Below are 60,948 nucleotides of genomic sequence, written 5' to 3'. Positions count from 1 at the left end.
ACAAAAATAAATTCCATATAAAGAATGTGGCTTGCTTAGGATGTTATATGCATGTGTTTTCAGATCTATAATGCTGTGAACCAGTTAATATAATTTTCCTACAGCACAGTCATATGTTACTTGCATATGATATTAGTAAGTACTAGTTTAGAGAACAAACAATTTTATTGGAAAACAAGTTATTTTATGTCAGATCTATTTTAATTTACAAAGCACACTTTCTGTTGGAAGATTTCTTTGCTTCATTGTAGTGTAAAATCAGTAGTTTATGTTGTTTACTACATTTTCGTATTGCATAGTGTTATTCAACTCAGTTACTTGCTCTTAGTTGGCATTATTTAATATTTAGCATTAATGTAAAGACCATTAATGTAAGTTAATGTTACTTAATACTTTTGGAGAAATCTCCAGTATTAACCATGTGAAAGTGAGTGCTGTCAGTCTTAAAATATCTCTCTTCAAATACACGATAAACTTACAAGAGTACAAAAGCTTATGTAGCTGTATATATAACCATATGCATAGTTATGAATGTGTCTGTATATAAATATACAAGTATATATGTATATATGTGTGTGTATACATGGAAATATACACATGCCTGTCTGAAAGAAATATTTGAACAGCTATCACTTTTTTTTTAATCAAGAGCTACCAAAAATAAATTGTAGGACTCTTAAATGCCAACATGCCTTATATATATCTTGAAAATCATTCAGATAAAATAATTTCTTTTAATTTCAGAAAAGGAGATCTCAGTTTGAGCTAGGTGGATAGAGAGGAAAAATGATTTGTGATTGTTTTCACTAGTTATGAATTTTGTTTCTGTCTAATTGTGTTTGGGTCGTGGGCTGGTTGGTTGTTTGGCTGGTTGTTTTTCACTTTGCTGTGGCTAGTCATAGGGAATGGTGATTTTTGTCTGCCCGGATGCTGACGTGAATGAACGAACGCACAAATCTGTGCGAGAACAAATGCGGTAGCACTGGAAATGCTGTTCTTAGTGATTCTTTCTGTGCCAATTTTGTGCCTTTGATAGCTTGAAGATGAAAAGAGAGAGGAGAATATGTTGTTTTCCAAGCAGGCAGCGGAGCAGTGCTGAGGCGGAGGGCGGCTGGTGGAAGCTCTCGCGGCCGAGAGGCGCTTTGCCTGGCCGCAGCCAGCTCCTGTCCCACCTCGGTGACCGGCTAGGGAGATGATGGGGACCGAGCTGCAGTGGGAAATTCTGCGAATGGATGGGGACAGCGCAGTCAGCTGCGTGACAGCGCATTTATGGTCTTAGTGTGGTGCCTCTGGTAGCACGAGAGCAAATGGGACCGGTGGGCTCAGCAGCTATGCCTGACAGGCACATCAGCACTGCTGCGCTGCTGTGTACTCACACTGGAAAAAAAAAATCGTAACTACCATGGCCAGGGGCTTGTGTCTCCTCTGATTACATGAGTCAAACAAGGATTTTGCTGTAAACGGATATACACATACACCTGACAGGAAACTTCCTTGCAGTCTGTTGACAGACAACAAGTTTGCGTAGTTCTTCTGCCTCCAGAAAACTTTGCTGCTTTAAAATGCGTATGTTTGGTGTATGCACTTAATGTGTGTGAGAAAAGTAAAGGAATTTTTACATCCGTTTTCTCTCCTTTTCTGGTTGTTCCCTGTAAAATTCAAAATCCCAGTGACATTTTGGAGCATTATGTTTATTTCTGAAGTATGATCAATGTCAAAAGAGCGGGAGCAGAAACTAGACCAAATCACTGAGATACCCACTAGCACAAGTCAGGTCTGGAATATGAAATACCGTACAATGCATGTACTGTGCAGCTGAAATTGTGTTAATTTGTAACATTCATCGTCTGTTAATATAACAAAATCCTCAGACCTGGATGGAGAGTTACAATATACTCCCTGTATCCCGCAAGAACCCTATTTTTTTTAGGTCTTAGGCCTTGAAACCATAAGAGCAGAAGTGTTGGATAAAGGTAATGCTTCCATTAGACAGAAGTGGGCCAGTGAAGAGTCAGCCCTTAAGTAGTGCCCTGCACACACAGATTAGGTCTTAAAAAACAGCACAGTATAGAGCTATACCCAGCTCTTCCCTCATCCGCAGGTGAATTATCTGACTTTGGAATGAACTGAACCCTGATGAATAGTAGTAGCTTGTACATTAGATTAGATGCAGTGCCAGACAAAAGTAATAATTCTGCATCTGAAGCCAACTGAACTGGAAAGGAATAGTGTCATTTTATGCAACATGCACCCAAATTCCTAGACCTAGTCTTTCTGAACCAGTGGGGTAGCCAAGGATAAATGCATTTTATCTTTTCTAATCAGAACAGCATATTATTTACTGTTTCTCACTGTCCAGCTTGAAGAATCAAGGGTACTCCTGGTGCCTGCACTGCATTTCATGTATCCAGAGCATTGAGACATGTGGGACAGGGGCATGAGTGATTCTGTGAAGGGTCAGTTCACATTCAACCAGGTTTATAATACTCCATTTCACTCCTGCCCTGCCCCATTACCTGTCATGGAAGTTACTGGCAGTAGATACGGGGGTTCACTGTGTAATTTTCCAAACAGCTTAGGGAAATTAGCCACTGAGCTCCCATTTGAAAGTCAGTGAGGACAGGGTGCATTTCTTTCCTGGCACTTGTTCAAATCTCAGTTATTTCCTAATCAAGGTAGATCTGATGCTAAATTTCAGGCATTTCATCCCTGAGTTTCAGGTCAAGAATGGAAATTCCATCCTTGTGATGGTTTTGGGAACACAGATGCAATCTGCATCTACTTCAGAGTGGCAGCTCTGCATGTCTGTGGGCAGTTGCCATGCATCAGGAGAGATCTCACTTCAGCTGTCCCTGTCCTTGAAGGAAGAACTTCACAGAAGGTTTTCTTTTAATCTGTACCTCCAAATGGCTCGTGTATTTCACAAGACTTGCTTAAGGCAGATGTGGTGCTTGAGGTATTTACTTGTTTCCAAGAAAGGATTTTAGGTCTGTCTTCTTCATTATTGCCACTGAAGTTTGAGAGACTGTTCATAATAAAAAGATTTGGCAGCTTCATGATTCACTAGGCTGGGTATCCAGCCAAGATATAATGATGGTTCATCAAAAGCTGTCAGCTTATATTGCTTGCACTGTGGATTTCAGGTGATGAAAGACAGTCTGAAGACCACAAAGCCTTTAAATAGTAAGCTTCAGAAAACTGCTCTCTGAAGATATCATGATGATACAAAAACATAGTTGTGAGCACTCCAGAAGCTTGGGGATGTCTGATTTGCAGTAAAACCTTCACACTGGGCTCACACTCCAGAAAGAGCCAGTTTCTAGAAGTTCAGAGTAAACATGAGGTTCTTCACTCCTCTCATGTACTTTTCAGGAGATGCTAGGCAGTGCTTTTCCTTGTTTCTAACTACTCTTCAGGGGCTTGCCAAGCCAGAGTTGCGCCATTGCTGCAAAGGAAGTTATGAAGAAGGGAAAGCAGGGACAGCTGAAAGACTGAGGAAAAAACGTTTTCATGTATCAGACATGTTCACTCTCAATTTATTTGAAAAATGGTGTATCGGCACTAATGGGCTTTTTTTGGATCTGCTGACCCATTTCTTTCCTTGGATCCAAATTTTGTCATCATACTGGTATGGGAGGAATACAACCTATGGGCTATTTCTCAAAGGTGAACTGGGGGCTCAACTTGAGATTCAGAAATAAATGACATATAACTAGTTTTCTCTTAATATCAGCAGCAATTCTTTCCCTCTCAAGGTAATACTAGACTTCTACATACTCTTCTTGGGATATGACGACTTCATTGTCTGAGACGGGCAAACCTTCGGCTGACTGTTCAACTCAAACTATCTGGGAATGGCAGCATATGGTTGTGTTTCCCTGCCCTCTCCACATACACTAGTACAATTTTCTTCATGTGCATGGACTTTTCAAGAGTATAAGGTATGGAGGAATCACTTCAAGCCCGAAAGGAAAGGCTCACAGACCTAGGTCCAAACTGAAGCACATAAACTTTTTCTTCCAGTAGCAATGAGCTAAAGGAAATGGCTTGTTTAAACTTTCCATGCTTTGAAAGGTCCCACTCAGCTTGCACTTTAATGGATTTAGAAAACAAATTGCAGTTTGTTTCAGGATTTATTTTTCAGGTTTGAGAATTACTTACCCTATATTTTAAAACAAGAATTCTCCACCCTTTTCCTTTAACTTCTTGCCTTTCTTTATATCTTAGCTTGAATTCTTTTCCTTTGTAGTACATAACTCAAAAAAAAAAAAAAAAAAAAAAGGCAAAAAAAATCTTTGCACAGAAGAAAAGTGCAAAGGTTAAAAAGTGGATCTTCTCACTTTCCTACCTCTACTTCCCTTGAAATTTCCTTCATGCTTCAGAATCTTTGCTTCCTTATAACAACAGAGAATAATAAATGCTGCAGACAGAAGCGCTCTGTCTGCATCAACTCAGTTCCTTTACTAGCTGTAGTTTATTGTGTATGACACTGCACGTCTGATCATGGATTCTTCAGTCCGACAGACCTCCTATGGAAATCAAAGGCAGTTTTGGCAGTGGCCACAGGAGTGCATTGGCGTGAAGTCACAGGTTACGTGCTGCAGGGTAAACACTGTCACACATTTGAGTACAGAGGAATAAGTAAAAAGGTGAAAGAAATGATGGTTCCCATGGTTAAAGTGTTTTTCAGTTCTGCTGACATTGGTAAATGCAGGGCTATACTGCTAATCATTGATCTGGAGAAAGGCCAGAGCAGATATGTGAATGGTCGTACATGATGATGGGAGACAGAGATGATGCTTCTCAGGGTCAAACCCTTGACTGTTTTTATGAGCAACTTTGAGGATTTTTTTCAAAGTAGGATAATTGATTTGAAAGGAGTATTGCTGTATGCAAATTAAACTGAGATTAAAATGGAACGTGAAGGTGAAATTTAAGAAGCTGTTGAAAGTTTTTTTTTTTAATCAAATTAAGAGAAACATTTTTTATTATTCCCTCCCATTTACAAGTTTGAAGTGCTGAGGTAGCACTAAGCCTTAGCATTAGAATTAACACAAGTATTAAGTTCCAGCTGAAAAGCTTCCCCTTTTGCAAAGGTGGTTCAGTTGTTATCTTCCCACTGCCAAAGTTGATCATAATACTAAGCAAGGCTACAAGCCCTTTTACCACCACCAAGAGGTGAAGAGCAGTGCTATGGTTCATTATTGTCCCTGTGACAAGGAGAATTGGTCCGAATTCTAGGAAAATAGAAGACACGAGAATCTTTGCTCAAACTGGTCTTTTTACATTGGACATTTCCAGATATTTCTTAGAAGAGCTTGTAGTGACATCTGAAGGCCATATGGTATAAAATCAGGGATCTGAAAATTAATTCAGGATTGTTTCAATGCCCTTCTTTCACTTTCCCTCCCTACTTTTTCTCAAATCTGAGGGAGCTAGCTAAAAAATTTCAGGAAGGTAAAGTTTTAACCCTAGTTAGTGAAAATGGAATGAAATGTAAGAACTAGGAAAGGGGGAGAAAGAGAGAAGTAGGATATCTGCAGGGTTCCAGCTCGGAAGAGCATTTTAGTAATTGAGCTATTTCCTAATATGCACAGTGGACTGCTGGACTATAGGATGGGATAGGTACACACAGAACTGCCCCATCACTGGGGATGTTTGGTATTTCTGAACTGAACAGACTTGCATGCTTTCCAGCCACTGGCCAGGCTGGGTCACCTGAGTCAGCAGTTGGAGCTAGAAAGCAGGCAAAGAACAGGGAACAGGTTTTATACAACTAGAGATGCAGACTGTAGCCCAACTAATAGGAACCACAACCGTCCTAGCTTACGGGGAACAGGGTCCTGTCTGGATCCTGTTGTGATCCAGAGGAGGTAGAGGGAGAAAGTCAAGATTTTGATGGAACACAAGCAGAAGGATGGGGAAGGAACTGGTCATCAACCCTCCCCACTTCCTGTAATCCTGATGGAAGAAGGGGAAACTCTTTTTAACCTTATTTGCCTTATCTACTCATGCTTGCAAAGCCTCTTGTAAAAGCATGTGATCAAAAGTGCCCAATAATGCACGTTATTCTTTCATTCTGAAAGTTAGAAAGTATTGTAAGAAAATGGCCAGTTCTTCCAGTACTCACATTAAAGAGATACACCTAGAGGCTTAGAGTAGGTGCTGCTTTAGGCTCCACTAGGCTCTGCCACCAAGTCTGACACTACTTTTCTGCAAGAGTTTAGGAATGTTATTTAAGTGGTAAAAATCTTACGGATCAAACTGAGATGTCACAATTGTGTGAAACTCAGCCACATACGTGCATACTGAGCACAAACTTAAAGGCAAGCTAAGTACTATCTCACACTGCTGAAAGGCAAACTAATTCCAGGCAGCAGGAATGTCTTCGTGGAGAAACATGGGAAACTACACAGAAAGGGTCTTAACATGGAAGGGGTGAAAGCAGATTGTGTTTTAATCAGGCTGCTCAATTAACTGCATGTGTTCACAGAGGCCTTCTGAAGAGCTACACATGGAACTGAGTAAGCCAAAGTATTGGAGTTACATCCTCAAAGGAGACTGCTAGAGTTACCTGCTACATTATATTTAGCAGGTGCTGGTGGGGTCTAAATCCTCTAGACTAGGATTAATAAAACCAGCCTCAAGTATCATAGTTCACGTTATAAAAGATTTGGCATAGACTATTCCAAAGTCATCAGGTTGAACTCTTTTCACTACTGATGTGTGTGCTGCTTCTGGAAGCAAGCAGGCTGGGAGCAATTGTGCTAAGCATCATCTATTTCATATGCTTGTTGATGAAACACCCCCAGTTGCATAACCCATAGGAAGTTGCCTGCCTATAAGTACTTGCTATTTGTCACATCTGTCACACATCTCAGAAATCAAGATGCAAAATCCATCACTCAGGGACATGGTATATGTGTTTCAGATACTCTGTGGGCAATAAAGAGACCTTAAAACAGCAAATCCCTAAACTCATCCATAAGAAGAATTCTCATCTCTGACAGATAGAATATGGGGAATATCCATCGTCTAACAGGTGATTTGAGTCTAATGTGCTACTAATACACTATAAATATTAATTTTATTTCACTCTTTCAGAGACATATGAGTGGGTGAGCCCAAAGGGATAGGAACTGCTTGTGCAGAACATGAAAGAAAACAGCAAGATTATGTTGCATAGGAGCCTGTGTCTCCAGGAGGCAATGGCACTCCCAGCATTGGCAGTTTGAGGCAAGCATATCAATGCCTATATGATACAGAGCTGAAGATATGACCTTCACAAAGAGACATGTGACAGACTTCTGTAAACTTAGCCACAACAGTAGAAGAGGAGTGAGTTAGATGTGCAAGACAGCTAGGGAATCTGTAAGAAATGGGAGTACAGCAGAATTATTCTTCCTTAATCAGGTAGACAAAATGTGGCAATCAGTAACGTAAGATAGGTGTAATTCTGATGTAGTGTATCTGTACCTATATATTAAATGAAATTGCATGAACTCTTCCTTTTTTAGCACAGTAAAAGCAAAAAGAGACAGGGTTGCCTTGCTTACTCCACCCCACTCCAATGTCCTGAACAGAAACTGAGACATTGTGCAGAGTTCTCTTCACACAATGCAACCAGACAGGTTAATGCCCTCCAAATATGGTGGAAATTTCATCTCTTCAGGTAGTTTCTTTTGTTCAGATTCATTTTAAAAGTTCCATATGAAGCCGCTGCTGTCGCTGAAATCAAGGGAAGGTGCTAGCAATGTCACTATGAGCACAAGATTCCTCCACACAAATACAGAACTACCTTTCCAGTTCTGTTTTTTTTTTCCCCTTATTTAAAGAAAAAAAAGTAACACAAGCAACTATATCCTATATTTCCTTTGGAAAAATCATTGCTTTGATATCACCCATGAAAATGAGAACTCTACAAAAGAAGTTACAACTCTGGGAAAACTTGAAGTGCTTGACCCGGTGACACTGGAAAACACCTATGGGGATTCTAGACCACTGAAAGAACGGATTGAAACTGTAGATGCTTTAGCACCCGAGTGAGGTAAGAGCAGGACACCTAACTGGTTAAGAGCTGGAGAGGTGGTTGTTTGAAGGGCAGGCTAAGAGCAGAAAGAGGGGTGGGGCTCAGCTTGGAAAAAAGAGGGCTGAAACAGCCAGTGGGAACCACATAATTCTGAGCTTTTGTAGGTGCTTGCAGGTGTAGGTATACCAGGAAGATAGAGACAGGAGTGGTTGAACACACTGTAAGAGCTGTAGGTCTGATAGGAAGTTGAGCTAAGAGAGATGAAGTTCTGATACTAACCTCAGGAGTTCCTGGAAATGTAGGGGGGAAAAAATCATTTTGGCAAAGTCTTGGAGAATTCATTGCTATGATCATTTTCTCTGTCCTTTGCTCACTCTGTGAGCAATTCACCTACTTCCTTCTGTCAAAGAAAAATGCCACACATTCTGGTATATCTTCTCCATTTTTCCTGATGATTCCATTTATGGATTTTTAATGATTAAGACTTTCCTTAAACCCTGAGGACTGTTGGCGAAGATGAGAGATTTTGGCTGGGACTTGATTTACAGTTAAGTGAGCTCAAATACTAGGTTCAGGGATTATAGAGTTTCCATTCAGGTTCGAGTCTGAGGTCTGTGAAAGCTAAGACAAGCTTTGCAAAAATCGGGTATTCTTTCCAGTGGCTGAAGTTTTGGCTTTGGATTGTAATCAAAGGAAAAACACATGGAGGTTAGTCTAGATTTGAGTCAAAATTGTACCAAAATTCAGATTTGTGTGTATTTCAGGTTCATGTTCCTGCCCACTTACAAGTGATCTTACTTTGTTCTAGCATCAAGCTCATTTCTCTGTTGTAAGCGTTGCACATGGTGCCGTGCATTGGCGGTGTTGGTGCTATCAAGTTGCACTGACTCTTAGGGAGCAACTCTCTTGTGCAGCAGTCTGCTGCAGTACAGCTGCAGAGCTGCTCACCCTCCCTGGAGAATCTCGCAGATGCCCTTTGAACGGCAGCCAGACCTGACCCTGCACACAGCCTCTCCTTGGCTATCAGTGGTGGGAGAACGGAGAAGAACAGAGCTGATTAGGCCTGGGGCAATCTCCTGCCCATCCGCTGTTAATTAAGAGTTACTCCTGCAAAGTGTCACTGACATTTCACTAGACTTACTAGGGGAAGAGCGCAGGACAGATTTAGGCTTGAGACAACACTAAGCTTCCCTGAGCCTTGCCAAAATGGCATCTTCACGTTTTTTTCTGAAACTACCGTTGCCACCCACAGCAAGTCCTTTCAGTGAATCTGTTCTCTCAGCCCTGCTGACCTCCTTTAGATTAACAGCTCTTCAGGCAGCAAAAGCAAGAGTTTGCAGGAAATCTTCAGAACTGCTTTCACTTTATCATGTTTGAACTGGGCCATTTGGGGCTTTGCTTCTCATTTTTAAGTATGCTTTTAAAAAAAGGAAGTTTTCATTGGTGAGGTCACCAAAACCTGCAACCTGGCTCCAGGTAAACAGGACAAAGGTAAAATCTGTTGTTAAACTTATTTTTAAAAGTGCCATGCAAACTAGTAAGCTTCTTTAATAGGAATAACCATTAAAAAATTAACACTTTGATACTTACATAGATAGTTATCTTCTCTTCCTCTGCTTAAAAGGATCATTGTCTCCTCTTCCTCTCTTACTCCTGTTGTACTTGATCTTTTTATCTCCCTTGAGTTACTCTGTTGAGTTCCCTTTTCTCCATCAGGACATTCAGCAGGTAAATTAGTTCAGTTTCTCTCTCTTCTCTCAAATACTTTTTAAAGACTCAATCTTTATTTCAAGGAGGTCACTATTTCACTTCTCCAAGATAAAGACTGTGACTGGGAGTTCCCTTCTTAAGTATCAGGAAAGCCTCTACCATCATCTGTGCAGGAAGCAGGACAGTTCTGTGGCTGAACCTACATTTTGCAACAGAGACACTGGGCCAACACTGGCCCAAGTCAGAAAGCCCATGGGATGCAGCACAGCCCTTTGCAGAGCTGGCAGCTCCATTTGGAAAGCAGCACAGCCATGCTTGCCTGCTGTCACCCCTCCACTCGTGAGCTAACACAAGGAGTTTGCCCACACAGAGGGAAGAGCTTTCTCATCCGCTGTTTGACATTGTCACCTCATACCAACCAACAGCAGCACACGACCAGCACTGCCCTAGCAGGCACACCTGCACAAGTGACCACACAACAACTAATAGCAGCCAGGGGCCTGGCACTAGCCTCTTAGGCTCTGAAACACAAATGAGTGCCTTTTCCAGGTATTAAAGATGTTGCAGATTATCATCACTCCGCAACTGCCAGCAGCACATCTTCAACCTGCCTTGTCTGCTGCAAAAAAAGCACACTAAATTGAATCTACGCTCCCTCCCCAGCATCACCCTGACCAGACTCTATCAAAAAGCCAGCACCTGCAGAGGCAAGCACTGTTCTCCTGTCCAAGCAAAGAGAGACAGGGAATGCACCACTCACATATAATCACTAGCGTTTAATTGTTATTATTAGTGGTTAATGCCAGGCAGGTGCTCAGGAGCTGTGGTGATACAGCAAGCAAACAGCACCAGGACTCCTCCTGCTGTCACTTTGACTCAGGACAATGTGTTATGCTGAGATGTTACACTAGGTGGTGCATAGAACAAATTATTTGACCTGCCAATATTTGGATCTTCCCATGTTGAAAATTTCTGACACAAGGCTTACTGTAACAAGCTCATTTGCTGTGTATACACAGTACATCTTTTTTTTGTAGCTCTTCACAAGGCTGATTCTTCTGTGCAAGATAGGGATGCAACTATTGCTGTCACTTTGAGACTTTAGTATTTATGTCTGTAGGTTTGGAGAAATTCTTTTATCCTTCTCTGATCTTAAACTAATTCACAAATCACTTAGAAACAAGCAAGCAATAATGGCATATAGAGGTTGAGGGATGCTTGGGTTGAAATACAAAGAAAATGTGCTATTCAAAAATACCAGATATCCCTTATTAGGCTCCATTTCTCCCTGTTCCATCAATCTACAAGAATTCAGTGGAACTGAGGTTGTATATACACGGATTTAGCTGCTGGGGAAGAGGTCAGCTGCCTTTGCCATGGGGCAGTGCTTCTGATGAGAAGTGAGTGGTAGCTTCCTTTCCCCTGCACAGAAGGGGACATTACCCTGCAGGGACTGCTGTGGGACAGCAGATAACATAGAGATTCTTAGGTCTGCAGCATTATTTTCTGCCCTTACATTTGAAGGTATGGAAGCCCCTCTGTATTCGTGATTTTGGGAAGGGGAGCAGGCAGCAATGCACATGTATTTGAGAGCTCTTGGCATACTCACTTTAACCAATAGGCTCAGAAAAGCTGTTCGGGTTAGAGGTGTGTGAAGCGCGCTGGGCTCTGGGACTGTTGGTTTCAGAATCTGTCCCGCAGATTCCAAAAAAAAAAAAAAAAAAAAGAAAAAAAAAAGAAAAAAAAAGTGAGGCAACAGTGCTAAAGCCTGACTTGCCCTTTGTGAATCTTTCTTTAGGACTTATACAAAGGCAGAAATCACTAGGTGGTGCTGTTACATATAATTCGCATATTTTTTCTGGGCAGCTGTACAGTTTCAGTCTCTGGGAGAAATGCTTGCTGCGTTTATGATAGCCCTTTAAAAGCTGCTGAAATAGAGGTAGGTACCAGACGGCAGCAGCAGTGTGTGTAGTTTCTTTGGACTCTAATATCTGTGCTTCGGCTAGTATTTCTGGAGGAGGAGATTGACTGCAAACAGGGAGTGCCACCCCTTCTCTAAAGGAAATGTGTATGCTCAAATCCAGCATTCATGTCTCCTTTCTCATTGCAGATTCAGCCCTGGGGGCCCTGGCTTCTTTTTCCTCAGGATTGACACTTGTGTAGCCAAGGTGCAACGCTCAGCTAGTTTGCTGATAGAAATTAGGATGAACTTCGCAGAAACAGAAATCTCAGTGACAGGAATTGCCTCTAGTGTCATAAATCGATAAGTAGAATATTGTTAGAAGAGATCGGGAATTTCCTGTATGTAACTTCTTTAGAGGAAAGAACTGGCCCAGGTTATAATTCTTTCCTTTTTTTTTGGGGGGGGGGGGGGGGGCAGGGAGATGCATTGGAACACTAGATGCCAACTTTATTTTATATTCAGCTGGAGCTTTTATTTTTGCTACTATTTAAAAATGAGCATGACTACTGTTTCCATTTATTAAAAGTCAGTATAGTTTAAAAGGAAACACACATATATGTGAATATGTTGTATATATTTAGGTAAATCCTATATATTGTATGAATATATACACACATACAGGCCATCATTTTGTTCTCACATAAACAATAAATTTTGGAGATTATTTGTAACCATGCAATGAAATTCATTATTAACAGGAAGCCATGACTATTGTATCCTCCTCTCAGGTATTAATCTCTAGCAAGCCTTCTGACCTTTTTTTATGCTTTCTTTCACCCACCATGCTTTGTCTTGCTTGTCTGTTTTAGGTCTTTATTTTTCAGAGTTTTATTACTTACTGCATAAGTAACTATGTTATTTCAATATTTTCAGGGTTGAGACTTAGACCTTGCCTAGTGGAGGAAGTTATACAGAGTTAATTAGACTGATTTAGCAACTGATTTAGCTTAATCAGTGCAACTCTCCTGAGCACTTTATAGCATTTCAATTTAAGTCGTGAATCACAAAGTAACAAATCAATTCTGTTGGCAGAGAATGAGAAAGATTAGACTGGATCTTCAGCCCTTCTATCTCAGTATTTATTAGGGTAAGGCCTCTTCAGTGCTTGTAGCTGTTCTCTTTAATTTTCCCTGCCTAATGGACCTGATCCAGATCTTGATGGCATAGATGAGGGTTTTTCCATGACCTCCAGCTGGGAGCTGGAGGTGGCAATATCTTTATTAAAAACCTAGAGAAGCTTAGAATGACAAATAACTGAAACCTGCCTCCTCACCGCATGCAGTTACCTGATTGAGGCCCACAATACTGAAGAGATCATCTCTGCTCTGAAAAATGTGATATTATTTTACATGATAAAGGCAAGATACAGGGCAAGAAGATACAACCCCTAAGTATAGCAGTCTTTACCAATATTATGCAAGAAGTATCGCTATGGAATGAGTCACAATCTGATTGTTCTTCCTAACAACAACAGATAAGTAAGATCTCACATAAATATTGAACTGTGATGAAATTACCTTTTATCACTCCCCAGAGATTTTGTGGGTTCAGGCTGAGTAGACTCAGGACACAGGGTATACCTGCCTAAGAAGAACCTAGAACGATGTTGCCATCGTAAATCAAAATGCATTGCTATTTTTGTTCTGCTTCTCCACCATCCTTCGCATCCCTACTAACTACCACACAATAAACAAGAAGAATATCTGGGAATATGCTAAACAAGAGTATTCTGACTTCCATTGACTGTACATTTTGCTTACTGTGCCTAAAGCTTCTTGTTTATGGCTGTAAAGAGCAGCAATGTAGAAGCAACTGGACTCAAGTGTTTGACTGCTCTAGAAAAGAGTAATTGACTTGTTTACAAACTTAAGCTTTGGTTTAGTGCAAAGTCATTTTTCTTATTCTGAACTGAAGGTTAATAAAGCTGTGAACTCCATAACCAACAACATCTTAGCATGTTCTAACAATTCACTTGCAGTTCCTGAATGTCTTTATATTGTAAGTAGTGACACTCCTGCCATTTCCATCTGTATTCAAAATGTGATTTCTTGTTTATTTTACAGGCTTACGATGGAACTTACGTCCTTGCCTAAATTCCTTTGGACAAGTGACAACAAACTTCTGCATCACCATTTTCCGGACGTATTGGCTACTGTTCATACCACACAAGACATTCCCAAAGAAGCCATTTTTGGACCATGCATGCTCCAGAACACCCTACTGGACACTGTAGCTTTTATTGCTCTCAAATGTTCTGACAGAAGGAACATCCATTATGTATTTAAGGTAGGAGAAAGCATCTTTCAATGCTGGCCATTTTAGAAAGGGCTACATTCTCCTTCAGCAGGTAACATTGTCAAGGAGTAGATTTTTGTTTTGTTCAGCACAACTAACAGCTCCTTCAAAAGGGGGAAAGTAGCCTGCTGCGTTCCTGATTTATGAGCTGTAGTTGGAGGAACCTCAGTGAGAACTGTTTCCTTTCCAGCAAGAATGCAAAGTCTTGCTTCTATGCGGATGATTGATGATTTACTTCAGCACTGACCAAGAATAGGAGGAAAGAAACAAATAGTTTTGGATCTTCATGCTCCTGTTTCATCTTCACACCCAAAGGATAGAGAAGCCTTAAAATGAGATGTTACAGCCCTGGGAGAACAAAGAGGAAAGAGTGTGGTATTGCACTGTTCATGCAGGTAGTGCATTTGCAGCGTTTATAGACAGATCTGAGCAAGATTTAATACAATTTACTCAGTTACCACAAGACTGAAATTGGAGAAATGGGGATTTCAGTGCAGGTTGTATGAACTGTGTAAGATACCAGCAATCAAACAATTGGCAACTAGTTCACACAGTCTTTAGGCAGCCACAACTTAGAGCTATTAGTACATGAACTTGCTGAAATGACCTCAGATATGTCTGTCTGTGTGCAGGTGCTTTTTTTTTTTTTCAATTGCTATGGACAAAGCCATAGCAATGTGGACTCTGTGGAGCAAAAGCAATCATCGTGTAGGGAACATCAGGAGTCCCAGGATGGTGACAGAGTGAGTGCAGGCTGTTAAGTCTTTGTGCAGCTCTGGTTCCCAAGGTTTTTGTTCCCCTAGAAATACATTCCCTAGCAATAACATTTGTTTTCAACAATGCGTATTTCTCCTGCTGACCTCTTAACTTATTCTTCTGGGTCTTGGAGTGCATTTTAAGAATCATCGGTCTATATGGAAACAGAGAGTTGGTGCTTTACAATGTGAGGCAAGCAATTTTCCCCAACATAGCGCAGAAGGATCTGGGAAGGATCTAGGTTCCCCTAAGATTTCTGTGCTCTGGAGGAGAGAAATCCCAGGGAGAATATAGGATAAGAAAAGGGAGATGCAGTTGTTCAGAGTTAGTTACTTGTTTGAGACTTTTGCTTTAAGCAGGTTTAGAAAGAGAAGCGGAGTCTTCAGGGCTTGGCTGACTATTTGTTTGGGTCTCTGGTACAAATTTGCCTGCTTGGACAGTGTTACTAGAACCCAGGTGAACTGGCAGCCCATTAGAGAAAGACTTCTGGAATGAGGCTATATTTCTGAAATATTTCTATATTTATCCTGGGAGTTTTGGAATGATTGTAGACTCACAGAAGAGCCTCAAAGGGTTTTTGTACTGGGGTGGCCCTTGAGAAAGACGGGTTCTGTGTGTTTTACTTTGTTTCAGTTAAGTAGTTGTTTTGCAGCCATGAAATTGAATGCTTGAGTTGGCACAGATCTTTGTCTTTTGGCAGTAAATACATGAAATTCTGTGCAAATAACTGTTTCAGAGGTAATCCTCAGTCCCATATCCCGTTTGCTAAACCTTCCAGAATTCAAGAACTACTATTAAGCTCCTAACTTTGTGTATAAGCAACTGATGCTATCATGATATTATGATATTGTCATGGTATTGAGAGGAAGAACAAGAAATGGACTTTGATATGCTGACTATGGTACAAAGAAGGTACACATAGGAATGATTTGGCATGTAGAATCTCTGCAACTGAGGTTCATGTTCATTCTAGGTCAGCAAGAATCTTGCAAGACTTCAGGGAATATTATTTCCAGCCAGGGTTTCCTCATCTTGGACTTCTATGTTGAGTCCAAAAAGGTTTTCTGTATGTTTTTTCTCAAATACGGGGAGACCCTAATTTAAGTTCCTTGAGTCGATTTGTGCCATTGATCAAAGAAAATGCCTTGGCAGCCATGGGTGCTCATTCCAGACAATCATTTCTCCTAGAAAAGCAAGCAAGCCCCTTGTAAAGCTGCCTCTCCCACTGAGCTCCTCTGCCCCTTACAGCTTCTGGTGGGTTTGGCCTTCAGGTTCCAAGGAAGAGCCTTATGTTCTCCCTTCTCCTCCAGCCTCTAGCAAGGAAGCCAGATCTCCCTGAAGCACAGCCATAATTGAACCTGTTGGGTCATGAAGCCTTTCCCTCATACATGGATACAAAGGATTTGTCTAAAGGACTGACCTGTGAGGGAGAGGATGAACTTGAAGGACTTGTAGTGCCTCTTTACACAGGCAAAAACTAAAGCTGGCAGAGGCCTTTAGTTTACTGCACCCAGGCCTTCTGTTCTGTTCTTTTTTTCCTCCTCATGTAACTCTTTAAGTGTGTTCAGCTCTTTCTCTGAAGGCCTGGATCCCAGAGGAGTGGTGTTCCCTTTGACTTTGCTTAGAGCTCCGGGTGGGTGCTTGGCATTTCTGAAATATAGATACTAATAAATGACAGCCTCTGTCATAGCTATTAGTTACAACCCCTGCTTGTGTGGGTGAGTGTGCTTGTGTCGCTGTCAGACTTTTATATTTCTCAATCCAATCATTGTTAATTACCATGGTGTTTAGAGAGAATGAGTTGCAAGGCATGCTAAGTTATTTTCTCCTTTATCCTAATTAACTTTATATACTAATGGCATTTTAATATTTCATTCTTGTGTTCAAGCTACTAATATGATCGTATATTTTATGGTAGGTAATAGTCAGAGGGAGTCATAAACAGAAAAAGAAATAGCTAAAATACTGTTTCTGGTACAAAACACCAAAGAATGGCTGCCCCACAATTAGTGGAAAACAAAGAGCTATATATTGCTTGGGGTGAAATTTGGATCATGCTTGTCATTAGACATTTTTCATTTCCCAACTTCTTCCTTTCAAAACAATGATTTAGTACTTCAAAAATTAGTTGAGGCTTTTTATGTGTGTAAATGTTGCCCTTGATTGCCCTGTGTTTCTGCCTCTGAGCTATGAAAATCTTTCCCATCTTTCAAATCCTGCAGAGGACAGATCTGCTGTGGTAAACACCAGGGGAAAACTTATAAAGAAATTAATCATTCCCTATTCGGAGCAAATGCAATAAAGTAAATAAGATGGGAGCCACACACTGAATGAGGAAGACAAAAACAAATGTTCTGTAGTTATACTATTTCCAGAGTATGGTCAACCTGTGACTAAATGACTCAGAAGTTTGGTGGAGAAAGCAGTGTACCTCTGACCAGAGCATGTGCTTATTTCTGGGCTCACACAGCAGTGTTCAGGGACCTGCACGTCTCACATGGTGCCACTAGATCATGGCACTTGCATCTTTCCTGATTCATATCCCATTTCTCCATGGGAATGACACCCCTACTTGCAGAAGAGCAAACCTTCTGTAGCTCTGTGAGCCACACCTGACAAAGACTCATGAGACAGCCCCCAGCAGCTAGAGCATCCTTGCCATAAGAGGGCTGGAGACAGGCTGGTGCACCAGCCCTAGAGGCACCAAGCCAGAGCAGGTTGCATATGAACGCCAGTGTCTCCTCCCTGCTGCTCACGTGTATTCCCAGAACTCCCATTCATCTTTGTCATCTCTCTTTCTTAGTCCTCTTAATTCCACACATCTACTCCTCAGTTTTCTCCAGCACTATACGTGTGCCTTTCCCTGACACGGCAACTGAGTCACTTACTTGACTATGATCTGCACTGAATCCACAGCAGGTAGGTGAGCACATGTAGTGTTCACACAGGAGAGGCCTTCTCTCTATCACAGCTTTGGATTTGATCATACCTGTGTGAGAACTGGACTCATAGCTTTGGCATGCTGGCTCTGAATGAGACAGAGAACAGGCTTTGCTTCTGAACTCACAGTAAATCTCTTTGTTTTGCATCCCAAGACTTGAAACTTCCTTGTTTTGCATCTTGTCTCACAGGTAGATGTTACATCTGTGCACAGTCCCACAGGACTGCCTTGGATGAGACTTGTTCAAGCAGCTGCCAATAGCAAGGAGCAGAACTTGGAAGCCTACCTAAAAAATACCCAGTTATATTATCGCTCCACCAGGAAAATCAACAAAAATGAGGAGCTCCTCGTCTGGTATGATGAGGAGCTTTCCAGCCTCCTGGGTTTCAATGAGATAAAAGCACAGAGTCCCCAAAATGGTGAGTATGAAATTGCTGACTATGCAGGGGCCACTGAAGACTGAAGAGAGTCTACAATGTCTTTAGTATGTGGTGATCCTGTAATACAGGAAAATTAACCCCATCTGACACTAGCTGGTCAGCAAAGATAAAATACATCTTTGTTGTTGGAGTCATAGAGCAAGAACAAAATATGCAGGTCTCAATGCCATTTTTGTTGTTACTGCTCAACAGAAGGTGGTGCACTAGGAAATAATGCTGAAATTTTTAAAGCTGTGTAAGGGACATGCTGTACTTGACTCCCTTCGGCTCCTAAAAGCCTAACGTATCAGCTAGAAATGGGCCTTTTTTAGCTCCTTGAAGAATCAGATATAGGCTAATGATCAGCTTTAATCTTGTAACTGAGCAGGGCTATAAAATACATAACAACTCAAGCACTACTTCATATAGCACAGTCTGTCTATTTAGCCTAGGGCGCAGTGGGAGCAAGGAAAAGGGCATGATTTTCACTCTGAGATGTTATTAGGAATTTATTGCTATAAAAGAAATTGCTGTAGAAAGGCTGTTGTAGAAAGAATACAAATCTAGATTACAAAGAGACCAAGCCAAACTGGAACAAAACTCTTTTCATTAATTTAAACATAACTTACATAGCTTGAGTTGGTAAATTTATAAGGCAATGTACTTGCCTAAATTAATATAGATGCATTCATAGCAGGAACCTACTAAATCATTTTTAACTGATTTCAGCATAGCTACTCTGTATAGCTTCTATGCAGACACACTATGTCAGTCTGAGTTTGACTATATAACCCTATAAATTTACCAGGGCAAAGAGTTAACTACACAGGAAATACTTTATGCAGACTTATGACTTTAACTGAAAGTGTATAATATCCCACCCAAGTTAACAGCCTTGTTTTGGTATAAAAAGGTCAGTTTCTATAGTTTGGGAAGGAATCTAAGCTGTGCTGAACCAACAGAGTAGGATGTTGTAGCTCTACGCAAACAAGGCAGGAACTTTTCCAGGTATCGCAAGCCCCAGGTGCATTTGGCATCATTCACATTTAAAAACTGCAGTGTGTTATGGAACACATTAGCATGGATATTGTTTGTAAAGGTTAGGATGTGCCATATGCCTCTTGGTCACTGAGTTGTGTCCTTTCTGTTCGTGGGTAATCAATCATTCTGATGAATCAGAGAAACAGTATATCCAAAGCCCAGCAGGAAATGGTATCATGCCAGTGTATCTTCCCTAATCTTGTCCATCACTGGTCCTGTCTCACTTAGAACATTATTTTCTACGCCACAGGCATTGGTCCCTTGAGGTATATAGCAGTTTGTCAAGTGAGAATGAGTAAGGGCTTCAGGCATTCTTGTCAGATGATTTGTAAAAAAGTATTAAACTTTCAGAGTATTCTATGCAGAAAACAGAGGTTCATACCAAAATCTTTGGGCTGAGCTTTAGAACACCTTGTAGATTACATGGGTACATAGAGTTTGACATTCAGTCTATATTAAAAGTTAGTGACTTACCTGGAAAATGTAGGCGGAAATCTAGGTTAAGACTTTGAACCACCATAAAGTTCATAAGGTTTTATGTAGACTGTTGTGTACTGGTAAGTTTATCTGATAAATGGCCTAAGAGTATAAATGAAAGTATTTTTGCAAGTCACATATTGAGGTAAATTTTCCATAGCAGCGTGGGGCTTAATTCTGCACTGGCACTGGTTTTATCCTATGTGATCTTGTATGACCACAGAGATGCTTCTGGTTTTTATCCATGACAATGACAGCGGTCAGGATCTGCATCCATCCATGATTCTGACTTTGCAAAACTGATCATCTGTTGTCTGTTTCTGCAGAGTTGAGATGCCAAGAATGCAACCGAGTCTTTAAATGTGAGCATTCCTATCTCTCCCATGTCCGCTTCCTGTGTGTCTCAGAGAAGAGTGCCCTACTATGGAGAAACTTCCAGGACCCAAAGACTGCGAAAGGCAACTTAGCTGAGCAAACCACAAATTTTCACAGCCTGGCAAGGGACCTAGAGGTCAAAATGGCAGCTCGAAAAGATGATGCTCATTGTCTCACAGGAGAGAGAAGAGCAAAATCAGAAGAGGCTGAGAACAATAGGAGCAGGAAAACAGTGTTGTTGGAGAAAACCAATAATCTGAGTGAAGAACATACCTGCGGGGGCAAGGAAGAGATCGGGGGAGAGCATGCGTTGGCTAGTTCTTTCTGGAAGCTTAGTTCAGGGAGGCAATCAGCTAGGAAGGATGCTTTAGAGCAGAAGCAGAGTGCTTTCACTGAGGTCAAGAGGATGAAGGATAAACTGAGGAATGAGAGACCCAAGGAGACGGAACAGGAGGATGGCGCAGTTCCACTTGGTAAAGAGCAGGTGTCAAAGGAAGTGTTGCTGAACTCCTCTGGCAGTGCATTCTCCTTCGTGTGGCCCACCAGAGCCAGAGGAGAACAGAAGAGCGCTTTCAGCAAACCCAGTAAGTGTCTAGCAGAAAGAGCTGCAGTAAATTCTTCTCATCCCATGAACGACTCAGCAAAGAGCCTGGGGGAGCTGTCTGGCCTCATTGCCACCACAGACATCATGTGCTGCAGCACTCTCCTGAATTCCAAGTTCTTTGTCAGTGATTTGTGTAACTCTCAGATTCTGCAGACAAGCATAACTCGGAGCAATGTTTTCCCATATACCTCAGAACCATGGCCCAAACAAACAGGAGGACAGTTACAAAACACAACCACCACTTCTTCCTCCTCCTCTTCCTCCTCCTCTTCCTTGACTCTCCTTCCCCCCACCTTCACATCATTTGGAGTAGCTGCCCAGAACTGGTGTGCCAAATGCAACCTGTCCTTTCGCATGACATCCGATTTAGTCTTCCACATGCGGTCACATCACAAAAAAGAATATTCCTCAACTGAATCTCAGTGCAAGAGGAGACGAGAGGAGAAGCTAACATGCCCAATATGTCATGAATACTTCCGAGAACGCCATCATTTATCTCGGCACATGACTTCTCATAATTAGAGCTGTGCAGGTAGATGTCACCAAGAGACTGGGCAGGTTGGGTAAAGAAGAAGAACAGAATTCATTCGTATCCATTTCTTTTTGTGTTTACATTAATTTCTTACAGGAAATCACTGTTTACAGTAATTTATAATAGATGCTTCGCAAAAATATATATAATGTTTACAAGAGTCTGAGTGGGTTGTAAGTTCTGAAAATTCAACCTAGTCCTTGTCAATCTATTTTTGAGGAAATAAAATAGTGAAATGAATGCACATGAAGTATTAATTTGCAAAAAGTTGGGAACAATGTCATTGTTTTGCATACAGAATTTGCTTGTACTTGATTTGCTGGTGCCTGTGCAATATAATGTGAATACAGAAGTAACAACATCCTCATTGAATCTGGAATCTTTAAGCACTGAAAAGCACAGTGCTTGTATGCTAAAAGAAAGGAAGTAACTTTTCTGGCAGCTTTGGCAGACTCTTTCTCTATTAGGTTAGCTGGATCAGTAGACTTGATCAGATTTATGAGTCTGAGGGAAAACCTTATATCCCATTATCTCCTTGGCCTTGGAAAGAAGTTACAGTTCAGACTCTATCTGAGATTTGTGATTGGCAAAAACAGATGAAGAGGATGTGATTTGTAAATCAGTACATCTGAGTTCTGTTCTAGGCTCTGACACTTTTGAAATATCTTTTAAAAAACCAAATCAGCTTGGATCTGGATCAAAATGTGATCTGTTGTCAACATTGTGTAGACAGCAAGCACAAATTCTGCCCTGAGGTGTGCTCACAAGATCTGTGTGACTTTGATGGGTGTACAGATCCAATAGGGGCAGAGTTTGGCCTGTTTGTGTTTTTTTTTTTTTTTTGGGGGGGGGGGGGGTTATACTAAAGTAAGTAACCAGAGTGTTTGAGTTACTGTGTTACTGTTAGCTACTGATAGAATCTAGACAGTTTATTTCCTGATGATAGGCTTTGTTCTGCTAACTACAAGAATATGTCCTTCAAAAAATGACAGAAACATATATGAATCGCACTGGATAAGACCATCTCATGTATCATCTGGTTTCTACCATTGAACATTTCCAGCTTTTTCTAAAGATGGTGCTGAGGTCTCTCTGTAGCCTGTTCACAGGAAATTTTTTTCTTTTGCTTCTTTTGGTTTATATTCTGTTAGTCTCAGAAGTAGATGAGCTTATATCACTCTGGGTAAAACAAAACAAAACAAAACAAAAAACCAACCCTGTCTATTGTTACTACAACTCATCTAATTATCCTTTCATTACTTTTTAAATCCACTTAGGGACTTGCTATTGATAGCTCATGACAGTGATTTCTTCAAGGTGAGCATCTCTCTCTCTCATCTATGGTATTTTCTCAGGTTAGTTGCTGTTTTTGTGGCCTGCCTGTGAATCTCATTTGCTATTATTCCCTATCTGCTAGAGAATGATCAGAAACCACTCGATGCCCACCAGGGTATCCCATGGACCTGTATAGGACATTGCAATATGCTCCTTATTATTTTCCATCATGCTGATACAGTCCAGTGCATGCCTGCTGCACAGTGGACAGAAGTTTTCTGAGAGTTCCCATGATGATGTCAGGGTTGATAATGGCAGTATCAGACAACAGGTAAACACATCTGAGTGACAAAAAAGCCCTACAGTGTTAGGCTGCCAGTTGGGATCAACATATTACATTCCTTGTCAGCTATTGGGAGATTTCTATAAATCAGGAGATTGTATTTTTTCCAGTACACTGCTGTTGAATATTAATATATGGCCATTTCCTGTTAGAATAACATCTAGCTTATTACAGGCCGAAGGCTTGCTGTTTCCTCCAGCTTTTCTTCCCAACAGAAAGTGGTAAAACTGTTACATTATGCCTTAGAGTTGAGTAGACTAAATTGCGACTGAAAGTTTGGTTGAATTGTAACACAGCTTTCTGAGGTCAGTGGTGGAAGCTCTTTCACCAAAGTCATTAAAAAACAAAGTGAACAAAAGCTTTGAAACATGTAGCACAGGGAACAAACTTGCATTGAGTGGGGGATGATGTGGTTTCCTCCTAATCTTTCCATCTCTATTTTCTGTCTAATAACATTTACTGTATAAGGAATTTATTTATGGCAAGGTTTTATGGGCCAAATTTAACTCCATTTGGTTTTATCTGGGTGCCAGCCAGTTTAATGTGAAGTCAGTGTCCATAAAGTGTAATGAAGAACCCCATGGTGTAACTGCATGCATATGTGGTTAGGGTTATATTTCCCATTAGTAGTTTAGGCCAGATTGTGATCTCACTTATTCCAGTGCAAATCCAGAATAATTCCATGTTATTACTCCTGATTAACATCCATGACTTTATGATCAGTCTGGCCCAGTATAAATAAGACTAAAGATTTTTGGTACCATTGCAGCAAAAGAAAAAAAGTTCTGTGCTTGTTAAAAGATGCCATGCTTTTTTTAAAGACTAGTACAGTCAGAAACTTTAGATTTCTTCTGGAAATAGGCATGACCAGCTGTGTAATGCTCCCCAATAATATGTAGAAACATTGCTTCAGTCTTACCCCAAGGGCTTAATTTTCCGGTGCGCTACACCTGAGGTACCATTTAGGACAGAACAAAGCATTACCAAATCTGACTGGTTACATGTTTTCACTGGTTTGGTGTTGGTGTAAGTGATTTTGCTAAAGTATGGAAAATCAGCTAATGATGGAAGAAAAACAGCTACTGAATCTCAAAAACCTCTTCCAACAGCATGTTAGATCCACCATCTCAGAGCTCTCTCCAGTAATTCACACGGCTCTCTCTGCTCACTGGATGAGATTTAAGCAAGGAGCAAGACTATTAGGAGGAATGACTTTCCTTTATGTCAAGAAGCTGTTTCCTTTGGGGAAAAAATGAACTCTTACCCAGTTTCTTTGTGGGAAACTTCTTTGTGGGATCTTAGCCACAGCCACTTAGATACTTTGATGACAAGCACTGTGTAAATGCATGCTGTGCATAGAGAAGCAAGAGAACCAATTATGAAAAGTGACAGAACTGATTCAAATTCTAAAATGAAGAGCAGAGGCTTTTATTCAGCTTTATTTCTGATACTGTCCACACCTCCTCCAGTTGCAGGGGCAGTACAGTTTGGTCCTAGCACATACAGATTGCAGTTTTCCTCTTGCAACATAGAAATCACACAGCAGACAAATGTGTGCTGTACTGCCCTTGCCCATTTGCAAGTGGCCAATGGCATAAAGACTGAGTGAACAAATTGTTTCTTATACTCAAAACTAAAGTGGTCTGTGAACTAAGACGTGCTTGCACACACCACTGACCAACGTAACATTCTGTTGCCAGTTACACACACGTGTTGACATCAGAGCAAAACGACACAGGTGGCAGCAGAACCAGAACTTGACTCCTTAGGTGTAAAATGAGCTCTGTGTAGAGCCCTTTGTGCAGGCAAGGAGCATGTCTTTTACATGTCTTATGCTTAACCTGGTGTCTCATCTTAGCTGGGTTACATAAACTGGTGGGCTTATACAAAAATTTTGAAGATTTTATTTCTTTAAATCAAAGTGTTGGTATTAAAGCTGAGTGAACCAAGTATTGCACACGCAGAAGGAAGCCTAATGAGACAAAGAAAAACAAACTTCCTATGACTGAGTCATGCTGGAAGCATTTTTGCCCATGCCTAGAAGTCTGAACATTTAAATTGGTGCAGATGAAAGGAAATCCTCCTGGAGGAAAGGCACTCCAGTAGAGTAGGGGGGTCTTGAAGAAATGGAAGGACTTAGGAATGCATGAAGGACTGCATTCAGTCCCAGTGCAATACTGTGATTTTACTGCAGGAATCTATGTTTTTTTTTTTTTCCCCTCAAAAAAAGAAAAAGAAAAATAGGAATTAGGTTTTTTAAACAGGAAAAAGAGATAAAAGTCAGCTGACAGGTTCTTTTCCTGACTTTGCTAGCAATGACCTCTATTGTTTTGATCAATGCACCAAGTTTCTCGTAATATCTGCTCTGTATCAGTTAAATGGGAGATAACACAATGCTGTGAAGCCTAGCTGTTCAGGCTGTGTTTTGGGGATGTGAGTTTACAGATACAGAAAATATGGAATGCCAGATTAGGATATTTATTCTCCCATTGACTCCTGAACTTTTTCTGGTAAAGATGTACCCCTCCATAGAAACTGCACTCAGATAAGTTGCTGAAGAGTATACAGGAACTTGCTTTTCTTGGTCAGCTTTCACTAATCCCTGAGATGCAGTCTGTGGGCTCCCACAGGTCTATACATCACAGTTTGAAGATCACTGGGCAGCTTGTGCTGTGTGCTCAGGGAAGACTGCATTAGCCACACTGTCCAGAGAGGAGGAATGCATCAGTTTGTAGCAACAAATGAATAAACTGGCTGCCATTTCTTGGTCAGAGTTTTATGAAATCCAAAAGGAGAAATATGATATTGCTAGGGGACCTGACACACCAACTTCTTTTTTCTTCCCTCTTTGAAAGGAACATTGTTGGAATTAACCATGAGGAAGGTGTTTTAGGTAGAATAGCATGGAAATGTTGTAAGCTGCTCAGTCTCCATCTTTATCCAGAAAGTGTGGGACTGGCACAGCTCTGGAACTAGAAGAGAAAAGGCTGGCAGTTTCAGCATGTTTCCTGATTGACAAAGGGCTGGAAGGGCACTTCAGAAATTCCTTAGTCTGTCCTCAAGTAAACTTCTGTTTATCTTGCTAATTTAAACCATGAACCATGGATTCTCCATATCTTTCATTCTAGAAAATCTAATTTTGTGATCTGTTCAAGTCTTTCACTGCAGTGTAATTTTCTGTACAATTACTGTTTGTAGTTTGGTTGGTCTGTTGGTGATCTGGTGCTGTGGTCATGGTTTGGTTAAGTTTTTTTTATGAAGGGCTCTAGTTTGCTCGAGCTAACAGTTTCAGTGGTCACCAGATACACGAAAAATGCCTGGCAGAGCCAGACTAGTGGTACATACAGTTCAGGATCTACATCTTCCTTGATGCTCTAGGAAGAGGTGTAAGATCCAGGAAGAAAGAAGCTGTGGGAAAAAAATTCCTTCCTGACAACACAGAAGAGAGAACAACTTAAGCTCTGAAAGTGCAGATTTAGGTTCCATGGAAGCCTCTCAGTTACCTATCATAATTCGTGTTGTTCCAGAAATGTTTGGTCCTTCTGAATAGTACAGTCCTATTAACTCAAGTGCCACTTGCCTCAGTGAGTCCTGCAGGAAAAATGTGACAGTTCTGAATTTGTCTCCTTTCATCTTCACTGTATTATAACAATATAGAATAGGATATAGTTCATCTGTCCTGCTTGCTATCTTTACCTCTCTGAAATAAGAAAGCTGATCTTTTCAGTGTCTTTAAACAAGAGGTTTCCTGTGACACTAGTCTTCCGTAAGCAAAAAGTACAATCTAACATAGTTTACACCATGAGAAGGTTGTAAGCTCACTGAGACAGGAATAAATATGACACAGCAGTTACTGAAGAGAGGTAAAAACATGTTTTTTAACACACTGGCCTTTGTTAAACCTGGTAGTTTCAATACAGATTAGCCAGTAGATAACCTGTGAAACTGTAAATAATATTTTGTTAATTAATAGAGTTTGTCAAGGTTGCACATTAACTTTCCAGTGAAATTGAATTTGGTGTTACTTCAGAGAACTAACTGCACTGTTGATTGCAAATGGACTTACCAGCAAATGCATCTGCTTTTATTTTTCCCAACTGGATTTCAATTTCTAAATATATTTATTATTTATAAGTACTTACTATTTTACTTAGGGGAAGAAATTATTTCCTATTTGTGCCCATATTGTATAGCTTTTGGTTCTTGAATGGATGGCTGAAGTTTTTAAATGCTGAGTTTAATGACTACAATTGTTTGTACATGACAGCACAACAGATTGTGTTTAGGAAAACAAAAGCAGTATATCTGAATCACTTAGATATTAAAGAGACTTTAAAAACAATAGAATATATATGTTAATGTTGTTTACTCATTCATTGACTACTCTAGTGTTCACCAGATTGAATATCTTTAATATTCTTCATTTATATATCACTTTACACAAAATTCTGCACAAGCTTTAATTCATTTAAATATTTTCCGCAACACTGAGAAATTCAACAACTGACTATTGCATAAAATCTGAATATGAAAATGATTCAGTCCAGGTTAGCGATTACACTAAGTGTAATTGAAAGGATAAACAAGTAGTAAAAAAGATGGAAAGTCTATTTGGTTGTTTAAATTATTTTGCCTTGAAAAAGATGCAGTCAGCTGTTTAAACATTTTTTTTAAAAAAAAGAAAAGATAATTACATACAAATGAGCAAGCAAAGAGCAATTTGTAAACACTACATACTCTTAACTAAATCTGAGAGGACCAGTTTCCTAACTTAGATGTCTTACAGCTGTTTTTTTAATAGAGATGGCAAATGCTGAGATCTAGTTTAGAGTTACATGTATTTCTCAGTGATTACAAATACAGATACACAGACATGCATTTCAAGAAAGAATGTTGTGCATTAATTAGGCCCATGTCAAAAACCCTATCAGTTGCCCTGGAATAGCCTGTTAATTAGTTTGTTATCAGAGAGCAAACGATACTTCTATTTTCTTCTTGTTTTGGGGACAGGGCATACAGCAATCTGTTTTTAAGGTTAACTAAAAACATATAATTCTTTTCACTAACCCCGCTGAACTGAGCACTGAGTGACAGAGTCAATGCACTGTCTTACTCCTGCCCATTCACCATTCCTTTCTCAGATGCTAGGGGAGAGGCAGAAATGCATCTAAGAAATACCAGAAGACTGGGCAAGCCTGGCAGATTTTGGTACACCTAAATGATGAAATGAAAAAGAGACTTAAGTTCACTGTTCCAGTTTGTAAAACAATCTCCCAACTATTGTTAATTCTTTTTTTCAGATATACAAAAGTGAATGTATACACTTTCCAAAGGAGGAGTGCCTTTTTTTATTTTTGCATACATGCTTTGGGGTGGATCACATGTTCAGTATTGACAGCTGGGATTTTCTATGGGGCCTAAGGAAATCTACATATTTTGGAGCTTAATCTTAAAAAATAGACACTGCAACAACTAACATTACATCTGACCCCAGAAGAGGAATCCAGACACATCAGTGGATTACCTAAATCTCTCAACAGGGTCCAGAAAGATTGAGGTTCCTCAAATTAGGGGGTCAAAAATCCAAAGTCACCTAGAACTATGTACAGGGAGCCACTGATCATACAGACTGAAGATTCCGCTCCTCTCTAGAGTTTGTGTTTTGGGAAGTGCATTCCTTTCCCCTGATGACAAGCAGCTGCAAAGAACTGAGTGATGGCAGCAGTGTTTTTGCTTATCTTCCCCTAAGAACTAGGTTACTAGAAAACTTACACGAGAAATGAGACTCCAGTGTAAAGCCTCCTCCAGTGGTTGAGAACTCAAATCCACTTCTTGCTGCTACCCAGAAGAGTGCCATTCACAAGGCATGTGAGTTATTCCAGATAGCAGAAGGGCCTTACCACTTCTCCTGTTGGAGTTGAGCCCCTCTGCAGTAAACACCCATAGTTTATTGAGCCGGAGAGATAAAACAAGGAGGAACCCAGTAGCCTGCTCGTCCCCTCACAGGCACAAGTACAAACACAAATACACAAACACACACACAATGTAAGATTTTTTAGATCTCTATTTTGCATTAATTATCTGAATCATGGGTAAATCCTGCTCTGACCTCCCAAACCCTTTATTTGTCCAGCTCCTGAATGCCTAAGTCCTTTGCGCTCCACTGAAAATGACAGCCTACCTTTTCTCTAGAAGCACATCTCCCCACTGGGCTATCTAGAGCTGTGCAGGTGAACGTTGAACATCTCCTTTGCTTTGATGAGTGCTTTTTCAGCTGGTGTTTCCAGGTGAGGTGGCACCCCTTTCCCTTCCCAAGAAGCATTCTCTGCAGAGATGACTGATCTGGAGGTGGGGATGGTGATGTACAAATTGGTACCATCTACTTCATACGTCTGTGGGGAATGGCAGCCACCACTGGTCTGTTCCCCAATGATGAAAGCTCTGCCCAGTCTTTTCATTATGTACACAAACTCCTCTGCAGCCCCAGCTGTCACAGCACTGGTGAGGATTATTAGCCCTTTCTGAGAGCCATACCTCTCCCCTGCCAGAAAAGACAGAGTGCATCACAAAACACATCCATTTTCAGAGATCCATTTGCATAATGGAGCAAGAAAAGGCAAGATACAAAACATTTCATTCCCTACCTGCTATTAGCAATCACAGAAGTTTGAAATTTTGTTTCATACCTATGATAATATTAAAGTGTTATACATTTTACCCTAGCCCAGCTGCTATGTTGTGAACAAACCTGTCACCCTGTCTGCTGCTCATCTCATCAGTTTCTGGTTATGAGCTCCAGCAGCTGGGAAGCCAGCTCAGGCTTACTGCTGCTGATTTATGTGGCTTTGATTTTTACAGAACCTCCAGACTCCACTAGAGAAGTGAAATAGGCAGGTGAGGGAAGCAGTCTTTTCCACCGCTCCAGCAGGAATACCCAAAGCTCAGCTGGAGGTATCTTCCATTTCACCTTCATCCCTGTTCTAGGAACATGGCTGTCAGTGTGTGGCCTGTGAACAAAGCAGGCAGCTTTTTGTGAAATTATAATTAAAGAGGACTCCCATAGGCTTATCAGTCTATTAATGGAAGCTGTTACATTGCCTTTGTCCCAAGCCCTTCAACAAATACCCCTTTATTATTGGCATTTGAGCTAAGTTATCTTAGTCTCTTACAAAAACCTGCTGACAGAAATAGGAGTTTTCTTGCACCTGATTTTTAATAGATCAGAACACACTGGATACTTTTCAAGAGCCGAAATCCTTTGAAAATGTGGCCAATGTGTCATAATAGGACCTGATCACTTGAAAACTAATTCTGAACTGCTTGAAAAAAATCTGTTTCGTCAAGTTAACTTACCATATAATATCAAATTCTCAAACTAAACTTAGAGAGGTGCCAATGTCTTGGTAATTAATTTTCACGCCATCTTTGATCTTCTCACTTCACTGTAGATGTAATATCCATTAGAAGACCCTCTTCACAGTAGATACATATACCGTAGTACCAGATTCAGCTCCTCTGAAGTTAATAGGAATTTGCCTGTTCTCTTTGATGGGAATTGCAATGTGTCTATAGTAATGATACTCCCTTAGCAAAGCTCACCTCTAACTGCCTGGGAAAAGACATGGACCCTGTAGGCTGCCCTAAAGGTTAACCACTTCAGGCTGCTCTAAATCAATAATTGCAGACACCGTTGTAGCACCTCTTTCAGTACTGTCTTAGCTTTAAGTGGGAATAGAATTAAAGCCAGTGTCTAAGACTCCTTAGCACTGCAACTGCATTTTTTGAACGCTGAAGAGGTCTGCTTCTGAATGTTGCAGCATCTCTTCAATTTACATAGAGAGTGGGGTGGGGGGCGGGAGATAACACATTGCTGAATGCTCCAAACTCACTCAGATGTGCAAAGTTTATAGGGCTCCTCTTTTGTTCTTACATTATCTGGACAAATTGGGCTATTGTGGGTGTTTTCATCTACTGAAATAGTATATGATGGATCGCATGGACAAGAATCAGGGATTACATATAAAACTCCAAGTAAGTATTGGAAGAGTATCTTTGTTACTAGGAGTTTAAGCAGTACAGGAATAGTTTTTAATTTTGACAGTTTTTAAAATCAGCAAGTCATAATTGCTGTACACTGTATTCAGCTAAACTTCCGGGGCCAGTTTACAAACCACAGTGTCTAAAATATCCACTTCCTAGGAGCTGTAAACTGATATTTATATTTGGCACTAAGGGATACAACTAAGATGTGGATTTTTGTTTTTACATTCTCTGCATAGCTTGAGCTAATGGTGGCAAGTGCTTTCACCAAATCTGTTATAGCATCTAATGGCTCACTCTGAAATGCACAAACAGGAACACCTGAAATTAAAAGCTATTCTTAAAGGAAACTGTGGTTTTACCTTTGAGCTGTGGCTGTGTCCATATTTCCTTAATTGAGTCACTGGGTCTGTTGTATACTTTGTCCAAGAGAATTCTCTGTCCTTCATCAAAGAAGTATGAGCATAGGATTGGTATGGAACTGGTAGAGCCTCCAATATTGTACCTTTTCAAAAATTAAAAAAAAATAGGAAACAAAATTTTGTGGCAGACAGTAAACCTGCCTTCTAAGTTTTGTTCCTTAACAACCACACTGCATGGGCCTATGGCTACGTTTGGATATATTTACAGAGGGCATTCTCATTTTGCAGCATTTGCACCCTTATCAGAGAAGCAAAATCCTATCTAAGAATCTGGAACTGGAATTGCCCACAACTGACTATGAACACGAAAATAAAACTGAATGCTTTTTTTTTTTTGACTCAGAAAAAAAGATCAGAAAGTAAACTCAGAATCTTAACCTACAGAGAAACATTAAGTTCTTGCAGTTCTACTTTTAGTAACCCATCCAGTTACTGACATAGCTAGAATGAGTGAATAGCTAAACCTTGGTATTTAAATATAGATCTCTGTTTAAACAAAGTACGTCTGCAGAACTGACAAGCGTTCTTATTTCATGCTACACACAATAAAAACAATTAGCGTGTGGCACCTTATAAGATCAGGCTATTTCTTTTTGTGCCTAAAGATTGTTTTAGTTGCTTCATTGAGGATAGTCATGACTGAAAATTTTGTTTGCAGTTTAATTTCATATCAGTCTCTGAAGATTGAAGTCACTGAAGTGACCAAGCGTCATCAGAGAACCCCCTGCTATGAATATGCACAATGGAATACCAGATTATTTTTTATGTATGTCATTTCTAACATAGAGCTCATACGGCACTGGAAGTGTTTGTACTTTGGTCGCTAGAAGGAGACAGCATAGCGCTCTCCTTCTGCAATTGATGTTAGGAGAGCCTGCCACAGATGAAGGCAAAAGTAGTTCTTTCACCTTCATGAAAGGATTTAAAGAATCCAGGAGAGGTCTCTGTCCCAAACAATGAAGCGACCTCTTTTTGCAGCATTTGGGAGCTGTGTATTGGATTCACACTGTGCCTGGCTAAAGCTGAAATAGGCTGCTTTAATGTGTCCTAGATAATGCTATGCTGCCACAACGTCCTGCTGCCTGCACAACGCAGGAGGCAGCTGGACCTAGCAGAGCCCAGCTTGCTGCAGCTGCCATTGACGTTGCCAAAATGTGTGGCAAGCAGCCAGCTTGGAAGCACTCAGCTGGAAGGCTGAGTGACTGCTTGGACAAAGAAGCTAGCTCAGAACAAAGTTAAAGGGTAGGTATCTGTTGAACTATTGTCAGTGCACAAGCTGGGTCCTGCCTCCTCTGTCAGTGGCGTCAGACTGGGTAGTACGGAAGAGCACTGAAATTTACTGTTCCTACTGTAGTCACCCTCCTCTGGCAGGATTATTTTGACTGCCAGATGGAGCCAAGAACATGAAGTGTCCTGACATACTTTTAAAAAGGCAGGAGGTCAATAAGGAATATTTGTAGGACCCCATGTGCTCTCAGTCATAGTGCACACCAATCTAGGCTGCTGGCTGGGCAGTAAAAAGACAAAACTATGTAACCAGAGTGAAGTCAGGCAGCAAGATGACAAAGTGGCAGCTTGCCCTGCAGTACATGTCTCACATGGTCTTGAGTCAATGAAGTTTACAATATTTTGAAGGGAAAAAAAATGTCAAATATCTCCCTCATCTGTGAGCATCAGTTTAGAGACTTTAGATTATCAGACTTGCGGTCAAGAGACAAGGATGATGACAAAGGTAAGAAACAAGACAATAGTAACAGAGTAATGCTGATGAGCTTTTCCTGGGAGTCTCTTGCATCTAAGGACACTGAAACTGCAGAATTTCTGTCAGGAGGAACAACTGTGCAGTTCTAAGAGTTTTAACTCAGGTCTTGGGGACAAGTACTTCTTTCACTATAGACTTCTTGAGTGACAGTGCAGAAGCTGCTTAGCTTATCAGCCTCTGTTCTCCATGCAGTGATGGTTACAAATATGAAGCTCATGAATGGCCCAGCTGTTCCAAGGATAGGAACTTGCAAGGTGAGAGGAATTAATGCACTATAATTAATCCTAATCAAAACTAAATTTATAAGCTTCCCCTCAAAATCCTGAGATTTTTTAGAGACAATTTCAAAAGGTAACATGTTTGGGATTCTTTTTTATATGACTTCAGAGACTGAGGTTTTTTCCATGCACCTCCACTTTGCTTTCTTAAAGGGCTGGAAATATATTAAAAATAAAAATAAAAAAAAACAAAGCACCCAGGAGAAGAGCTATAACGAGGTCATTTGATTTGCTATTTTACTACCCATGGCCCTGGTGTGAGGTCTAACCTGGAAAGGATGGGAACAAGAAATAGAAAAGCCCCAGTTGAACTTCAAGTCTATTGGAAGGTGACAATGTCCTGGCTGAACCTGAATTCAGTCATGGGTGATTTGGGTAGCTGCTGCCTTACCTCATCTGTGCTTGCATGGTGAGCTTCCTCTATCCCCATTCATCACTGTGTTTACTTTTTCCTACACATGCTACAAATCCCAGATGAAAATTAAGATTACCAAATATTGTGAGCCCCACAATGGTAATGGACAGAAAGTTTTTTAGCATTAATACCTAGCTCTTACAAAGGCCTTATTTTCTTTAATCAATATTTGTTATGTTTTGGACTCACAGACATTAGTTCTGGACCAAAAAGAGAAAATGACTTTTATGTGAATACTGTATAGGAAATGTATACTTGTGACATTCATTTGTTTTGATAGCTGGCAACATAACAAACGCCATCTTCCAGCTCATAAGACTTTGGAGCACTGTTGACACACTGGAGAGTCTAGCAGAGTCCTAAGTTAGCAGTAGGCCTATGGTACTGTAGCTTGCTTCAACAGGGTCTAGGAGTGTTACAGTACCTTTGAGACAAAGGTACTTTTAAACCACTTTCGCACTCTGTGCACAAGGATCATTCTGTACAGGGGTGATACTACAACATAATCTAGCACCGCAGGTATGGCAGACTAGATGCTGTAACAGAGGACTACAGGTGATCCTGTTTTTTGACTAATCAATCACTTGACCAGTGCCTGTAGTAAAAGATGTAATTAAGCCATAGATATGTGCAATTAATACAATGCACATGCAGAGTTAGATTAGAAAGAAATTAGAAAAAGAAAACAGATGTGAGGTTCAGGATTCTGTTCTGCAATCTGTTACCTAGATTTAGCTATTTAGTTCTAAACATCTCAAGTGATGGTACAGTTTCTCTTGGGATATGTTTCCACACTCTTACTGTTTTCCTTGACTATTTTCCTTTTCTCATCTAATCTCAGCAATGTTAGCTTGTAAACAGGACAGCAAACCATGTAAAGCTAATTCACAGTTACAAATAAAATGCTATTTTGAAAGAACATTGCTTATTTGCCATTCAAGGGTTTACCTCAGGTCTATGATCAGCGCATCTGTGTGAACAATTTTCTTCCAAACATGCTCTATTAGTAAGTCGGACACCTGGGTTAGAAGCTCATAGTCTCCAAACATATCAAATCTTAAATAGCCAATGTTGTTTTCAAAGACATTTGTGTGGAATGAAAATTTAATCAGATCTTCAAATGCTTCTGGGGAAGGAATCTGAAAGAGTTTAGAAAAACAGAATAAATCATTTGCTGGCACAGATAGCTTTGTACAAGATTTGAAAGGAATCACATGGATCAAGTTTATTCCAGGTGGGACATATGTTAAGAATGTGACAAAGTTTTAAGAGTATCATGTAATGATCACAAATTAAGATTTTTACATAATAAGACTTGGGTTAATAATAGCTGCTGCACTATGACACAGAATAGGAGCTAGTACAGGATGCATCAATAGCATGCCCAGAATTTGGGTCAGGCCTTTACTTTTCAGGGCCCAATACAGACAAAGACACACAGACACTTCACCATCATCCCAGGCCTACTTCCAACACCCACTTGTTTCTGTTAGCAGTTCTTTTTAAATAAGTCACTCGAGTTTTTTATAATCTCTTGATCAGTCTCAGCTGACAAACAGCTGCTGGTTACAGGTGAGACTGGCCCCAGCCCCATTAAAGAGCCAGTGCTTGTGGCTGGAGGAACCTTGCGTGTCAGGCATGTGCTAGCCATCCCATGAGCTAGCCATGTGTTACAGCTTTTACATGGCGGCTACGTGCCTAGAATCTCACGTGTTCAGCTGTGATCAATTTCATCTTGTTTATCTGGATGTTATTAAACTGCAGACTTCTTTTTTGATCGTAACATGTAGCCAACTAATAAAGTTATCCCAGTAACCCCTATATGCATTGGAGACATAGTCTGCTCCTGTTGCCAGACTTAAGATGCTTTGCATGCGTGTGTCTGAAACAGGAAGGTTCTCCTTCAGCGTAAAGATATTGGGATATATATTACATAGGCAATGTTATATATATGCAATGTATATATTTAGTAATTTGGCTTTCTCAATTCATGGTTGCCACGAAAATTTTATACCTGCATCTTAACCAGTTGCCTGCTGCCATAGCTCAGCCTCAGATCATCTACAGTCTTACAGGAAAGAGAGTAGAGAGTGAAGAGTAGAGCTGCCTGCTAAGTGCTCTCCCAACCTGCAACGCGCTGCACAACTTATGAGGCCTTTGGGCCTCCTATGGTTGTAGGGAAGTTAGGCAGCCTCTTGCCATACGTGTCGTGCCCTGGCCTGTGGTCTGCACTCCTGCGACAAACACGTCTGCCACTAAAGAAGGAGGATTTGCAAGCTTTATGAATCCCTCTGTCCTTGACACAGCTCAGGCACATTATCTTTCCCTGGAGGAATATTAGCTACCAAATCACACTTCTGTTTGCCCTGCTCTTCTTTTTTCACTCCTAATTATGATATTTGCCATCATCATTTAGTGCCTTCTGCATGCCAAAATTTCAAAGACTGACTCAAAAGCCCTGTTTGCCACTAGTTAACAAGATGGTGAGAGTGAACTCTAGTGAGTCCTTTTCTGTATCCTTCTTTCTCACTGCACCTTGTGAAAATAACCACTGCATCCGGTCTATAAACATATCAGTTCAACACTATCGAGTTTGTTATTTCCAATCCAGTTCCCAGTGACAGCAATGCTACTTGATCTCCCAGTGTACTTTGATTAACAAACCACAGTTTTGAAGAAAATATCCAGCTTGGATTGCATTGTTCTGACAGAGCTTATATGTAGTTCAAAAGTACTGGCCCCCTCAGGATAAAAAAAACATCACTCATTGGTAATATCTACAAATAAAATGTATGTGTTACTCTCAGCCATTTACCAATGATATTTTAACTGAATGTACAGATTTCTTATCTCTGTCTCCAAAAATAAATGCTATATGCATACCCACAAGCATGTTGATTAAGGATAATCCTTCTATGTATGTCTGATAATATGTTTTTTCTCCTACTTATTCTTTTACAGTGCTGCATCAAATTTTTGTTCATTGAGGACTTTGGTACTCGTTAGCAGTGTTGCTAACTCTTGCAAGTTTGTTACAGGGCTCAGCCTGGCTAGTTTAAAATCTCAGCTCTTTTGGGGTAAAATGAATACATGAGGATCTCCAAAAAACTGTTCCCCACCTTCACAGCTGCAGGAGTAGTTATGAAAATACACCTACTTTAGGACCAGAAGGTAGACGAAAAGCACTCAGAATCTGATTTCTAATAAATAAATAAATAAATAAATAAATAAGAAGCCTTTTAAAGCAAAAAAGGGGAGGAGGCTGAGACTGACAGTAAAGAGTTACTGTAGCATACAACTGCAGGTTGTGACAGCGACACATTGGCCATGTGCCACCTAAGGAGGTGAGTCTAGCTCCAGAGGCCAGCAGCATCCTTTCCTTTGGGAGGCAGGGCTCTGTTTGCAAGCCAAGGACAGCCTGTGACAGGATGCAGCTGAGAGTAAGATCATGCTGCTTAGTTAGGCAGTGTTTACATACAAATGACTTGATTGTTAAATATAAATCCTCAGGTGTCTTAGTAAGGAGAACACTATTAAGCAATGTGGCTAGACTAAGGGACCTCCAAGCTAACACCACTTAAGCCAAGGAAGAATTGCTGTTAGTTAACTGTATAGGATTTCCATCCCTTTTCTGCAGTCTCTTACCACATGTAAGTGGCCTAACTGGAACAGGTTATGTGACACAAAATAGGACCTATGACACTGCCCTGGGACTCATACCTGGGGTTTCATCACTCGCTCTGCACTGACATAGCCTCCAACCTTGGGCAAACCACTTTCCAGCTGTGCCTCTCTTTTCTCTCTTTCTCTCAACAGTTCTTTTGTCTGTTTAGATGGAAAGGGTCTTTTCATAGTTAATTTTGGGCTCATCATCATAATACAACTCTGATCTTCATTGAAGTTGCAAGTGTTGTCAACCCTAAGCTGTCAAAAAATCACCAGTCAATACCTTTGTGCCATTGCAAATTCTGAGACTCATTTAAGAACGATGAGATCTCATTTTAAGGAGGTGGGGGTTGTTCCTCCTTTCTTTCTTAGAATAACATTCAGGTTCCATCCATACCCTCAGAGCCTAGAATGCAAGGGTCCATCCTAACTTATCTCCCTGTCTCAAGGCAGGAGCAACTATACCTATGCCGCTCCTGACAGCTAAATCTCACTTGCTCTTAAAACCTCCAGTGATTGATATTCCATGTTCCTCTCCAGGTAATCCAGTCCAGTCTATCACTATCCTTACTATTACAAAGATGTTCCCAACATTCAGCATAAACAGTCTAAGTTCACTACTTTCTACAGTTTCGGTGCATTACTTCTTGGCCTAACCACCGCGGAGATGGGCACAGATTATTCTCTTCATATTTAAAACAGCTTCTATATTTGAAGACTGTTTTCATGTCTCCTCTCAGTTTTCTCTGGAATAAACAATTTATAACCTTTCAACTTTTTCAAGTGACTCTTTTTCAGTCTTCTCTTTACTCTTGTTCCTCTTTTCTGGATGCTTTCCAGCTGAGTCATATCTTTCCAGAAATGCAGTGCCCAAGACTGGACACAGTACACTCCAGATGAGGCTTCTTTAGTGCTGAGTAGAGCAGAAGACTTCACATGTCTTACTGATTATATTCCTGCTTATCTGCTCCAGTTTGATGATTATTTTTTACTGCAACAACTTGACACTGTTCAGCTTGTGAACACCAAAGCACCTATATACTTTTCTACAGGATTCTTCCTAAACAAGCTGTTCTCCTCCTTGTTGTGCAGGAAATTGCTCTCATTGTAAAATCTGTGCAAGAACCTTCCACATGTTCTTGTTCAGCTTCAACCTCCTTTTTCAGGTTACCACTCCAGTTTTTCCAGAATTGTAGTTTTGAATCCTAATCCTGTCCTCCAGTGTACCAAGACGGCCAGGATGGGGTGTTACCATAACCAAAAGCCAAAACCTTCTGCAATAGTGCTCTGGAACTGATTACAATGAGTTATTTAAGCTCTGAGTCCCCACTGAAGGAGCACAGGGCAGAGTGAGAAGCTATGCTTTCATGTTGCAGAGGGTGGCACTGCACAGCAGCACGTTGGCCTGCTCTGAAAATAGAAAGCTTTTAACATGCTCATTAAAAGCCAGAAAGCAAAAATGTAAAGCACCGTTATTTCTTAGCCAATACCCCTGGAAGATTATATTTTAAAGGAAAATCTGAAAATGTGATTCTTGGCTATATTTTCAGTTTCATCCAAAATATCTGTAAAATCCATAAAACTAATGGACACATCTACCGTAACAATAACAATGGCAAAAAGCGAGGAAAAACAGATATCTGATGGGATTACTGTAACCTGCAAAAGTAGCTGCATTGTGCTTGTGTATCAGAATTAGAAGATGAAATAAACTAGGAAAAAAACCAAAAGTGATTAACACATTAACATTTTCTTCTCTGTACCAAATACAAGAGCAAGTAAGAACTGCAAAAAGGAAAAGAGTCAATAAGAGTTCAGTCAAAGGTATTTTTTGGGCTAGCATAAACTTGTATGGTTCCACTGCCTCAGTGTGCTTATGCTGATACAAATCAGCAGTGAATGGGCCCACAATACCTTCTTTTCACCTGTCAGCAGTATATGTATCAATGAGATTTTTCTGTCTTGACACTTGGAAGCTGACTATTTTGATTTCAGTCATTAATGAAGAGACATAAGGAAACTACACCCATTCCTGGTGAAGTGCTAACTGTTGTCTCTGACAGCAAGGATACTACTCTGGTGTGCATATATGTTGTTTATCTGGGAAACGGGAGATTTCAAATTCAAAACCATTTCTCTTTACAAAGGATCCCCTTTTTATCTTTTACTAGTGATGTGTAGTGCCACAAATAGAGACACTGTTTGTTATTTTCAGCTGCATGCCAAAACAGCAAGACAAAAATTCCCTTAGGTGTTAGGACTGCATTAAAAGTCGCTGGGCAGCACCAAGAGGCCTGAAGAGTCACTCAGGGATATTCTTGTCACTTGGAACTGACATATCATATTTGCCAAAATCAGGCAACAGTTCTTCCATAGGTAATCTACCGTACTGTGATACACATTAACACAAATGTTTCAGTATGGAAAGGGAAAGTATGACCAGAGGAGGGGAGAGGCAAGCAGAAGAATAAGAAGTAGAGATTAACCGGGCAACAGCAAGTTTACAAACTCTGCCTTTCAAAGAAAAGGCTATTTTCTGAACTACAAACAGCATATACAAGTTTAGCCTCTGGGAAGTCTGACTTTAGAAAGCAGCATTTATGCAGCAGAGAACTCCAGCTAGCATTGACCTTGCTCCTGTCATGAAGGAGGCATATTCACTATCCTGTACAATGTTTCAGCAGCTATTCTGCTGTAGTAGATGCAAAGGTCCACATGCATTTCACTTCTCTGTCGCCTATGTCCTATTCCATCCTTCTTGCAGTTATTTATCATCACTTTCATTTAATTGTGTTGGATCTGCTTCTCTGTCAAGGTCATTATCAAGCAAATCCCACTGTCAAGGGATGAGGTTGCAAGAGAAAAACTAGATCTAATCTGATAATAAATGGGCATAAATGTGATGTAAACTAAAAGAGCCACTATGTCAAAGTGTCATTAAAAAAAAAAAAAAAAAAAAAAAAAAAAAAAAAAGAAGAAGAAAGAAAGAAAAGAAAGAAGGATTTACAAATATAATTTGTGCCATCGTGTAAATGTCACTGTAATCTTAAGACATTTGCTGTCTGGGACACTGACACTGGGGATTCCAGAAATGATCTACAGAAAGCATTCCTCTTGGCCCTGCAAAAGCAAAGCAGAAGCAATTATTCTGTTAGGGAAGCCAAGAGGAGACAGGTACACTGTGGAAAAAGGAGAGGAAATCAAGGTCCTCTTACTGTCCCTGGGCTCTGTGGGGCAGATGAATGTTCTTCTTTCTCCATCAAAACGAAAAGCCTTTATTTTAATTTCTTAGTTTATGCATCTGCTTTCCCCTTAAAATGTCTTAAGGGGACACCTCTTGTTTCTCTCACTCCTAGTTTCATCAAGCACTACAAGGGAATGCATATTTCTTCGGTAGCTACCCTAGGTTCATAACGAGATTCATGCTATTTATACACTATTTCCCCTCCATATTTCTTTTTTTTTCTTCCAAATTTAATCTACACTCACATACTTTCCTTCTTAGAGATGTATTCCCCGGCCTCCTCCAATCATGTTACTTGACAGAGAAATGAGGTAAACAGAGGCATTAATTAGCATAATGGCATTTTCCCCACTAGCTCTATCAAGATCAGAATTTCATGTATGATGAGAAAAATAAGAATTTTGTCCTTCACATCCTGTTCTCAACATTTAAGGCTTAAGTCAAGTAAAAATAGTTAACAAAATCTATTAACTTCAGTGAAAATGGATGACTGATTTGCAGGATAGGGCCTATAGAGGAGTTATAGTTCATCATTACCGATGTGTTGCTAATAATTTAGCAGGGGCCTCTGTCCAAAACCTCTTTTGGGTGAAGTTTTCTGTGCTCAACAAATGTAGGAGGGGAAGAGAGTGTTGGAATAGAAAAATCTTTTAATTAATTATTTCCCTTTAAGCATATTTTATGCTTATTTTCCTTTAAGCATATTTTATGCTTAGAGACAAGAATGGGGCCAAAGTCTCTAGGCTAAGAAACTCGAAAAAAATGCCCTCCCCTGGAAATGCTTAGACCTTGTCCTTGAACCTTAGCGTTGGAGATAATGCCACAAAGGTCATGTCCACTTTAAATCATGCATGCCAAAGACTTCAGAGAGGGGAAGCCCACAGATTTCCTCCCCCAGGAAACATTTAATAGTTACCTGACACTTGGTACAATCTGGTTCATTGCAAAGGCAAATTCATGCTCTTCAAAAAGTAATTTTATGAGTCCCTGGGGTAAGAAGTCTCTGATAGCCATGCTACAGCAGGAGCCAAAAAAGAGCTAACTCCATCCAAGGCAGGGATCAGGTTATCCTAACTCTCCCTTTAATTTGAAAGTGGAATTTTAACAAGTGCTCCTGGGAGCCCCCTCCAGCACAACAACGGACAGGAAAGATTGCCAAGGCAGACCAGTGTATAAATAGCCAGTCTCAGAACAAAGCACAGACTGTTATGCAAACCACACAGCAAGGGCAGAAGCAGATTATTAAAAATCAGTTTCTCCCTGGGGGTCACCCAACTTCCACCCAGGTACTTCTTCCAGCCGGGAAACTGTCTGATGCCCACCAAGAGGCAGAATCAGAACAGTTTTCCATTGTCAGTACCAAAGCAGTTGCTTGTTATTCTAGTGTAATAGAATTAAAAGTTGGACATGGCAATTTTATATATAAAAATCCATTTAAAAGTGTGTAGTTGTATTTTTTGCAAGTATATGTATTTAATCTGGATGAACCATTTTTTTCTCAAATTATAAAGTCAGTAGCAGTAGTTTTCTGTATTTATTTCCTGAAAAGCCATAGTACTGAAAGAGAGAGGATTGCAGAGATGATGAAATATCTTCCCTATAACAGTGAAACCCTCCGTCAGAATCTTTGCTTGTGGCAGATGGCTGCTAAGAGAGACTCACAGCCTGAAGTGTGCTGTCCCCAAAAAACATGCATCCACAGAGACCAGCTACAGCTACTAAAAACTACTACCCTGACTTGCCTAAGTATCCAATAGAGTTTAGTCTCCAAAATCCACTGGCTTCTCTACTGAGTACAGGTAAATCATGGTGGTTTGATGATACAGGCCAGAAGTTTGGCGAGATACCTAACTCAGTGCTCCCATTCTAGCTGGCATCACATCACTGTACCTGGGTATGAGAGAACTGTACCTGTTTTGGCATGATCCCTGGGATGCTATCCTTGGCATGTTCAGGGATGTAGAGTATTTTCAGGTGCTCGTCATCAGAGAGAGCTCGCAAGTCAGCAGTCACCTTCCTAGCCAGCTCCTCTTCCGAGTTAATTCTTTTATAATTGTCTTTATTGATAAGCTTGGCAAGCGTGGATGCTATAACAGTCCCAATGTCCACAAAAGCATAATTGTCTGCTACAAGCTTCCCCACAGTTTGCAACATCTGTGGTACTTGGGCACGCAGGTAGGCAATATGCTGAGCTACAGCCATGGCTTCACCGGCCTGGATAGTGATGTGTGGCTCCACCCCAGACACACTCCACACTTTGCCAGTGACTGGGCTGAGTACCACTTGGCTGGGGATGGAGGCATACAGGGAGCTGTTGCCAACACGGTAAATGCCCACTGAGAGGGAACCACCCACTGTGGGCTCACCAATAATTGTAGCCCGGTGTAGATCTTTCATAGAGCGAGTGAAAGCTTCAGCTGCTGAGCCACTCATGTGGCTTATAAGGATGTAGATGTCCTTGAGTGAGCCATATCTTTTGCCAGAGACCTGGGGGAGAGTCCACACCTCTGTGCTGCGCGAGGTACTGCGATCAAAAACAGTGTAGAGATGTTGCCGAGGCTCAGGCTCAAAGAAGTAGGAACAAAAGATTGGAATGGCAGTGGAGTAGCCACCTGTGTTGTACCTCATGTCAATGATCATGGCATCTGTGTCCACCAGCTTGTTCCATACCATCTGCACCAGCTGGGGTCCAATGGCCTTCACTGTTTCTGCTTCAGCCATCATATCAAAACGAAGGTAGCCCAGGTTGCCTGGTAATACATCTATTTTGAAGAGAGCCTCAATGAGATAGCCCAGCTCCTCAGGGCTGGGAATCAGATTGGGGAGCTGTTCTTCTGGGGTTGGTTCCGCATGGCTGTGGAAGATGTGAAGCCGATGGTCCCCTGAGGCCTCCTGCAAGTCACTGGTAAGCTGGGAAGCCAATGTCTCAAAATCTACAGCCGATCGATAACCTCCATGGGCCTGTTTAGTGCTGAGCATAACACTTGCCTTCCCAGCCACTTCTGGGATGGCATAATGAGCCTCTAGGAGTTGCCCAGTAGCCTCCACAAGTATCCCCATATTCCTGTGGAAAGTCAGCACCTCTTCAGCCTTCTGCAGTGCATCCTCAGCCAAAACTATGGCATCAGGCACAACTCCTCCACCCATCCAGCTTTCCCCATGGTTGTCAATGAAGGTGATGACAGGCACTGTGATGGTCAGGCCGTGAGTTATTCCCTGCTTAGGCTGCAGCAGAGGGAAGGTGCGGGTGTGTGACAGGCTGCCTGCTGTGATCTCACCTATTAGTGTAGCACGGCCCAGGGACTGCATGAGATAAGCAAACTCCTCAGCAGCTGTAGCAGTGTGGCGGCTGGTAAGCAAGTAGATGCCACGCTGAGCCCCATAGGGCTGGCCCAGCAGTTCTGCCTGGCTGTTGTGCTCCTGTGTGTGGTTGGTGCACCTGTCATAGGTTGTGAAGAGATGGACAGGGCCAGCAGCAGGATCTTGAAAATAGGACAGTAGCAGAGGCACAGCAGAGGAGGATGGGCCCCCGGGGTTGTAGCGCAGGTCCATGATCAGGTTTTCTGTATTTTGGAGGGGCTCCCAAACTTTGTGTACAATGTAGGGTCCCAACTTAGCCAGCACAGAAGCATCAGCAAACTCATCAAAGCGCATGTAGCCCACATTTCCTGCCAACACTGACACCTTGAAGACAGTATCCACCAAGGCATGCAGAAACTGCTCATTGTCAGGCAGGTTGGCTGCTGCTGCAACTGGCTTCTCAGCAGGGGGACTAACAGCTTCACCTGGCATCATGACTCGAACCAACAGGCGAGGATCCTCAGATAAGGTCTGCATCTCAGTGTTAAGCTTGGTGGCCAGGTCCTCTGCTGACTGCACAGAAGAGAAGTCAAAGGTAGTGAGATGCTGTAGCAGCACTGGCACCCTCTCCACTAAACTGTAATTGTCCTTTAGTATTGCTGTGAGTTTGCTTAGGGTGCCAGGCACTGCTCTGCGTACTGCCAGGATGTCTAGGGATTTTTGCAAGGCTTGGTCTGCCTCAGTAGCCACACAAGGCATCACCCCACTTACTTCCCAGCTCTGCCCACCTCCAGTCAGAGGGCTCACAGATCGTGACACTGGAACCATTAGGTAGAAATTAGAGGGGCCGATACGCATCTTCTTGATGTCCAGTGAGCCCCCAGCTGTTTTTTCTCCAACAGTGAAAGCTCTGTGCATGTGCTTGAGGATATAAGCCACGTCTTCAGCCACTCCTGTGGTGTGGCGGCTGATCAAAACAATGACATCCTTGTCCTTGCTGTACCTCTCTCCCAATACTTTTGGCAGCGTCCATATCTCTGTGGTGGTGTTGGAAGGACGATTATATACAGTCTCAATATGTAGCACCTTGTCTGCTTCATGCAAATATGAGATGATAAAGGGGAGGCCAGAGATCTGTCCTCCAGTGCTGTGACGAAGATCTATGACCAATGCAGAGGTGTCTATCAGTGTCTTCCAGACCTTGTCCACCAGAAAAGCACCCACCTTCTGCACAACTTCTTGGCCTATGATATAATCAATCCTCAGGTAGCCAACGTTGCCCTCCAGTTTGTCATACATGACCACATGCTCAATAAGACTCAGAAGTTGTTCACGAGTGGGAGAATCCTCAGCATCTTGTTTGGGAGCTGCATGAGGTGATGGCTCATAGGAGATCACCAGCCTTGGGTCATTCAGAGCACCCTGCACTCCAGCTGTCAAGACGCTGGCCAGCCTTTTGGGATCTGAGATGTCCAGAATCTCTCCACTCTTAATGGCTTGTTCAATAGCTTCTTGCATTCCCACTAGGTTTTCAGGATAGCAGTAGTTATCCAGAAGGACTTTAGCCATATCCAGCACTAGAGTTGGCTGAAAGATTTCCTCAGCAGATATGCTGCACACAATCAGGGCTGAAAATAGGAGGAAATTCATCCTGATCATTTTGTATCTCTATGGAATAGAAAATAAATTGTACATAGAAAAGAAGTCAGAATTCCTTATTGATCAAGATGAACATAGCTCTCCGCTGACCCTCTCTGTTTGTGAATCACACTGAAATCCCAGCGCTGAATCCAGGTGCACTGAAGAGATAAAAATCTTTTATCTGCATTAAACCTTTAATCTCATTAAAATGGAGTGCATCAGCCAAAGTGCACCAATCGATGAAGTTCAGCTTCATGTCACTTTACAAACCTCTTATGTAACAGTAATAAACTTCAGTTATCAATGAGATATTTTCTGGCAGTAAATTGTTTTCAAAAGGTACCTCATTGCCTGTTATAAACTGGTCCTGGCTTATCCTGACAGTGGATTGCTTAAATGCAATATTGTTTGATTTTACCAAAATTAGAATGGCAATTATTCAGTCTTTTACATCATTTATGAAAAGCTGATAGCAGGAGATACTTCTGTGACTTAGTTGTGTCATTTTTTAATGATTTTTCAAATGTTGTTTACAATACAATATCTTTGGTGTATTTTAGTCTGTGGACTGCAAAGGTTTGTTCTTACATTCTATAACTAAGTGCTTCAAACAAGAAACTCCAGACATTTGGAACAGCTCATAAAATCCAAGGTAATGACAGCCTGTTAATTTCTATGCTGAGAATTGCCAGCATTTTAAACAGGACTTTGAAATCCATTTGCCTCAACATAATACAGCTAAATCTGAGGTGACTTTAATCTTCATAATTTGCACTCAGTTAGGATTTACTTGTAATACCATTGAGTAACATATGGTCATGTCTGATGACAGCTTGCAGCCAATAGACTTTAGGCTCAATATCCCAAAATAGAACGTGGGGGGTGAGGGAGGGGTGTTCTTCTGCCCACAATATATTTGAGACTCTATTGTATTATGAGTTTGAAAGAGGATCAGTAAATGTGGGATGCAGGTGCAGGCTGTACCCATATGAATTGTCAACATTCAGCACGCCAGTATGATATGTCAAAGCCATACAAGATCAGATTCTGGCTTTAAATTTGAAATGAGTTGCTCCCTCGGTCATTTTGCTTGCTAGAGGTAGCTGCAAGAATGGATTGAGGAATCAGGGAAGAGCATGCTTTTATATTGCTTTCACTTGTTTCTAAATATGAATATAGGTGGAAGGAAGAGTCTAAAGATGGTCTAACCTGACTAGGCACATTCCATTGGTATCAGTGGAGTGAGGCCTGAAATACAAGTAAGCTGCTCACATGAGCAAAGTTTAGTGCAGTTCTCTCTCTGGGTCTTTCAGCAGTAGCAGTAAAGGAGTTTCAAGAAGCGCCTTCCTTTAACATGCCTATATAGAAGTAGCCTAATACAGATGCTATTTCATCCCATGGTTAATTCGTATCTATGTATACGTAAATGCACAAAAGATGTAAAATTAAACATATTCACACGATTTTTTTTTTTTTTTTTACCTAGAAAATCTCGATCACTATATAAGCTTTCTGGGGAGAAAACTATTTGAAGCTTAATTTTTGGTTTTCAAAACAATAAATTGTAGCTGAACAAACTAAATGGACGCATCATGTAGATGTTCTTAAGACCATAAATCAGATAGAGAAGTTATATAGAGAACAATTATACAACAATTTTTCCAATACAGGAACTCCTATTCCAATGAAGTAACTCAATGAAATTATTAGACAACAAGTTCATAAAAAGGATAGATTAATTTATAGCTTCAGTCTAGATGCAGTCTCAGGCTTAGGGAATTCCTAAATGGATGGCGGCCAGAAGCTGGAATGTCAAGCTACAGAAAGGACCAGATTACACTTAGGCTTTTACTCTTCTCCTGAGCATCCCTGCTGGTTACTGTCAGAGATAAGAGTCCGTTCTAGAGAGAACCTAACCCATGTTCTGATCTACAACATTTCTTACATTTCATGAACAATTTTTGCTTTCATTTTTTTTTGTTAAGTTACCTATCTTATTCTGCAGTAAGTGAACTCACTGACCCTTGGCATGTGCTTAGAAATTAAGCAATATTCTAGGGCTTTGAAGACATTTGCTAATGTTAAGTTAAGCTTTTGGTTTTAGTCTTTGCACCCCAGAATTCAGTACTAGGAGACTGAAATACTATAAGAAAGGCTGCTCCCATGTTGCAGGAAGGTGGCTCAGAGTTTCCACTGTTAAGCAGAAAGATCAACATCCAATTTCTTGTTCTCTCATAGGTTTCTTGCATGACCAACAGCAAAATTGTTTAAGTCTCTAGTTGCCTCAGTTTAATCACATCTAAACTCAGGACAACAGTACTGGCGCAAGTCCTACATCTAGAAGACTAATGTGCAGGAAACTAAAATGCAGAGGGTGGGGTGGGGGGTCAGAAAAGGGCTAAGAGAAGAAAGAAAACATACAGCATGTCTGCAATCTTGCAGAAAATCTGTTCTCATCAGCATAATGTTTTCAGGACTTCAGTTTCCTTATTCAAGGCTTTGGTCCTGCTATAAACACATTGCACACAGGCTCAAGGGATCATGACAGTGGCACTCCAAGATGTGCCAACCTCAATCATAGATAATCTGTACAGTGGTGAATATAAGTGCTGGAGGCTTCATGAGCAATTTAAGCAGTTTAGCTTTTTGTGCTGTTTCCAGTTTGCTTACAAAATTCTGGGCATGTGGTATTTATCCAAACTGATAGGATATTCTGATTTTTTTTTTATAAAAAAGAAGAAAGCATGCCACTTAAATGTTACGATTATTCCCACATCTGTGCATGGTAGCTTTGTTGGTATTGTGCTAAAGAAAAAAATCCAACACAGGGAAGAACAATTAAATTGTTCTAAGAATCTATAAGAGGAAGGACTATTCTGTGACTAAGGCTGTATGAAAGGTGGTATTATAGTCCCAGGTATGTCTCTTAACAAGGTTGTCTGTAAAAATTAAAACCTATTTTAAAAAATGTAGCTACTTTCCTTGTCAAGGAAGAGAATTAGGATACAGCAGAAATTGTTGCTGATAATGCATAAATAAGTAATTAGGCTGGACATCAGCTCCAAGTGTGCCACGGCGACTTTCTGTGTGTCTGATAGGCAGGGAGTTTCAGATTCTCTGTAGCTTCCTTTCATTTTGCGGGGCTGTGCCAGTGTGCAATATCTATCACAGAGCTAACTCCAGGGCATTATCAGCAACTTGAATTGCTCTTCTTGCTTTCCTCCTGCAAAGAATGGTCTGACATTGCAAGGCACCCATAGCTGGAACAAAAACTCTCTAGCAGAAGAGTTTCGTCCAGAAGAAGTTGATCTTCTAGCTAAAGGATTTATTGACAGAGCTGCATTAATCCCTGTTCATGTTCCTAGGGTGGCCAAAGGAGAGAACAAGGCCTCAGAAGACCTGGGATCTATTTCTAGCTTTGCCATTGCAATACTAAAATGAATTTGGGCACATTTATTTCTATTGCTTTTTTGCCTGTGGCTCTCCAATCTGTCTATTTTGTAAAGTTTTTAGGATAAGAAATCTCTCTTAATAAATTAATATTTACTACATACCCTACTTTTACTTCCAACCTCAGATAATCTCTACATGCTGCTGCCACAGGAATAATTGCTCATACTATAGTATATGTGAGGAGAACCAGTTCTAAATAAGATTCTGTACTTCACACAGCCCCAACTTGATTCTTAAGCATTATGTGCTCTGTGCACTGACTAGGGCAGGGGACTTCTGGAATAAAAACATTATGTGCTGTGATTGTGTAATTAACGCATACAGTCAAGAGGGGGAGGATGCACAGACAATTTTAATTCTGACATTTCCCACTCCCCTAGTGCTTAATTTTGTAGCCTCAATTCACTGTTCACAGTTGTTCTTTCTGTTTTGGCATCTTTAAATTAACTTCAAAGGGAAGGTAGCTCAAATAATACTGTAATTATGGAAAACAAAACATGATGACCAAAAAAGTATGTGTGATCTGAAACAATGAATACAAATGTTCAGACATAAAAGGGTTAGATATTTTGCCTGCTGGGTTAGGGGGCTGGGTTGTTTCACGGGTCTTCTTTTCTTTCTTATTCTTTCTCTTTCTTATTCTTATTTCTTTCTTCTTTTTATTACTGCTGGTGCTGGAAGAGGGCATGCCCAAGAGCCATGGAGCAGGGTCACAAAAATGGATCCATTGTGACAGAAATCAGGAAAAAAAGTACAATAATCTATGTCCCTAAGAATGTGTCAGGATGGATCTCTATTTCTGTCTGTCTGTACAGTAGCTTTAAGTCTATACCTTTCTATTGCAGGAAAAATAATGACATTGCATGTTGACAGAGTATGTATAGTACTTTCTTTTTTAATTCTTCAGTACATAGTACATAATAGAGACCTATATTTGTATTAAAATGTTTGCAAAGTATGGGGATAATGGTGGAAATAAGGAAAAATGACTTATCTTTAAAATTGGAGAAATCCAAAGTTTCTGGATTTCAAGATAGTAACTTCTTTTTGCTATTTAAATCACAGCAAATCTCAAAAAAAATTTTTTAGAGGAAAGGCTTTCTTTTTCACTGTATTCTGCTCTGCCACTTTCTGCTTTCAAAGACAAGTTAATATAACTTGAAATGACAGAGGATTACTCAAATTACCTCAGTTTCAAATTGCTGTGAAAAGGAGGTTAGCAGTTGCCTCAATTCACTATGAATGTAAAAGACACAGATGAATAACCATGATGATCATACTCAGAAATGAGCTAGCTACAAGCACTGAGCATTTTTGATCAGAGTATGTGCCAGATAATTACGTTCCATATCTAAATACATTCTACTTAACTACTGTTAAATTCAGTATTTGATTTTTTTTCTAGCACTTAAGGAAGTATTTCCACAGATTTCCACTGTTCTTCTCCAGTGTTGCTTTTTCTAGGGGTTTAAAAAAAATGAAATAGCCCTTTCCTGCCAAACTGTGATGGCATACAATCATGAGATCAAAAAAATACATTTTTCTGTTTTTCTAACATTTATTCAGCATTGTATCATGCTGTAAAGATTTTTGTATCAGAAGGGCAGGAAACTGTAGCTGAGATTTTTATAAAACTAAGCTTTTGAGAAATATATCCAGGATTATGATTAGTTTCAGCCAGTAAAAGCCAAGATACAGCAACACTTTACACCTCAATTTATTTCTCAAGTTCAAAAACATATTCTCCCTCACATCTCTTGCTACTGCTCTTTCTTACTAGCACACAGAAACAAAACTAGTTTCACAACGTAAATGTAAAATAAATGCTTTTCCCAACATGCATGACTTCAAAACTAGAATAGTGGAATATTATTTTTCCACACTGGATCTATTCATTAGTCTGTGACTTCTCTTGCCCTGAATCCAACGGGATCTACACTACTTACTTCTAGTTTGCAGTTCTTCATACTTGACAGCGTTAGAAGGTAAGAATCCTTCCTTACGCGGTGTGGATACTTCAAGTTTCGGAGAATGACTACGTACTTACTCCTTTCTTGTTAGATAAAACTTTCATTTTTCTCAAATACACAGTTTAATACAAAGCCTGTTCACCGAACCCTTAGTATTCGGATTCAGAATGTAACTCTACAGTCAAGTCTAATTTCTAATATAACCCAAATAAAATTCTGATTTTGATCTTAGTTTTGAGCTGAACTCAATATCTCAGGCCCAAATACAGCTTTTATAGTTTATAAAATTTGTGTTTCTCTAAAATCTATCCACAAGTATTTCATTTTCTGACTTCCTGTGCAAATGTATTCAGAAAAGAGGTATTTTTTTTTATCTTTCCCACACTAGTCTGTATGTGCAGTCTGCATTTCACAGCTCACGTGTTCAAAAGCTTCCACAGCAGTGAGCTTAAATATTCTGCAACTCCTCCAGTACTACTGTTGCTATCATGTGTAGACCATCTCTTCATTCCCTCACCAGGGTCAGGTACACCAATCTGAGCATGGATAACTGCACTAGCAATAGGTCCACCTGAGGGTGGCAGCAAGAGTAGTTTCTTCCACTATTTGAAATGATTTTTGAGTTCACATACTCTATCAACAGGATAATGGTGAAATCTGGAAACAAAGTACTTTTGGATTTAAAATAGCCTCTTAATGCAACTGCATTTTAAATTATATGTAAGAATTAGAAATTTTGTAAAGGAGATGTTTGTTTTCATGACATGACCAAAAAAAAAAGAAGTTAAATGGACAAGTTACAGAAATACAGAGTGCCATGGCACCAAATTAAATGCCAAAAATGGGACAGTGTTCTAAATTCATCTCCAGATGGATGAAAGGATTGGTCAGTTCTAAGAAAAGACCGGGTGGGCTCCTAAACACCAAGAGGTAAGGTTTGTTTGCTCAAGCACAGGACTTCGCTACTGAAGTATTTCTGGACAAACCTTCATCGCCTTTTATAGATGTGCAAGTCTGGGTCAGCGCTACTTCATGGCTGTCTGCACAGAGCATGGCTGGATTGCATACGTATGGCCTGTATTTTCTGTTCTTGTTCTTGCAGTGTTTGACACAAAGGGAACCTTGTCCCTTACTAGGTTTTCCAGGCCCTTCGGTAATACAAATAACAAGTAATAATATCTCCTTTAGATTACTTTATAACATGCAGGCTGAATGAAGTAAAGTTAGGTCTTTTCCAGCAAAATCTCTTCCACTAGTGGTGTATGGGGAGATTGTACCTAAGGCTTTTAGTTCTCGTGCTGTACAAACCTGTACAGATCAAAATTAAAGCTGTTTGAAGTCTTATTTCAAAACTTTTAAAAATATTGTAAGCTGTCCCTTTTATGAAAATAAAAATGGTGCTGCAAATACTTTAATGATTACATTTTTTATGAAAAAAACCTAAATCCAAAATGTGTTGTTTTTGATTTTCTTTCATTACTATTCCTTTTTCCTTTGCTTCCCCCTTTTGTCTTCTTTCTCTTTTTACAGTGACCAAAAGAAGAGAAAAGGAAGAAGTGAATGAGAAAACAATTAACATTTTTATTGAAAAATGGGGAGAGTCGAAAATGTATATTCCATTTCTGAAACAGCTCCAGTTTCAGCTAGGATTCATGCTACAATCAGGAGCAGCTGGGAAGTCATCACAGCTCACAAAATACAGCTGTAATAAACTCACATGGCCCAACTCTGCTGAACAGCTGAACTGCCACGTTCTAGGTAAGCAAAGGATTGAGGAAGGCTTTGGATAAACGCGTTGCAACATCCAGCCTAAGGTAATTTAGGAACATAGCTTTGAATTTTGGCAAGTAATTTTTCAACAGAAAAGGGAAATTAAGTCTTTTAAGGGGAATTTTGGAAGATGAAGTCTTTCTGAGGGGAAATTGGAGGAACTCACAGGAGCCTCTGTTCAGCTGCGGGGCTTCACCAGCGGCTGCCACCGAAGCGCTGCCCGGCGAGCGCGCGGCCGAAACCCGGCCAGCTCCGCCGCCGCCGCCGCAGACGCGTCGTGGCGCTGGGACCCGCTGTGCCGAGGCAGATGCAGGGCAGGGGAGCCCAGGGCGGCCTGGCAGGCTGCCGGCGGCGTCTTGAACGCTCTCGTTTCCCAGGGCTCTTCTGAGGCCGCCCCGCTGGGAGGCCTCCGGCTGCTGCCGCTCCTCCTGCTGGCCTACGAAAAGATGGATGAACGGCACCAAGTGAGCTGGGCAACACGGCTGCTCCGACTAGTTACAGCTCAGCAAAGGCAGCCTCAAGGAGCCCTTCCTATCGCTTCTCAGGAGTTCTTGTCTGCTAGCACCCAGCGTACGCGTGCCAGCAGTCCCCACCGCCAAAATCACCCCCAAGAGACGGCCTGGTACGCAGCGAAATCACTACTCGTGACCCTGGGAGGGAGCGCGGCACGGCTGATGGCCCCGAGGGACGAAGCTCCCAGGCAGGGGGCAGGAAAGGCCCCGGACCGCCTCGGAGGCGGCGCCCGGACCCACGGCCGCGAGCGCGCGGGGAGGCGGCGGAAGCGCGAGGGCAGCCCGGGGCGCTGTGCTGGGCCACCGCAACGGGCGGCGGCGCGGCCGCAACGGGCGGAGTTGGGGCCGCAACGGGCGGAGTTGGGGCCGCCCGCGGCCCGGAGCTGCCGCTGCCGCCGCCGAGGCAGCACGACGATGGGGCTGAGCCTAGAGATACTGCTGAAGGCCAAAGAGAGGCAGCATGGAGGGAGAGCTGAGCCTCAAGGAGTGACTCCAGCTGGAGGCTCCGGCCGTGGTCGGAGCCGCGCTGGTGGTGTCTGTACTAAGCAGGGAGGAGATGGTAAGTCGGGGAGTTGGCAGAAGTGGGGTGGATGAGGCTCTGGTACAGCGCCCTGTTAGTGGGGCCTGGAGCGCGCGGGCTGCTGCTCACACTCGCTGAGGAGGGGGTCTCGCCTCGCAGACACCGTGCCGCTGTGGCCTCTTGGCTTTACCAGCTTGCGCCGTGTTTCCTTCTTCACCCTTCCAGTTTTCTCTCTAATAACAAACTTTGGTCCGCGGCTGCGAATGCAGAGCTGCTGTGAGGCGTTGACACCGCCTGGAGTTAGCTCTGTGCACGTACGTGGCGCCGTGTGCTGCGCCGCTACGGGCCAGGCTCTGCCGAGGCTGGAGGAGTCTCAGCTGTGGTCTGGCAGCAGCGTAACTGTGTTAATGCACTGTTGTGCCTGAGATGATAACCTGTGAGGTTATCTGAAACTTGCTATTTTGATTTTTTTTGAATTGGCCATTCTGGGCCAGCATTTCTGTGCTGTCGGGATCTTCCCGGTTCAAAGATACCTGAGCAGATAGCAGCTGAACACTTCCAGACTGCTGAGCTGCTGTGAAATTTCAGATTCCCATGCTGATTTTGGTCCTAACCTGTGGCAAAAAATATCAGAAATGGTGGTATTTTGACTGCCAGTGATCGATTGGTGGTGTGATGTTGTCGGGTGATAAATGGCACCTACTATTATGGGTTTGGACATGACACAGCAGTGGATTGGGTCAGGGAATATTGTGGCTGTTGTGTACACAGATACAGGATAGAAAGCTATGTAAAATAGTAACGGTTATATGTCCTGACTAGCTTTCTTTAGCTTGAGCATATGTACTAGGATTGAAGTGCTTTAAGGCTGTGGGGTCAGCTGGTGATACAAGGCTGATACAGAGCTAACCAGCCTGAGTGTAAGGGCATGGCTCCAGTCATGTGTTTGTGTTAAACAAGGATGTTTCATTTTTAACTTTACACCTGCTGGACAATGCACAAGCCCCAACCTGCTCCTTGGTAGTAGCAAGTTGCTTTTGTCAGTGTCTTGTGGGGCTGGAGGGGGCAAGGTGGTTTGCTTGTTCTTTGCCCCCTGTATAATTTCTAGCACTTCTTGGCCACTTGGCTGATTCTTTGTGTCCCAAAGCAGTTAAACTGTGAGACATAGTGTACCTCTGGAGATATTCAAAACCCACATGGATGCGATCCTGTTTAACATGCTCTAGGTGACCGTGCTTGAGCAGGGAGGTTGGACTAGATGGTTTCCAGAGGTCCCTTCCAACCTTACTCATTCTGTGAGTCTGTGACCCTGTGACATAAGGAACCTGAGCGATTGTTTAAAATCAAATAGTCAAATCTATAGATATAAATCAAGCTGCTGAACCAAACATTGATTGGCACAAACCTCAATCATGCTGTAGGTAGTATCTGTGCTCACTATTGGGTTCCCATTTCCTCTTGACCCTGATCATCTCCTTATGGAAAGATTCACGTTTTCATTTTACTGCTGTAACAACTGAAATGTTAAGCCTATGGGAGTGTGAGCAATAGAGCTGGTTGGAAGAGCTTTTTTTTTTTTTCTTTTTTTTTTTTTGTTGAAATACAAAAGAGATTTGTACTACAGTTATGAGAAGGGATCTGTAGAGCTTCTGTGGAATTCTGATAGCTTCTGATTCTGATTAGCTTTTTTTTTTTTTTTTTTTTTTTTCCCATGTAAGCTGGGGAAATAAAGATCAACATTTGACTGCATGGTATGGAAAAAAGAAACATTGATTCCCGAGAATTTCTCTCTGTGAACATGTGGGGACTGATGTTTTTCCTTACCCACTTTTTCATGTGACGATGGACAAAGTCCTGTATTCAGTGAAGTCAGAATATAAATAGGACCTTGTGTTTAGATGACTTTAGGGCATACAGCTACAATTACCTTGGTGTATGAGTGAATAACTTTTCAAATGTGATCACGCCGAATGCCTATTTGGTTGTTTCTGTTACTTGAAGAAGAGGGGAAATTATGCCAAAATATCATGAGCTCACAAGACATCAGTGAAACAGGAAAAGAATATAAGTGGTTCTGAAAGGAGGAAGGCATAATAACAGCTGTAAGAAGATAGCAGAAGCCCTTGGGCAGTGGTAAAATAAGAGGAACTATCAATGAAAGCTGAAGAGGTTAATGACATGCAGTTACGATCAATGGATAGGGTTTGCATGGGCCCAGATCTTTGACTTGGTTCAGTTGCAGCCCAGCTCTGAACAAAAAGGCTATAAATGAGGCCAAGGCCAAGTGAATTGTGCTTTGGTCTCATGGATTATGGTGTCACCAGCAGTTCTTGATGGAATTACAACCACCTTGCTCACACTCACCTGCAAATTATTCTGTATTAAGCTAACAATGGTAAATAAACTGCATATTAGATTTCAAGCTGAACTAATCATGACAGATAAATTCATCTTGCCCACAAGCTGCTTTAATTTAAAACATATGTATCCTTTTAAATCATATTGCTTGCTATATATTAAGCTACTGTTCAGATTTTTGCCTTATCAGTATTCTGCACCATTTTGAACAGATGTTTGTTGTGGGTTTGGATCAAAAGTCTTCTCTGATTTTTTTTTCTTTTTTTTTTTTTTGTGGAAGGTAGAGCAGTAGAAATGAGATGCAGTATGATTGCATTGTATAGCATTTGCACTTGTTGCATGAAGCCAACACAAAATGCTTCATCTGTTCTTGTACAGTCAAAATCTTTGTTAAAATCAAAGGGGAAGCTTACTTTAATTGCAGGAAGGATGGGGCTCTTGGTTAGTGAAAATACAGCCGAAGTTAGGAGGACTGTTGTATGATACTGTATTCACCATACTGTATGAGGCTTGCAGAATACAGATAGGAGTTTTCAGTTGTTCTCAAACTTCTAAGGGAAAAAAAGTTTTGTATGTGAAATAAAATTTCTCCTAAGAAGAAATTAAAAAAAAATGGGGAGCCCAGTGTCAGAATCTAAAGATCATATTGAAGCCTCTAAATAAGCAGCCTATTTCTTCACAAATGCTGAGCACTGCCAACTCCAACTGTTGTTAGGATGCAGCTTCTAAGGCTGAATGTCGTTTGACTGCATGTTCTTGCAAAGAAATACTAAGAATATGCAGTAGGTCAAAGTGGCTCTTTATCTTTGTGCAGAGATAAGGGCTGCTGTTCCTCCTAGGAAGCAGTGTCTTAGAAGCGGAAGGCTACACTTCTTATCATTCAAGTATGTGCTATAAAGGGGTAAAAATAGGGACACTGAGGATAAGAAAACAGAAACCAAGGCACCTGCTACCCACAGAAGGAAACTTGGGAATGAAATAAGATCGAGAATCTCAACTGTTTTGAATATTACAAACCTTCACTTACAGGAGTAAATAGTCTGCATTAAAATGATCTATAAAAGCCTTGGGATTACTGACATGAGAAGATACTTGCAGGACTTAGACCCCTGGCTTTACCATGCACTGTAAATTCAGTTTACTGAGTTTTACAGAGGTTGAAAATATCAGAGCTGGCTGAGAGAATTACATTTCAGTACCTATTAAACATTTACAGGACATCCTAGATCCCACAGTCTGCTTTGAAAATCCTTTAGTTTGTGACCTGAATGGAACTGATTTAACAGCTACTCAGCTTTTATCACTGTCTGCTATCAAATAATGCATATTTCTTCCAATCTCACAATATTTTAATCCAATGTTCACTTTGCCATGATGTATAATGGGTATTTACAATGATTGCCATTCTTTAAACATCAATTTTCCTTTAAAAGAAGCAGCAGCAACAACAGTAAGCAGCAGCAACAACAACCAGCCTCCTGCCCTGCCCCAAACCTTGTTTGCAAGAATTTTCATTTACATCACTAATGTACAGATTTACACAGAGTAGAAAAGGGTCTGTTCTTATTCTCGGAGATGCTGCCTTGTATACTACCTGCAACCACATTCTGCCACTTTCATCCCTTCATAGTTATATATCAAAGTAGGCACCCCAGCATCATCCTTATAAAGAATGGAGATCGAATCCAATTTGGTTGGAACACAGCAGGCCTTGGAAGCTTTCTTTGGGTTTTGGAGGTGCACCAGAGTTTGTACAATAGCATGTTTTGTTGGGGTAACATTATCTGTCAGAGGGAAGAAACAACCTCCTTTACACTCAAAAGCCTCATAATCTTTGGGTGCAATGATCCAGGAATCCCAGCCGATCTCTTCAAAGTTCACATGGAGGGAAGTTCGCCGGCAGTGGTTGGCTCTGATGCTTCTTTTGCTTCTGGAGGAATGCTGGTGGGGCCTAGCAATGTCCTTTCCCCCTTCTTCCTTTTCAGGCAAAGTGTTGTTCTTTGCTAACTTCTTTAGCACACTTTCTTGCTCATGAACAATCATCTCCCGGAGCTCCACTTTGGTCTCTTTTGTCCCATTGCTGCGATCATTGGAGAACACTATTAACAGGGGCAGGTTCTTAGTGTCAGGGGTAACACTGATATCCAGCTTTCCACAAGTGAAACCACTGAGAGCTTTACTCTCTATAACAACCTCCAGCTTGTTTTTAGTCTTCAGTTTATCTGCCCTGACCCATCTTTTCACAGCACTGGACACTTCAAACATCTCCCAGCCACATTCCTGGATATCCTGGGAGACAAGGAAAGATTTGGTACTTTCTGGATTTTCCCAGTGGTCTCCATCTAGAACATCGTAAATGACCATGTTGCCTTCCAGTCTAGAGAGAGACCCAACTTCCCTGTGACAGGAGATATAAATTCTCAGTTCAGCTCTTGTGATTTCCTCATATCGTGGAATAGAAATGTTGAAGAGCAAGATGTGTTTCTGAAATGGATTTTCTTCTGGTGAAGCTAAAGAAACAACATCTGCAATAGGAAATTGATACATGTGGTTACGGTGCTTTGACTGCCCAAGTAACTTCATCTTGAAAGATGCAGGATGCATTTGGGGAGTAAAACAAGACCAGGACTACCTGGTATTAAAAACAACAACAACAAAAATGCCAACCACCACTGCCAACAAAGAAGGCTTTTAGCCAGGATTTCAAGGGTAGAGAGTGAAAAGTCCAAAAGAGGGTCCCCTAATGTTGGAAGTGTTTCATCACGTTGCATAGTCAGGTGAGCATGAGGGTGAGTGGAGAGGAGCATGAAGAGTTTGCCCAGAACAAGCTGCAGGGGATCCTGGTCAGTAGGAGGCACATAAATAAGGCGTCTAGGGAGTATTTACATTTAGCAATTTTCTAAAGAGATTTTAACAGGAAGAATTTCTAAAAAAGCTATAAATTTCCCACATGTATCGCCATACTATTGGGTGAATTGCCCTCCCAATGAAGAAGGATCCCTCAGTACGGAGAAGTGTAGTAGGTATTTAAGTATCTGTTTCTAAGAATTACCTGTGCTGAGGTTTTTGTTGTTGTCTTCCAATAACTTTGAAAGCAGCTTGGATTACTGGGAGTTTGAGGAAATACAAAAGCTTTTTTTGAAAAAAAAAAAAAAAAAAAAAAAAAACAAATTTGAAGCTTCACAGTCTAAAATGGACTTGATTATAAATAGCCTTTCATGTCTAGATCTCAGTGAGTTCCAGGCCAGACTCACTGGACTTACACATGCTTTTTTTTCTCCAAAGTTATGCACTCTACCAGCAGTTCTGCCGTGGGAGAGGCAGTTGTTTTGCTGGAAGATCAGGTTGGTAGTGCTTAGAAATCATAATTGACTGACGGCTGTTTGATGATCAATGCAAGACAATTACTCAGTCATCACTGGATTTTAGGGCAATTTTAATTGGCTAATGTTGACACTTCTTCACAATATTCACCCACTAAAGCAGTCTGAGAGGAGAGTGGGATGTGGAAACTACTCTAGCTTGTACGGTTACAATTTCTTTCCAATTCAGGACTAGGGGCAATAATTTGGGGATGTGGAGATCACTGTAGTGCGGTTGTTTGTGTATGTCTGTTTTTTAAATAAACAGGAGCTTTGATTTTTCCTATTTCATTTCTATCGTAAGGATTGCACTTCCTTACAACTTTTTTTATTGCTTCTTGTGATGGAGCTTTAATCTTTTTTTAATGTTAGAGATCTTGATTTTTTTTTTTTTTTATTATTTTTTTAGTTGGGACAAGCTTGAAAACTCCTTTCTATCTAAGTCTGCAGGCATGAGAATTTTGGGGAAACACTAGTGTGTTCATTGTTTGGATCCAGGGACACATTTCACAGTTGAGTGTTTATAAAGGATGAGAGGAACTCACCAGAAAGCAGAGCCCTCCACTGTGAAGTTCTCAGTTACAGATGATCAAAATCACTATTTTAACGTTAAAACTCAGTCCCAAATTTCTAGCTTTGGGAAACACAATTCACCTGAACCTTGTTACTCAGTGTACTGTCTCAGTTTATACATTTGAGAGAGGGATGTTGTATGATAAAAAATACCAAAGAAGAAAACTAAAGATAATGGTATTTTTTTCAAGATTGAAAGAATCTATGGAGCAAGATTACAATCCCAAGTTTTTAATCTATTTTGCTTCTAAAGAATCTATGGGAGTTAGGAACTTGATTCCCTCTGAATTGCAAAGGAATCTGAGTACCTCCTGCTCGTATACTTCGTAAAAATTTTAGTCTACATATTTAGGACATTTCCTACCTTCAGTACTGAAGCTCCTCACAATATTGGATGCAGGGATGGAAGACCTGTCTGCAGCATATCTGTTGTATAAATCAATCATGAATTGTGGCGGTTCTTCTTTGGTCTTCTCTTGTGAGGGGACCCTTGATAAATTCAAACTCCGTAGTAAATCCGTCTTCATATTCTCCAGGAAAGATTTAAAGTCGAAATGGGTCTCATCTTCCACTTCCCCAGGATCATGAAAGTGTGCATCAGACTTTCCCATAGCTGGTAACTTGTCCCAGTCTTTCAAAGGCTTTCCTCTTGTCAAACAGGCAATGATGTTGAAAACAGACAGTGCAGCTAATACCCCAAAATAGTGCATTTCTTCTATATTTACTTTCTGATGAAGAGACAAGAGGACAGTTATATTTTAGGTGATTAAAACTCTTATTTTATTACAGGCAGAGGGAAGTAGATGGAAGGCAAACACTGGGATTGGGGATGCCCTTTGCAAATCACTTTCTTGAGTTCTTTTTGCAGTCTGTTTCAAACCTCAGCCTCTTGTCAGTTGTCA

The 60,948-nt window shown here is 41.0% G+C and overlaps 4 protein-coding genes across 4 annotated transcripts; 2 read left to right on the top strand and 2 right to left on the bottom strand.

The window, feature by feature from the left end:
* The first annotated feature begins 13,772 nt into the window (after positions 1–13,772).
* On the top strand, positions 13,773–20,140 carry LOC134142884 (PR domain zinc finger protein 8-like). Its single transcript, XM_062580449.1, has 4 exons — positions 13,773–13,988; positions 17,885–18,113; positions 19,958–20,029; positions 20,124–20,140. Exons 1-4 carry the CDS (start codon positions 13,773–13,775, stop codon positions 20,138–20,140), a joined length of 534 nt encoding a protein of 177 aa, XP_062436433.1.
* ZNF488 (zinc finger protein 488) lies at positions 20,043–21,264 on the top strand. The gene has a single exon (XM_062580519.1). It carries the CDS (start codon positions 20,149–20,151, stop codon positions 21,130–21,132), a length of 984 nt encoding a protein of 327 aa, XP_062436503.1. The 5' UTR covers positions 20,043–20,148; the 3' UTR covers positions 21,133–21,264.
* Positions 21,265–28,972: 7,708 nt separating this feature from the next.
* Positions 28,973–45,546, bottom strand: RBP3 (retinol binding protein 3). The gene is made up of 4 exons (XM_062580607.1): positions 42,499–45,546; positions 34,626–34,816; positions 31,163–31,305; positions 28,973–29,301 (listed from the first exon to the last, which is right to left on the bottom strand). Exons 1-4 carry the CDS (start codon positions 45,544–45,546, stop codon positions 28,973–28,975), a joined length of 3,711 nt encoding a protein of 1,236 aa, XP_062436591.1.
* Positions 45,547–57,701: 12,155 nt separating this feature from the next.
* GDF2 (growth differentiation factor 2) lies at positions 57,702–60,756 on the bottom strand. Its single transcript, XM_062580556.1, has 2 exons — positions 60,411–60,756; positions 57,702–58,636 (listed from the first exon to the last, which is right to left on the bottom strand). The coding sequence occupies exons 1-2, from the start codon at positions 60,754–60,756 to the stop codon at positions 57,702–57,704; spliced, it is 1,281 nt and encodes a 426-aa protein (XP_062436540.1).
* Between the last annotated feature and the right edge of the window lie 192 nt (positions 60,757–60,948).

Source organism: Rhea pennata, chromosome 7 (assembly GCF_028389875.1).
Source record: "Rhea pennata isolate bPtePen1 chromosome 7, bPtePen1.pri, whole genome shotgun sequence".
Taxonomy (NCBI): Eukaryota; Metazoa; Chordata; class Aves; order Rheiformes; family Rheidae; genus Rhea; species Rhea pennata.
Note: the sequence above shows the minus strand (reverse complement) of the source record. Positions and strands in the feature narration are given on the sequence as shown.

Excerpts from the sequence above, each read along its gene's own strand:
- RBP3 (XM_062580607.1), bottom strand. The coding sequence starts at position 45,546 with ATGATCAGGATGAATTTCCTCCTATTTTCAGCCCTGATTGTGTGCAGC. Across the intron at positions 31,306-34,625 it reads GCGCTGATCATAGACCTGAG|GTACAATATTGGAGGCTCTA; the intron begins GTAAACCCTTGA and ends ATTTTTGAAAAG. Across the intron at positions 29,302-31,162 it reads GACACAGCCACAGCTCAAAG|GGGAGAGGTATGGCTCTCAG; the intron begins GTAAAACCACAG and ends CTTTTCTGGCAG.
- LOC134142884 (XM_062580449.1), top strand. The coding sequence starts at position 13,773 with ATGGAACTTACGTCCTTGCCTAAATTCCTTTGGACAAGTGACAACAAA. Across the intron at positions 13,989-17,884 it reads ACATCCATTATGTATTTAAG|GTAGATGTTACATCTGTGCA; the intron begins GTAGGAGAAAGC and ends CTTGTCTCACAG. Across the intron at positions 18,114-19,957 it reads AGCACAGAGTCCCCAAAATG|AGTTGAGATGCCAAGAATGC; the intron begins GTGAGTATGAAA and ends CTGTTTCTGCAG.
- GDF2 (XM_062580556.1), bottom strand. The coding sequence starts at position 60,756 with ATGCACTATTTTGGGGTATTAGCTGCACTGTCTGTTTTCAACATCATT. Across the intron at positions 58,637-60,410 it reads GAGGAGCTTCAGTACTGAAG|ATGTTGTTTCTTTAGCTTCA; the intron begins GTAGGAAATGTC and ends TTCCTATTGCAG.
- ZNF488 (XM_062580519.1), top strand. The coding sequence starts at position 20,149 with ATGGCAGCTCGAAAAGATGATGCTCATTGTCTCACAGGAGAGAGAAGA.